This window comes from the organism of the source record quoted next, unplaced genomic scaffold (assembly GCF_019419815.1).
Source record: "Pyrus x bretschneideri cultivar Hongxiangsu unplaced genomic scaffold, Pyrus_bretschneideri_v1 Contig7, whole genome shotgun sequence".
Classification (NCBI taxonomy): domain Eukaryota; kingdom Viridiplantae; phylum Streptophyta; class Magnoliopsida; order Rosales; family Rosaceae; genus Pyrus; species Pyrus x bretschneideri.
The window spans coordinates 10,684,106-10,741,631 of NW_025999809.1; the positions used below are offsets into that span (position 1 = coordinate 10,684,106).

Genomic DNA, 57,526 nt, shown 5'->3' on the forward strand with positions numbered 1-57,526 from the left:
CCCCTCGCGCGACCCATTTAGTGGTTTAAACGTGAAGATCCACACATTGGCAGTTGAAACTCAGAGGTCGGCTCCAATGGAATCCAAACTTGTTTTCAATCTTTTTCAATAAGTGACTCTTAAGAACTCAAAGACCAGCTCTATGTTAAGAGTCTCAGCTTGTTTTCAAGCCCACATTTTCTAGTGACAAGCCTTTAGGTTGCACGGGCCCGTAATCGTGGGCTTTGATACTATGTTGATTTTTTTTTTAGATTGACGAGCCAAGGGCCCCACTCTAACGACACCGATATTGTCCGCAACTTTACCACCTGCCCAATCCGTCAGGTGTGAGGTTTTACCACAAAAGGCCTCAGTATTAGTTAGAGTAGGGTACTCATATTAAAGTCATCCTTGTTAACTTCCCCCACCAATGTGGGACAACCAACACGCCCCATCACATGTAACCCCATTTAGTGGTTCACATGTGGAGATCCACACATCGGCAATTGAAAATCAAAGGTCGACTCCAATGGAGTCCAGACTTATTTTCAGTTTTTTCAGGAAGTGCCTCTTAAGAACTCAGTGGCCGGCTCTATGTTAAGAGTTCAAGCTTGTTTCCAAACCCATACTTTCTTATGACAAGCCTTTAGCTTGCACTGGCCCAGACTTGTTTCAAAGTGACAAGCATTTAGCTAGCTTGTTTCCAAACCCACACTTCCTTGTGACAAGCCTTCAAGCCTTTGGACCTTTGGCTTGCACGGGCCCAAGCTTGTTTACAAGCCCACACTTCCTTATGACAAGCCACGGGACAAGCCTTTGGCTTGCACGAGCTCAAGCTTGTTTCCAAGTGACAAGCCCACACTTCCTTATGACAAAGCCTTTGGCTTGCACGAACCTAAACTTGTTTCCAAGCCCACACTTCCTTGTGACAAGCCTTTGGCTTGCATGGGCCGGTAACTGTGGGCTCTGATACCATGTTAAAATTTTTAAATCGACGAGCCCCTGGGGGGGGGCTCTACTTTATCGACACCGATACTGTTCCCAATTATATCACCCGCCCAATCCGTCAAGTGTGGAGTTTTACCATAAAAAACTTCGGTATTTGTTAGAGTAGAGTAATGATATTTAAAGCCACCCTTGTTGACTTCCTCCATCGATGTGGGATTGCCAACATAAGACATATTTGGCTGGATTTAATTTAAGATCAAATGCTAGCTGCACAAATTGAAATTATCCTTCTAACACTTTAGACAACAAAAATAATCAATATTCAATTGTTTAGAATGCTACTTCTATATATGTTATACAAGGGTTATCCTTCAACCCTCAACCTAAATCAAAATCCCTTACAACTTCACATTTTAATTTTGCCTGGCTCATCAGCATATTGGTTTCCCATTTCTTCTTTTTTTTCTTCTTGATCTTCTTCATTTTCGTTCCTAATTAAATGGAAAAATAATCAATATTAAATCACGCCTGTTTCAGAAAGCATAATATACGGAACGATGTATCGAACGTAACATTGTCTCTGCAACATCAACTCCAGAAATCTGGCTCGTTCATATTTAGGATCATCGCCTCGATGTTTATAAAGCAGCATATCCAGGAGTTACAGTTAACTTTTGTTAAGGAAGATATCTCAGATTGATTATGTCAATATTGTAATTTGATATGTAGTTATTCATTACTGGAGGGTAGATTAGTATTTTTTCATAAAGAAATAATGTATAAAGTTAATTTTGGAGGGTAAATTAGACGTTAGATTTGCAATCTATATGAAATGTTATTGGCTTATAGGCGAGAAAATAACGATGTTACCCTCTAAAGTGTGTCAGGTAACTTCATTTGACGGAAAATTTGATAAAATAGCTTTGAATATAATAGTAGGGATGACATTAGTAATTTTTAATGAATTTAGGGACTTATTTTACTAAAAAAATAATTTAGGAACCTAATTTTTACTGCAGTGATAATTTAGGGACTAAATCGGCACTTCACCATATATTATCCAGGTGTTTGGCTTACTACCATGTGTTGTTTCACATCGGAGAATTAAGAACCTTGCCGGGAGGAATTTGGCCACTCCCCCTATGGGTAACTCAAAAACACAATATTACTCCCTGAAACTCAAAGTTCGCTTCACTTTAAACCTAGAAACTCGATTTTGATTCCTTTTTGCGCCTTAAAACTTGAAAATAGTCTCTATAGAACTTAAAATTTGTTTCACATTGCGTTGATCTATTAATTTCTTATATGAGTTTGATTTGGGTGCGCTAGGCTAATCAATTTCTTTTTTATTCTTTTCATCTCTTCAATTTCTTTTAAACTTAATATTCTGTAATTGTTGAATGTGAGCACAAAATGAAGATTTATAATCAAATTTAACACATGTGGCATAATCTTATTAGGTGTTGAGTCTCACATATGTTTTAGGAGGCAACCAATGAGTTTTAGAGAGAAGAGAGAGTCTACAAGTTAAAGTAGAACGAATTTTGATTTTCAAGAAGTAAAGTGGTGATTTTTGAGTTACAAGAACATAGTGAGATCAAAATGAAATCCAATGGGGGCGTAGCTAAACTAAGCCTTTTTTTTTTTTTTTTTTTAAGTGAACATTGCATTGTTTTTTTATTAAGCAATGATATGGTATTTCATTGATTAAGTGTTCAGAGAATAGCAGCAACTACAAAGAAACAGGAAAAGCTCCTGCTACATCAAAGAACTACTGTCCTACGACAATACATCAATAATAATATTCAGTGGTTCCTTGAACCAAGTGCAGTCGCTCGGGGATGGTTACTTGAATTTGCCTTTGAAAGGAGAGAAATTTACAAGACATGGGTTTACCGTCTCAGGTATTTAGATTCAAAAACAAAATGTCGTGTGATGAAAATTTTACGCATATCATTATTTTATTGAAATAGGACATTATGATAGCAATGAATCTATTTCATATAAATAAAGAATAGCATCACGTTAGAAAATCAAGGAACCTTGCATAGAGTGATTGACATGTAAAGAATTGGATAACTCTTTTAATTGCCAATTTGTTTTGAAATCGAACCTATCTTTATTCCATCACTATTAATTATCAAAGAAAACGAACGTAACTTTCATTGCTTTACAATCATTCTTTTCACACTGTGACTTAGTCTTGGGGAGAAAGTGTCCAGAATTTGCATCTGGACAAAGATATATAAGGCAATATAGCCCGATAATCTGACCAAATCAGCCTCTGCCGGAGCAGTAAACACACAGAAAAATATGCCTTTGGTTATTTAGTTATTATTATAGTTCTGCTTTTCATGGTTTTTAATTTTAATTTTATTTTACAAGTTAGTATTCTTCCAATTGGACCCAGATAATTTAGCCGCATGCTTTGTCTTGGTATGCATAACATAATGCTTGATCGTAATTACAAAAAATCACAAGGAATAGAAAATTAATTGAAGAACAACTCTTTGAACAAACTTTGGATTTAATGGATGTGTTTGTTCTTAAACTTTAGCTTAAGTGGACGTTTAAGACTTATCCAATGTCCATATTGCAAAGCCGGCTTTTTTTTTTATAAATTAAGTTTGTTTTTCTGCGTTCTCTATAAATAACCAACCTCGTACATCAGTTGCTTCACATCTCTCTTAATCCCTTCCATTTTTCACTTGCAATAAACTTCACATACAATCCCATTGAAGAAGTTGATAAATTAAGATGGCAAACCAAATCTTGCTATTGACTACTTTCCTAGCCATGACATGTTCTCTGGTTGTTGCTTTCGAGCCTAGTCCGTTGCAGGATTTCTGTGTTGCTGACACTACTAACTCAGGTTCGTCTTGAATCGTTTGGTTAAGTTTCGCTAAGATGATGTTTAGTTTACATTAAGATGTATACCTCTGATTCTACTTAATCCTACAGTGACTTTAATTTTTATGTTGGTTTATTAACAGCAACAAAAGTGAATGGGCTACCTTGCTTGGACTCCAAGCTAGCAACAGCTGAGCATTTCTTCTTCAGTGGACTTCACATCCCGGGCAAAACCTCAAACCCAGTTGGTGGAAAAGTCACCCCTGTCAATGTGGCTCAAATTCCAGGACTCAACACCCTCGGCATCTCACTCGCTCGCATCGACTACGCACCAATGGGTGTCATCCCACCCCACACTCACCCCCGTGCCACTGAGATTTTAACCGTCTTAGAAGGCAGCCTCGATGTTGGCTTCGTGACCTCAAACCCCGACAACAAGCTCATCTCAAAGGTCCTTAACAGGGGCGATGCGTTTGTGTTCCCTGTCGGACTCATTCACTATCAGAAAAATGTGGGCACTGGAATGGCCGTTTCACTCTCTTCTTTGAGCAGCCAAAACCCTGGAGTCAACACCATTGCTAATGCTGTGTTTGGATCCAATCCCCCAATTTCAGAAGATGTCCTCGCCAAGTCTTTCCAGGTCGACAAATATGTTATTACTAGTATTCAGGCCAAATTTTAGATGTTTTCCGTGGAAAATAGTATCCAATAATTCACATCATCTCTCCGTTTGTCTTGTCGTTTTCGCGTATTGCGAGTTAGGTTTGTTTAAGTGTACTAAAATCTCAATGAAATCGAATGATTTTATGTGAAATTGTTCGGTATTTGAGTCCCTCTTGTGGAAGATATCCCCTTCTTACAGTAGCAGAACTAGTGAAACAATGAAATTAATGTTTACAACTTGTGAAAATACTCTCCAAGAAGCAAAAATTCGTGACTTTTCATTGAAAATTTGGTTCTGCTTGAAATTTCTTCCGATTTCCGTGCGACGCCAACGCAACATTGAACCGGCAACACGAGTGTTCTTTGGAGTCTAGTCGCAAACCAGCAACAAACCAGCTATGATTTCCTCACACAATAATCCAGCTATAAACCTAACGTTTCATCTTCTTATTTTATGCAATAAATATGTTAAAACAAGGCACATTTTTGTTATGTAGAACTCTGGCAGCATTTCACTTTACTTCCTGATGAAGGCAAGAACTTTTGTGCACTGCATTTTGATTCATAGTCCAACGAGTCAAAGGTAACTGCATTAGTGGCTTCAACTCGATTTCATAACTTGTTTACCAAGGGAATTGTTTCGTGGAATGCAACGGTCTTTAAATCGGAGCAGTTTAAGGAAATTAGCAGTGCTTATGACAGATATGATGAGAGCAGATTATGTAATAACTCGGTTGCTTCATGTGTGCTCGGAAGTTAAACGTACAAGATCAACCATCTTCTCAATAGTATAATATACAAAAACGTATGTGTGTGTATATGAGTTTTACTTCTGAATACCACCGATAACGTTAGCGGTAACCACAGAACTCAGTCAACGATATTAACTGCTACTCGGTGAAAACTTTCGGGCGCGCGTGTGCCATCTACATTTGACAATAAAAGGAATACTGGGAGCAGCAGTAATCTACATGTACCTGAAGTATGGGAGTTTGGAGAATGCCAAGTGAAGTTAACTAAGGGCTTCCAAATGCAGGAGATGGTGGAAGGTAGGCAAATGCAGCCTAGTTCAGGTGGAAAAAACGAAACAAAATTGTCAGGTGCTCTCAACTCATCGGGCGAATGCCCTGCTGTCCGACAACTGTGGAAAAGCCGGTAAGTAACTGAGATTTGCAGAGAGAAGGTCGTCAAATGATGAGCAAGAGAAACTAGCCAGAAATTAAGAAATCGGTAAATAGAAGGCAAGTTGGTGACAATATTGTAAGTGAAAGAACGCGGATAATAGATCTAGGGTTTTTGAGACGCTTCCAGGTGCTGGTTCCATCTTTTTCTATCATTCTTTAATCATTGAAAGGAACTGAGTTCTGATAGGCGAAACCCCTCGTTAACATTCCCGTGAAATACAAGACAATGTTTCTGTAAATCCGATGGTTAACCATGACTGCAGAAGTTTCTCACCATCTAGTAACAATGTTGCTCAATAAATTTGGTGTATAAACGAGCGGCTCATGGCTGGTATTTCAGCACGCCGAGTCTACAGCAGAACAACAGATATAACGAAAAAGTGATTCGGATATCGCAAAGAAACAAAATCTATCCAAGGAAACGAGAACTATGTACTAATATTTTGTATCTGTAACAATTTTACAGTTTTATAGTACAACACCTCAAGCAGGGTTGCCAACGAAAAGGTTGGAATTTCTTTCTATCACACTGAGCTTTTCACATTCAGACTAGAATTCGAGACTTGAAGAACACTATATCTGACGCAAAACTAGACAGTCTAACTTGAGATTGGGACACAACACCTTGTCATGGACAGACTTTTACCAGTCTCCTTAGAGTTCCGATCAACTTCGACAAAAAACAGAAAGTGATTGTAAGAAAGAGGGCTACAAGCCGACCTCCAAAAAGTCCGGCAAGAACTATAAGAAAGAGAACCAGATAACCAAAACCCCCTTCTTTTCGTTCTCTTCCCTTCTTTTCAACAACCAGTGGTGTTACTTCGCCAGCCAATGATCCTCCACCGTTATCAGAAACTCCGTCGGAGCTTTGGATTTCAGACTTCTCCTCTGCATCTAGTGAGAACACCAATCTGTTTTCGCTTTCTTGTTCCTCTTGTTTCTCATCTTCACGGTCTTCTTGTTCTTCACATCCTTCTAACTTATCATCTCCGAGGAAACTAGAATCGCCACTGTACAGCACAGGCTCCAGCACCTGCTCGTTTTGCTTTCCCTTTCGACACAACTTCTTAGGCACGAATTTCTTGATAAGTTTAGCTTTAATCTTAGAATTTTTCATACCCTTACTCTTCTTATCCCCAACAAATTCACCTTCTTCTTCGCCACCCTCCACGAGCTTTATCTTCTGATAATCCTTCCCCAATAACTTAACCAACGACACATCACCGACAGTCTTATTGGCACAAACCCTTCTCTTATCCACCACCCTCCTCTTCTTCTCACATTCCATCCCAAGCAACTCATCCAAACTTTTTTCACCGGCGGTTTTATCAGCGCAAACACTTCCCTTCTCCGCGGGCTTCGTCTCCTCACATTCCATACCAAGCAACTCAATCAATCTTCCCTTCTTGTTAACATCAACAATCTCAATCTCTTCAATGGCAGAATCTAAAATCAGAGTCTTTTCTCTCGCAGTCACTCCCTTCATATCATCACTCGAATCGAAACCATTCGAAACCAATAAAAATGCAGACAATCTCTGAGCCATAACAGATTTCGCATTCGAACATGGTTTCAAAAACAAAGCCAAGTGCTTACCCGCGTATTCCAGAAGCAGAAGCAGAAAAGCGGACAATGTGATCCCAACCACGAGCTTCTTGGTGCTCAAAGCCAAAACCACCACCACAATAATCTTCATCACCGTCATCAGAATCACCCCCCAAATCCCGCCGACGCATTCTCCACCACCGACAACATAATTCTCCGCACGATTTTCAAACTCAGTAGCCTCAACGCCACGATCAGCTTCTGTGGGCTTCAAATTCTCGACATTTGACAAATCTGGCGAACTGGGTTTTACCAAAACCGGCAAATCGCTCGAACCCAGTTCACAATTCGGAGCGATCCCATCGTCGACCCGGTCATCGACCCGATTCTCTTTCTTCTTGCTCTTCTTATGCTTTTTCGACGGTTTCTTCAAGTGATCCCGGTTCTTGACGAAGAGGTCGATGAGAGAGGCGGGAAACCCGGTCTGAACGAAAAGCGAACCGCCGCGTTTCGGCGATTGGAGGTCGGCGACGAATTGGGAAATCCGTGTCGCTCTGGTCTTCTTCCACGGAAGCGGCATCGTCACTAAAAATTTGGGAACAACAAAAACAAAAACAGAGCAGAGAAAAATTGGTTTCAACAGGAAACTCAATTTCTGAGAAAAATAAATTACTCGGTTTTAATTTATAGCAGCCGTCGTCTACTATTTCGATTAGAAATTAATTAAAAAAAATTAAAGAAAAATAAAAGGGTTTTGGGAAAGCGAGAGGAAGTCAGATGGGGGGTGAAAGGATCTTCGAACGGGGCACGTTGAAAATTCCTTTGGTGTCTTCTTGTTACTCGGTTTCAGGGTCCGGAAATTTTTTATTTGTTTTTGTCGTGTCGGAAATTGTTTGGTAACGGGAAGAGATCTGTCCGGATTTCTCCGATCAAAGATTCAGGATCAAGTGATATAGGCTGTTGAAATTTGATCTAACCGTTATAAACAACGAGAGTCTCTTTAAAAGTTATAATAGTTGTAACAGTTAGATTACATTTCAACGGTCCGAATCACTTAATCCTGAACCTTTAATGGGAGAAATCCAGATCGGATCTCTTCCCTTTGGTAAAGTTTTTGTTTCGGTATTTTGTTGGATTAGTTTTTTTGTTGGAAGAAATAGAAGAGAGACGTTTTGGGGAGGAGATAAGTGAGGAAGAGGAAGAATAACTAATTTAACTAAAACAAAGAAACGGTTTTGAAATTGATGTTGGTTACGGTGAGTATTACTACATTGATTTGATTCAGTCTTTGTCTAAATCCTAAGTTTTTCCGCTTAAATTTGTATTTATACAAGCGATATTTAAGAATAAAATAATTAAAAATAAGATTTATGATGCAAGGGAAAATGCGTAAATAAACTCTCATGAGTTGTATACACTTTATTTTCTGATCATATACACGAAACACAAGTTTACAGTAATTATGCAAACGATTCTTAGACAATTGATGTAGTTCTGGTTCTATAAAGTATTGAATTTGTAATCTGTAACTTATATTCACCGCTTACCACTAATCATATCAACATGCATGATTAGCAGGAGGCCATGCGTATATAAAACCAAAGTAGTTCTTGAAATAACACTTGAAACAACCCTAAAAGAATTTACACAAAGTAGCTCTTGAAACAGTAGCACCTTTGCTAATATCCTAGTCCAAGTATCCCATCCAATTAAACTTATTGTGCATGAAAATAATAGATATTATTCGATCCAACAACTTAATCACAGTAGGCTAACGAATATACAAACAAACTACATCGCGTATCATTTGCATGGTTGATTGTTGAATTCAATCCAACAACTTAAAAGACGTCACAACTCAATGTCTTGCCTTTATTAGGTGTTTACAAAAATAAAAACAAGTTTAAAATCATAGTAGGCCAAACGAATATACGAACAAAATTATTTATGATTACAAATTAAAGCAACATTTTGACTGACTTATTACTATATAAAATTTAAAAAAAAATCATAACTAACCTATCTCTAATAAGCAAGTAACAGACATCAAATCATGCAGGAACTGGCATATGTAAGAACAAATGTCACCAACAAATCCACTTTCAGCCTTTCATGTGTAAGATATCCCCCATTCCCACTCCACACTGAAAACCACGCGATACCAATATTATTGGATCAAGTTTGGATATTTCTTGGATGGGACCCAATATTTACCATGACATAAAGATGGAAGAATAAATATATATAATATGTCCACAAATATCTGAGGTAATTAAAGTGAGAACGGAAAGAAGAAATGAAACAGGCCGGTTGGCTTAAGCACTAAGCACGTAGAATATCACAGATTCACAGCCCTTTTCGAGGGTATATATACGGTTAGGATTGATTCGGTTTAGGTCCAAATTTATCCAGATTTTCGATTTGAATTGCTCGTTTTCGGTTTTTATTCCAAATATATCTTCTAATTCTGTTATTTTCAAGAAAAAGAATATATAATAGACTGAAACACGAATATTTGGCTTGATATCTAATATGTCGATAATACTTATCAGATTATTTCGGTATATGTCGATATTTGTTGACATCTATGCAACATAATCAGATGACGTATATAAGCTCAACAAGTGTTCGACGAAATACCTCAATGAATAAGTTGGAATTTTTTACGCGCTTCGCTCTATTTTTATTAAAAAAAATTAACCTTTAACACTGAGACTTCAATTGTTCAAATCTTAAATCTGCCACTGTTGACTAACAATAGCTCATTGCATATTTCAAACATTATTTATTTCAATAGGTTGCTTGTTAACATCAAATAAAGATGATGGTTGAAAAAAAACAAAACAAAACAAAACAAAACAAATAATGCATGCATGACTTTGTCGTGCTTTTCACATAAAGCTCGGTAGACTGTTTGCAAAAATGTTTAATCTCTCCTTGCACCAAGGAAAGCTAAAACATTTCAATTGGTAGCAGATTATCTTGTAATATACGGGTAAATTTAATAGAGTCTTGGTGGAATATATTCTATTTTTACAAGAGTAAGTTATTGCAACTTTATCAAGTGCGCAATTTTAAAAAAAATTAATTAAAAAGGTTTTGCTCATTGAACTTATGTAAAACGTGTAATTTTTCTGTCGAGGGAAAGAGATTCTATTAAAAATCATCCAAGACGTACGTATAATATACATGTTAACACGCCTCTTAAAACAACTCAGGAGATTACACATATCAAATGAACATCATAACTCTATAATTACAAACGCATCAACAACCGATTACGTTCCTTTAATCAGGGAGGGCCTTTAGTTCACTAAACCCTAGTCACGAGAATTAAAACATTGCAAACCCAAAAACTATCGCGAGGCTCCATGAAGAAAAGATCGTACGATTCTTTAATGATTTTGTAAACGTGTATTTAATTATGGAGAGGGTTACAGGTAACCAAAAGGGAGACCCCATCCCCATGAAGTTGGTGTACCTTTTTTCCTACATGTAAAAGACCAGAAAATGCTGGTGTAAAACGCAGGGGTGTTAGGTTATGGGAAAACTCGAATGAGAAACACATGGACCGATGATGATTGACTGCATTTTTCTTTTAGTTTTTACTCAATATGGTCACATGGTTTTTTGAGAGAGCTGTTACAATTTGCTTCTGTACTACTTCAAAGTTCAAACATCAGTACAAAAGCAAAGTTGAATATGCTTGTACATGAAAGCAAAGGTTGAAACTTTGAATACGTATGAAGATTATAGTTTCACAAGCGTAGGTAGATAAAGGAGAGATTTTTAAGTGTTATTGTCATATATATATATATATATATATGTATATTTGTGCTTAGAGTTGTAACTTAAGCCACATATTATAACGGGTTAGGATTAAGAGACAAATATTTTAGACACTTCTGTACTCCTTTTTAACCATTAGATTTTATAGCATCTAACGATCTTGATTAAATGACGTGGAGGATTTTAATGACATGGATTATAATTAAAATAGAATAAAACTGAAAGAAAAAGGCAAATCAATCTAACGGTGGAACATAGGGAGGAGGGACTAGCCACGAACATGAGAAGAAGGTGTAGAGAAAATTCCAGCGCTTTCACTACATATTGCTTTCATTCAATTGATACAAAATCAAGAAGCGCATAAAGCATATCAACCTATCACTTGATCTAAACCTGGAATCCTAATTCTTTATTTTTGCTATATTTGGCTGATAAATTAGACTGAAAAAAAAAAAATTCTTCCCTTGTTGGCCAAAAGGCAAGAGCAGCGTGAGGCCACACATTAATCTCAGATTCTCATCTTTGTGTTGCGTGAGGCAAGATCAGTGTGTGTAGGGTTTACAGGTTTGGGTGATAAACACTCAAATTTACATCTTTCTCTTTGATCACATAAAGCTAGCCAAAGCACTCACTCACGTCTTTGTTCTTTAGCAATTATGCAAAGCAATGGAGGTCTTCCTCTCCCTCCCTCCAAAGCGTGGGTGATTTTTTTTCCTTTTTAATTCCTCTCAATTTTATATCTTTATGTTTTAATCTTTATTTGTTTTTATTAGTTATAACGCACGCCATTGTCCACGTTATTTACTCTTTAAAAGCCGCTATCCTTAATTAAGACCGTTGAATTTTATAAAATTTAGTGGCTAAAAAGGAGTAAAAAAATTTGTCCAAATTTTTGTTCCTTCATCTAACCCTATTGTAACACATGTTTTTAATCATTCATAACAAATATCAATTCAATTAGGGTTGAGCTTTGTTTTAAACATGATTTAGATGGAATTTAGTTTATACACTCGCACTTTGGTAAAGGTTTACTGATCACATGCAAGTTACTCGATTTACATTCATAATTGATGGAAAAGTATTAGTATGATACATAACCGATTAGGTAAATGACAACTTAATAAGTTTAGATGTTGTAACACGTGTAAATTGATGTTGTAGTACTCCAATCATTGAACACGTGCACTGTAACATGAGTAAATTGATGTTGTAGTACCTCCAATTATTGAACGCAAAACCAATCAATAAAAGGGTTGTTGTAGCCGACTTTTTTGGTTTATGGAAAGCAAAGCTGGAAGCACATTGCACGGTGTTAATTTAATTGGATATCTCCATTTTGATTTGGACCTTTTGATTTTGTTCAATAAGGAGTGGTGAAGAGCAAAATTCCATAGGAGGGGGAAGGGATATTATTTGCCACTCACCATTGACCATTGACGAACAACACGAATTTCATTTTATTTAACCATTATCATGCGCATGCATTTCATCATCTGCAATCAAAATCGCAATATTAGCCCAACATTGAAGTCCAAAACTCCGTCTGAGTACCCATTTAGCCCGACATTAACATGGACTGATGGGCTATATGCCCAAGCCCGAGCCCGAGCTTCCCACCCCAATAACTCTTTAAGGCAGTTATCTACAACGATTGAACTTGAGCTTTATTTTGAGAATATGTTGGGTAAAAAGAAAGAAATCTTAAGAGGTGGATTTCTTCTGGTGATTATGATCTTTCTTTTAAACTCACTGAATTTTGAAGTCAAACATATTCATGTAGTTTAGTGTAAAAATATCGTTTGTACTTAAAAAAATATCTAAAAAAAGAAATTAATTAGGGATGAAGATCGAGTGTCAATTTCATATTTAAACCTTGAAGGAGAATCCTAATAGTTTTTTCTCATCCATTGTTCTATTTCCTTATCATGTTTGTGTAAAACAAATAAGCTGGGCTTTCCAATTCTAACTACTAGGTTAATGTTAGAGGGCTTAGATGTTGTGAATATGATTTTTTTTTAATTACAAAAATAGCAGTTAGTAGATTAAATTGTAGTTGTTAGGGAAAAAGAGAATCGATAGGAGATCAAACTTATATCAAAGTGTCTAGACATTGTTGCTTTCCACCATTGTAGTAGAACAATTGTAAGTTTGTTGAAAAAGGTAACATAATTTAAATCCATTACACACACATATATGCTTTTGTAGCTTTTGTCCATCTTTGTTTTGCTTGAAGCAAGAGAAACACTGGTGGGTACTCTCTAATAATTCTTAAAAAAAAATCTCAGAAATCTTTTAATAAAACAAAATTGAATTAAAATGTCCATCCACCATAAACCATAAAAAAAATGCAACAAAAAAGAAAAAGGAAAAAAAAATCTAAAATATCCAAATTTGAATATGGTATGGAACTATAGACAGGAGGTGGAGTTGCTAGCGACCCTGTCACTTTTGAAGGTGCATGGGGTTGTAATGGAAGCTTAGATTGGCCCTACATAATCGTTGGAAATTTGTTGGGTGGTACAACTCACACACAATTAAGTGACTATTTTTACTATTCGAACTTTGCATGAATATAAATTTTGATAAGTAGACAATTAATACCATTCACCTAATTTACTAGTACTAATAAAATTGTAAATTTTCTCATTTTGTAATGAAAAGTACTTGTTATTGTATTATCATATTAATTTTCGATCTATGTGCTTGCTAATAAACCGTAAATCAATAAAAACATGACACACGTATAATAAGTAATCTAAACACATTTTGATTGCCGACTTGGCCACATATGCAGATGTGGGATGATGTGGCTCAAAAAATAATCCAAAAAAAATATCAATTGTTTAAGAATTTTGGTACAGATCCGATCGTCACCAATTTCTCTTCCTTTTACCAACTAATAATTTAATACAATAATGCTATCGTTTGTTAAAAAAAATAAATCCAAATTACAAACCACAAAGCCATCTTGGTTTTGTGTCTCAGGCAATTTTAGGGCGACTCGGACAGCATATCACCCCTAAAGTTAGAAAATCCGTATGCACTACAAAAAAAAAAACCAATAATAATCCACATTCGATTCACAAAATACCCCTATTCTTCATATTTCACTGGAATTCACCCTTTAAAATATAGGAAAACTTAATGAAAATAACTTGAAAAATTTAAGTTTTAATGAAAAAGACAAAATAAAAAGTAAAGTGAATAATATCAGAATTGACTTTTTAGTATAAAAGTGTGATTTTTTCGTTAAAATGAACAGTACTAGGCGTTTTTCGTTAAAGTTCCCTTAAAATATTCAAATTCCCAAGCCATTTTAGCCAACTACCCGTTCCTATCCATCCGAACGCGGCAAAACCAAACCTATCACGCTAAACATTTTCCCTCCCTTTCCCTTCCATTTCCCAGCAACCAAACAGGTCTGAAACCCGCAACGCCCGCCCGCACCGCCCCTCCCCCCTCCCCACCCCCCCCCCCAAAAAACAAACAAAAAAAAACAAAAACAACAAAAATTAGGGAAATTCTCCACATTCAGGGGGCCAGTGCGGCAACCAGATCGGCGCCAAGTTATGGGAAGTGATTTGTGACGAGCACGGTATCGACAGCACCCGAAAGTACAACGGCGACTCCAAGCTCCAGCTCGAGCGAATCAATGTCTATTACAACGAGGCCAACGCCGGAAGGTACGTTCCATGCGCCGTGCTCATGGATCTGGAGCCCGGGACAATGGACGCAGTCAGATTTGGCCCATTTGGGCAGGTTTTCAGACCCAATAACTTCGTGTTCGGGCAGTCCGGGGCAGGGAACAATTGGGCAAAGGGGCATCATAAGGAGGGCGCCGAGCTTATCGATTCCATGCTCGATGTGGTGCGAAAAAAGGCTGAGCATTGCGATTGCTTGCAGGGTATGGTGAAATTTTAAAAAAGAATTTGGGTTCGAATTATAATTATTATTATTATTATTATTATTATTATTATTATTATTATTATTTTTTTTTTTTTGGGATTTGATCGTGCTTTTGTTTGAAATTTGTTAGACAATAGAATCCTAATTGGAGTCTAGATATGATTGTAATCCTAATTGTAGTTGTATTCCTAACTTGTAGGGATAATACCTTGCTGAGCAAGGAATGTAATTGTATATATTTCTTATTCACGTATCATTGAAATATATTTTCGGGTCGGGGTGTGTCAGGGCTTGGTTTCGAAGGCGATGATTGGTGTGGGTAAGCGACGTGGCAACCTTTATTACCTTGTGGCCCTTGCCTCCTCTATCCCATCCCATCACCCCATCTGCAACGTCATCGACATCCTGTCCTCCCTATGGCATAGCACCTTGGTCACCCTTCCCCTCCTCGTTTACAAGCTTTAGCTTCTAGTTTTTAAAATTGTTCTTTTGATTTTAACCATGTTTGTGATGTTTGTCCTTTGGCGAAACAAACTTGTCAACCTTTTGGTTTAAGTTCAATTTCAACGATAGTCAATCTTCCCTCTCTGGAGCTCATTGTATTTAACAATTGTGGATGATTTTTCTCGCTTTACGTGGATCTTTCTCATGAAACATAAATCAGATACTCAACAATTAATCAAGGATTTTTTTGCTTATGTCAATACCCTATTCCATACTAAAATCCAATGCATTCATACTAACAATGGCGACGAATTTCTTTCTCTTCGTCACTTTTTCTCAGATAATGGGGTCTTGTTTCAAACTTCTTGTGTTTATACCCCTCAACAAAATGGCGTTGTTGAACGCAAACATAGGCACCTCTTAGAAACCGCACGCGCATTTCACTTCCAGTCACAACTTCCTCTCAAATTTTCGGGTGAATGTGTTCTTATCGCTGTTTATCTAATCAATCGTCTCCCTACCCGTCTTCTCCATAATAAATCTCCCTTTGAGGTCCTCCATAACAAACCCCCAACCTATGATCACTTCCGCGTTTTTGGTTGTCTCGCCTATGCCACCTCTATCATTCCACCCACTAAAATTTCCCTTCGGGCTCATCGTTGCATCTTTCTTGGTTACCCTCACGGCCAAAAGGCATACAAACTATATGACCTAGAAACTCACCGCACCTTCACAAAGTAGGGATGTAATCTTCCATGAAGATTCTTTCCCTTATGCCCTTAAATCCACCCCTACCCCATCCCTCATGCCTACCCTGCCTATTCCTTCTCTTATGGACCTTTCCTATCCACCACCTCCTATCACTACGCCACCTTCATCTCATGCCACCTCATGCCACCTTTACATCCATTGCTCTATCCCCTGAAGGTATTGATTATCATGACACTTTTTCTTCTACTGCTAAGATGATTACAATGCGCTGTCTTCTTGCTCTTGCTGCTAGTCAGTCTTGGTCTCTTCATTAGCTCAATGTTAATAATGCTTTTTTGCACGATGACTTACAAGAGGAAATTTATATGTCTCCTCCTCTTGGTATTCGGCGACAGGGGGAGAATCTTGTGTGTCACATTCACAAATCTCTTTATGGTCTCAAGCAAGCTTCTCGCTAATGGTTTGCCAAATTCACTACTAACATTCTTTCTGCTGGTTTTCAACAATCAAAAGTAGACTATTCATTGTTCACCAGAAAGTTCGGTGCTTATTTTACAACCTTACTCTTTTATGTGGATAATATTGTGATTACAGGCAACGACGTCAGTGCCATTGATTCTCTGAAGTGTTTTCTCTGTGATCATTTTAGGATAAAAGACCTTGGTGACTTAAAATACTTTTTGGGTATTGAGGTCTCTCGATCTCAACGTGGGATTTATATTTCACAGCGTAAGTATGCATTATAAATTCTCAAGGATTATGGTTTTTTGGGAGCACGATCCATTGCTTTCCCTATGGATGATAAAAAATTATCTGATTAAGGAGAACTTCTCAAGGATCCTGAAAAGTATTGGCGCTTAGTAGGACATTTGATTTATCTTACCATAACTCGGCCATATATCACATATTCTGCCCATGTTTTGAGTCGGTTTATGCACGAGCCACGTGTACCTCATATGGATGCTACGCTTCGTGTTGTTCGTTATTTGAAATCTACTACAAGTCAAGGCTTATTATTCCGTTCTAACAACTTGACCAAGTTAGCTGCATTTTGTGACTCTAACTGGGCATGTTGTCCTATCACTTACCATTCGACTACTGGGTATTTTGTATTCTTGGAAAATTCTTTGATTTCATGGCGAACAAAGTGACAGAAAACTGTGTCACTTTCTTCAGTTGAGGTAGAATATAGGGCTATGGCACGTGCTTGTTGTGAGTTAGTTTGGCTTCAATTTTTGTTGAAGGATTTGAACATTCCTTTAAATGGTCATTCCGTTTTATTTTGTGATAATCAAACAACATTACATATAGCCGCTAAGGATTGTCACTTTATATTCAATAAGATTGCAGATAGCACTATAGCAACACAGTATGTTGGTACGGCACACCAATTGACGGATTTGTTCACTAAGCCTCTTGGGAAGGACACGTTTTTGACTTTGATACGCAAGTTGGGTGTTCTTGACATTCACTCTCCAACTTGAGGGGGAGTGTTAGACAATAGAATGCTAAATGGAGTGTAGGTATGATTGTAATCCTAATTGTATTTGTATTTCTAACTTGTAGGGATAATACCTTCCTGAGCAAGGAATGTAATTGTATATATTTCTTATTCACGTATCAATGAAATATACTTTTACCCCATATATCTTTTTCTACAAAGTTGAATCTCAATTGGGTTTGTAAGGATGTTTTCTCCCATTTTGATAGTAAGTGTTTTGAATTTTGCAATTACAGTATCTTTCTTACCAAATTGTGTTTCTTTTCGGTTTAGAATTTCAATGGCTGATTGACGTGAATGAAATGATTCAGCTTTGTAATGTTGACCATGTGTTTTGAACAGGATTCCAAGTATGTCATTCTTTGGGTGGTGGCACTGGCTCTGGCATGGGAACTCTTCTTATTTCCAAGATCCGGGAGGAGTATCCGGATCGGATGATGTTGACATTCTCTGTCTTCCCGTCTCCAAAGGTGTCTGATACGGTTGTGGAACCATACAATGCCACCCTTTCCATCCATCAGCTTGTCGAAAATGCTGATGAATGTATGGTTTTGGACAATGAGGCTCTGTATGACATCTGCTTTCGTACCCTCAATCCATCCAACCCTACTTGTAAGTCCAAATCTTGATAACGGTGGCTGATAATGACAATGATTTTAGAGTGTATAATGGTGTTTTCTGTTTGATTTTATCTTAAGTTCAAAGGGATTCTGATAAATTAGCTTACGTCATAAATTAAGTGCTTGTTCTTGTGAATTCTTATGAGATTTTGAGAAGGAATGTAATGTGATCCTCGTAACATATTTCTTTGCACGACTAATGCAGTTGGGGATCTTAATCATCTCATCTCTGCTACCATGAGCGGTGTCACATGTTGTCTTCGGTTCCCTGGACAGTTGAACTCTGACCTACGGAAGCTTGCAGTTAACCTTATCCCATTCCCGCGGTTGCACTTCTTTATGGTTGGGTTTGCACCCCTAACTTCAAGAGGATCGCAGCAGTACTGTGCTCTGTCTGTGCCCGAATTGACCCAGCAGATGTGTGATGCCAAAAACATGATGTGTGCCGCTGACCCACACCATGGACGTTACCTTACTGTGTCTGCCATGTTCCGTGCTAAGATGAGCACCAAAGAAGTTGATGAACAGATGATTAACGTCCAGAACAAGAACTCCTCATATTTTGTTGAGTGGATTCCCAATAATGTTAAGTCCAGCGTGTGTGACATCCCACCCAAGGGTCTAAAGATGGCAACCACAGCTATGTTCAGGCGAAAGGCTTTCTTGCATTGGTACACAGGTGAAGGAATGGATGAGATGGAGTTCACCGAGGCCGAGAGTAACATAAACGATCTAGTTGCTGAGTACCAACAATACCAGGATGCAATTATCGAAGAGGAGTACGAAGAGGAGGAAGAGGAGGTTGGTGCTTGATGCATCGTGTTATCGTCATAGTTTCTCAGTTTGTGTAAAATCGTTATGTCTGTTGGCTTAATTCGAATGAGTGATTGTCTGGTGCGAACTAGTCCATTCCATTTTTGTTCCATCTGTTTTTTAGTAGGGAAAAATATATCAGAGAGGAAAAATATATTAGAGAAAGAAGGGAGGAAGAGAGGGAGGAAGAGTTTAGTTTAGTTTATTAAAACTAGCAAATGAGCACATACTGTCTGTGTGAACAATCGCCCATCTCCTCCCACGTTATCTTCAAGTGCAACCACTTCAGTTCATTCAAATTATCCAAAAAACATCTTGATTTCACTTACGTGTATGAAAAAAATAATAGAGAGATAATTTCTCTTATTAAGTGCACATTTTTTATCTTACGTAAATATTTTGATATAAAATTACTATTTTGCCCTTCTTATGTAAATATTGTGTATCAAAAGTAAGGGCAAAATAAGGAAAAATGGGAAAAAGTTCAAAAGATACAAATTTACTATTTTGCCCTCCTCATGTCAACATTGTGTATTCAAAAGTGAGGGCAAAATTGGAAGAAAAGGGGGCAAAAAGTTGACAAGCCCTCTTCTCTTAATGGAATAGATAGATAAGTCTACTTCTTAAGTTTAGAATTATTTTATTATCAATAATTGTCTTTTTAATGATAAGATTTATTATAAAAGTTAAATATCTTCCTAATTATCTCTTTAATTATTTCTTCTTAATTCTTTTGTTTTGTTATTTCCTATTCTTCTTCCTGCTCTAAACCCTATTTATCATTTTATTCTTAATTTTTATAATCAACCTATATCACAGGGTAATTGTATTTATCTACTAAGACATTTTTTTTAAATTTTTTATAATCATCTTGTATCACAAATTGATGTGTCTTGCTTGTAGGTATATTATGCTTTTGTACCTTTTAGGTAGGTTTCATATCTCACTTATATGTATAATAGACATTCACATATTTGTTACTTGAGTTAGCGTCGTATGTTTCAGATGGATTTGTGTTAGTATATTAGTTTTTTGTTAGAAGATTTTAAGAATTTATTGGAATTAAAAGATGCATAAAATTTGAAAGATTTTAATTCATTTCTTATATTTTTTTTTAAAAAAAAAAAGAAAAAAAATAAATAAAGAGAAGATGATATTAGCTAATAACCATGTTAATTTTTAGATTCAGATCCCCCTAAAAAAAATATAAAGAATAACACAATTTTTTTTATTATTACTGTTTACAATTGTCTTCATGTGCAATTTGTAGTATATTCATAAAAGCTATGCAATTTATAGTTTTTATTTAATTATTGTATATCACATACACTGCCTTTCATCTGTCATTTCTTTTCATATTTCCATCTTTCTTATTATCTGTTTTCAGTTTAAAACAAACAACAAACAACAAAAGCACAAACATAAACACCGCTGATTTTCCTATAAATTGAAGCAATTAATGTATCAATATCAAGGCATATAATAATTATAAGTTAATTAGTTCTTAATTCCAAATAAAACGAAATTTAGTTCTTAATTGTTTTATATATGAGTAATGCAAGCTTCTATATATAAACTTTGACCTGGCAATTCTTAATTTCTTAACATATACGGAAAGTTATAATTTCAATGCCGGCAACGATCGATGCCACCACCTGAATAAAACGATGTAATAGAACGATGTAATAGATGACAAGCTTTGAGTTAAAACAAAAAGATTTTCACACACGGTTAGAAGCCAGACTTTTTCAGTGCACAAACAATACGAACTCCTACTCCTACTCTCTCAGCTTCTTTTGTTGGCATTCCTTGCCATATCTTCTTCCATTGCTTTGGCATCTGACCCAAGTTCTCTTCAGGATTTCTGTGTCGCCGATAAAGCCTCAGGTACCTAAGCTAAAATCATACTTATATTTGAACATGTGTGTACATAATATCAGTCAGCTAGCTAGTAGGAATTATATTAGTTTCTAATGTATTTTTTCCATCATGATTTCAGTATCCGTGAATGGTTTTGCGTGCAAGGACTCCAAACTCGTCGATGCCAATGACTTCTTCTTCAGCGGACTTCACCTACCGGGCAACACATCCAACCCAGTTGGCTCACGGGTGACCCCTGTTAATGTAGTCCAAATTCCAGGACTTAATACTCTTGGTATCTCCGTGGTGCGTATTGATTATGCCCCATGGGGTACTAATCCTCCACACACGCATCCTCGCGCTGCTGAAATCTTGACAGTTCTGGAAGGGAGCCTCCAAGTGGGTATTATCACTTCCAACCCTGAAAACCGTCATATCACCAAGGTGCTTCAGAAGGGTGATGTGTTTGTATTCCCAGTAGGTCTTGTTCATTACCAACACAATGTTGGAAATAGTAATGCAGCTGTCCTTGCTGCTCTTAGCAGCCAAAACCCAGGTGCCATTACCGTTGCAAATACAGTATTTGGATCAAAGCCTGACATCCCTGCTGATGTTCTTGCAAAGGCTTTCCAAGTGGATAGCAACGTAGTCTTCAATTTGCAGGCAAAGTTTTAGAGTTCCATTTGGAAGGATCACCGATTCAATTGAAAGGGATCCGACTTACAGTTCATTGATGTTTGCAATATACTGTTTAGAAAATTGTAAAGGTTTACTTATCAGTACAGTGAGCATGTTAGTCTACTATTTTGTAATTTTTGTTATTTTAAGAACAAGGGAGTACTGTAATTGTGTTTGATTCTCATACTTCAAGAGGATAATTGACTTCTCCTCGTATAGAAATATAATCAAAGCTGGTCTATTTTGCTTTATTTGTTGAACAAGAATCATGGACAGTACTTCTAGCTCATGAAAATAATTTTTTAAGTTGACTTGTTATGTAAACAAACGAATTTTTATTACAAATAAAATAGACGATTAAGCGATTAGCTCCTTGGTGTAGGACATTTGAGTCTACGGCAGAAAGTAGCTAGGGAGGCCTTTCCTCCAAAAGTTTCGAAATCTACCCAGTTTCAACCTTTCCGGAACTCCATATATGCATGAAAATCCTTTAAGCAATTGAAAGCTAGTTTCCGAACCAGAAATGTCTCTTAAAATGCTGACAGATTTGCTTTCTGTGAACTTCAATATATATCATTACTAAACACATGTAGGCTTTTCCTTCTTTTGTGGCTATAGTTTAAGAAATCTGCCCTCCTTTTTTGATATTCATGTTTTTAACTAGAAATGGTTGAGCTTGTTTATAAAGAAGGGTTAAGCTAGGCAACAAATACAACTTTTGTTCCAAAAAAAAAAAAAAAAAAAAAAAAAAACAAATACAATTTGGATCAATATACAAATATCGATCATCTCGTTGGCAAAACTTCTCCTCTTTGTTTTCACTATATAGAGGAAGTACATATAAAATTTGATGGTTTAAGCTGTTACTTAGTACTACGGTATAACGGTATTCTTCTTCACTTGTAAGTCATAAGTCTTAGGTTCGAATCTTGTAGATAGGATTTAGTAAGGATAATGCTAGGGAGACCAAAATTTTAAACAAATGACGTGTAACCAATAGGAAATAAGAACATTAACTAACACGTAAATATCAATCCAACCATCAACCATCACATCATTTGGTTTACAAATTTAGTCTAAAAATTTGGTCTCCCTAGTATTATCCATTTAATAGTATTTCATGTACTTTGATTATCTAAGAGTCATCATAAGTATTTGGTAAGCTAATTGGTTTCATGCATCACATTAATTTGGTTGATGAGTTCAATGTATGGGATGGGGGTAAAGCCTATAATTCATTGTAAGCTTAGATTTGTCAGGACAGTTTTTGGATGTTAAGTAAAAGTAAGAGTTTATTCTCTTCCATTCTATCAACTTGAGATTTCAGTAAGAATCAATAAGGCATAGATTTCGTTTATTCTTGACTATTTTCGTCTCAACAAGAAATAAGGATTTATTGTAATGAAAATAGGGATATACACTACCTAACGAATTTAGACAAGGCTGAAGCCATGTCTGCTGCTACAAGACCAGGTCAGACTGGATGGATGCGTCTACTTATTAGATTATGATCTGCAGGCTAGATTAATGGACATTTTGGATGTCTGATATACTTAGCTTATCTGCATAGCGCGGAATGGTCTATGATTTCATTAAAGACGAAATGAATAGTAATTTAAGTAGTAGGTGGTTCCAACATATCATAAAATAATTGTCGGTATCAGATCGCATATTCAATATAGAGGAGTTTAACAATTTTTAAAGTTTCATGCCTTTGTCTGCAAATTACATCTTATTGATTATATATGTCCCCATTTACTCCACACTTTATCTTAGTTTGATCAAGTCAAAGCAAGACAACCCGCTTTCAAACCAAAGTTTCTTGAAGACGAAAAAGAACCTCCAATATCATGAATTGTCAATATTCTGTTTAATGCTTCCAGCCGCATATAGAATAGAATATTAACCATGTTGATAGAATATGATTGTCAGAATATGTATCAATCTATACACTCTATTAATTAGAGAAAAAGCAGAGTAATGTAGATGCTAATTAGAGTTTTTATAAATTTTATTCTAGATAGCGAATTCAAATTTGTGAGTAATATGATATTTCTTTATCAAATTTGACCAGGGAAGTAATTTCTGTTACATTGTTTTTGTGTACCTGGAACACTGTCACGCGATGCTATAATTCCATTCAAATTGTAACACTTGTATTTTATGATTACATTAATACAGCTTAAAAATGGAGCATATTAACTATTTCGTTTATTCAAATGATAACACGTGAAAAAGTACACGCGGCAAGTGTTTCAGCTATGACATAAAAATTTCTCGACATAAAGAGAGGAAACCTTCCTCAATGCCAGCATGCCCAGCAACAATGCCGGCACCTGAACAATAAAGTTAATCAGATAAGTGATGACATATACATGCACAAGTAGCAGCTTCCTATGAAAAGCTTGTATTACGCGTTTACAAATTAAGACTAGACTTTTTCAGTTCATAGGAAACAATACATGTGTGCAGGGATACTTCTCCCTATAAAAGCAGAGACACAGATAGGGTTTCAATCCACAATTCAAATTTATTCTCACTTTCACAAAGCTTAAACAAAGTTGGTCAATCTCTCTCTGCTTACTGTCTTGATCAAATGGCCTCTCAGTTTCTATTTTTCGCATCCCTTGCTGTAACCTTTTCCGTTGCTTTGGCATCGGACCCAAGTTCTCTTCAGGATTTCTGCGTGGCTGATGCAACGAGCTCAGGTAGCTCAAATTGTCTTTTCGTATATTTTCCGTACATTTCCCAAAAAATAAATGCATGCATCATATATATCAATTGGCAATTATGTATGTTGCTAATGCTAATGTACTTTTTCATCGTGGTTTCAGTACTGGTTAATGGTCGTGTTTGCAAGGACCCTAAGCTTGTTGAAGCCAACGATTTCTTCTTCAGTGGACTTCACCTAGCAGGCAACACATCAAATGCAGTTGGTTCACGTGTGACTCCAGTTAGTGTAGCCCAAATTGGAGGACTTAATACCCTTGGCATCTCTGTTGCGCGTATTGATTTTGCCCCATGGGGTCTTAACCCTCCACATACACACCCTAGAGCTACTGAAATTTTGACAGTCCTGGAAGGGAGCCTCAAAGTTGGTTTTGTCACCTCCAACCCCGAAAACAACCTCATCACCAAGGTGCTTCAGAAGGGTGATGTTTTTGTGTTCCCAGTAGGTCTTGTGCATTTCCAGCAGAATGTTGGACATGGTAATGCAGTTGCCATTGTAGCTCTCAACAGCCAAAATCCAGGTGTCATTACCATTGCAAATGCTGTATTTGGATCAAAACCTGATATCCCTGCTGATATTCTTGCAAAGGCTTTCCAAGTGGATACGAACGCGATCTACGGTCTTCAGTCCAAGTTTTAGAATATATTCCGATTTGGAACTTCTGATTCTATCAAAGAATTTCATAGTTCATTTAAAGTGTCTTTAGAAAATTGTTACAGTTTGTTTTTCATCGCATGTCATGTTGGTCTATTGTTTTGTTTAATTCAGAAGATAATTTGTCTATGTTCATTGGAAACGTGATCAAGTTGTTACTTTGTTTCATAATTCTATTATAAAAGTGGAAGTTCCATATGTTGAGTAAAACATCAGTGATTATCTTCATATTCTACACTTTTCAGTCTTAATTTTAGACTCCATAATCTTGAACCAACTATAATGTTATGAGGTATATGTAACCAGATAAATTATTTAGTTTAATTTGCTTGACCTGTTACATGATAATTTATTCATGCCCAATTAGCGTTGTACTCCAAGTTGATATGTTGTTTTGTTTGATTATTTTCCTTACATTTTGTGGCCTGGTCTTGTAGTGTTGAACTTTTTACTGCTATTTTAGGCCTTTTCTCTATTGTATTCTGCTTGTTTTAGCCTTTCGCTCGTTCATTGTTCAGTTCAATACTCAACGTGAAGTCCCCAATAACAGTAGCTACCAGCCTGCTACGCTTGGGATTCAATTCAGCATTGCTTCGATTTATTATTCTCCAGAAGAAAACATAATAACAAGGGAGACTTTGGATGCAGTCCTTAGTTATGAATATTCTTTTATTGAAACTTTGTTGATTTTTAATTTTTGATCAAGGTCTTTGAAATTAATGTGATAATTTATTTCTATATACATTACTATATTTGTTAAATTAAAAATTAGAAAGTTTAATTGTTTATATAAATGAGATTTTAAATTAAAACTAAACCATAATTTGTGGGATTAAAAATATTAAAATATAAATATATACTAGTGTGTGTGTATATAAACATGGGTACATTCATCAAAATTAACCAAAAAATTAATTGTATCAAAACATGGGTACATTCTTCAAAATCACAAAAAAAAAAGAAAGAAGAGATATTAGGCTTAATAACATTAGTAAATTTCTTCTATTAAACTTGACATGGATACATTTTAAAATCAAAGAAAAAAGAATGTACCCATATAAGTTTAAAAATGGATTGGAAAAAAATTGAATAGATTTTATATAAAATATTGTACATTTTACATATAACAAATCGGTATATTTAAGAATGAGTACATTTTAAGATTTAAAAATTTTACATGAATGGGTACATATAATTAGCATGGGTACATTTAGCAAAATAAAAAGTATAAATAAAAAAAATATATATATGGGTACATGTGACATTCCACATCGCCCAGGGGAGTGATCCTTATATGTATATTCTTATCCCTACCTAGCACGACGCCTTTTGGGAGCTCACTGGCTTCGGGTTCCATGGAAACTCCAAAGTTGAGCGCACGCGAGAGCAATCCCATGATGGGTGACCCACTGGGAAGTTGCTCGTGAGTTCCCAAAAACAAAATCGTGAGGGAATGGTAAGCCCAAAGCGGACAATATCGTGCTACGATGGAGTTGGGCCTGGGAAGTGGTCTCGCCCGGGCCGGGATGTGACAAATTGGTGTTAAAGCCTAACCCTGGCCGCGATGTGCCGACGAGGACATTGGACCCCTAAGGGGGGTGGATTGTGACATCCTACATCGCCCAGGGAAGTGATCCTTAAATGTATATTCTCATCCTTACCTAGCACGAGGCATTTTGGGAGCTCACTGGCTTCGGGTTCCATAAGAACTCCGAAGTTAAGCGAGTAGTGCGCGAGAGCATTTCCATGATGGGTGACCCCTCGGGAAGCTCTCGTGTGAATTCCCAAAAACAAAACCGTGAGGGAATGGTAAACCCAAAACGGACAAAATCGTGCTACGGTGGTGGAGCATGCCCCAGAAGTGGTCCTGCCCGGGCCAGGATGTGACAGTACAAATACAAACAAACTTTAAAAAATATGGGCACAAAAGAAATTAATATATGGGTACAAATTAAAACTGAAATGAAAATTGGTACAAATTAAAAATGGGTACAAACTAAAACTAAAAATATATGATAAAAAAATTTAGTCATAAATTTAAATATTCTAATTGTAACATTTTTAACATTAAATGAATATATTTAGAAATAAAAAAATATTTTATTATTGAAATAATTAATGATGTTATTAATACCCAAGGACCTTGTCAAAAATTGAAAATGAATAGGATTTTAATCAATGGAGTAGCAAAAGGAAGGATGAGAACCTAATTTCTCCTAATAACAATAATAGAAGCCAACTCAATGACTATTGGAACGGAAAATTTTGGGTGTTTCTATTCTCCTCCAACAAGTAATTTTGAACACGTTGAGAAGCTTTAGACATTATCTTCGCTTGTCTTCAATGAGAGCATAGGGGCGGGGGACCTGCAAGAAAACACTTTGACGCTCAAGTTTGTGTTTGTTCAAGACGCTTGTAAAATATAGAACAATCTCATACCTCCCTCTTCTTCCCCTGTTATGGTGGAATTCTAGGCCTTTTATAGGCGTGAAGTCTTGGGCTCCAAGTCCCACTTTCCTTCTATTTCTCCATGTTCCATGGAGTGGGCATTATGTCTTATACAAGATTAAAAATTGATTTTAGTCCTTAGACTCTATTTAATATCTCTTTTTTTTTTTTATTTATGATTGTATGATGTTCATAAATTAAATTGCATGAAAATATTATAAATTTTAATTCTCATTATGATAAGTATCTTATATAAGAAAATATTTTCGTAGAAATTTTTTAGTATACTTATATTTTTGCATATTTTATTATGTGCCACTAATCCATTACAATATATTTAGGCATAAATATTTTGATACACTAGGTTAATATAATAAGTTTAGGTATGGACATTTCAGTATACTAGTTTAATATAATATATTTAGGTACCGATATTTCGGTACACTAGCTAGTATCATATATTTAGGTACGAAATTTTCAGTACTGCTATGTTTTTGCATATTTTCTTATGTACCACTAATTCACTACAATATATTTAGGTACAGACATTTCGGTACACTAATTTGGTAAAATATATTATGATACGGACGTTTAGGTACACTAATTAGAGGAAGTTAAATAAAATTAATGAATTAAAATGTATATAATAATAAATTTAAAATTTAATGTAATGATATTAAATAAGATATCTATTAAATATTAAAACAAAAATACAATATGAAATTGAATTAAGTACACATTAAGGGACTAAAATCAATATCCAATCCAACACCAGTTTTTTTTTAATTTTAATCTTCTTCAAGGATTAAAGTTCAAAAACCCACTTCATTTAAAACAAAAAGAATATTAATCTAAGTACTAGGTGGTTCCAAAATATCATCATAAAATAATAGTAATCCAAGTTTAACATTTTTTTAAGGTTTACTTTTGCATACAAATTACATGTCTCCATCTACTCTTGATTTTATTTTAAAATAATGTTACATAGACTATCTATTTAAACCATATTTTATAAATCATACGATGTATTCTCTAAAACTCTTAATTTGTTTTAGCCAAAGCAAGACGACTAACTTTTAAACTAAAATTTGCTTGAAAACAAAAAGACACCTCCAATATATGAATCGTCCATAATATTCTATTTAATGCTTGCAGCTGCATATAGAATAATAAAATACATTAACCATATTGATAAAATAAGATTGTCTGAGTAAAATACATGTATATAATTGTTTGAAATATATATTCTTTTTGTTAGAGAACGAGAAGTGAAATAGGTGTTAATTAGTAGTGTGACATCCCACATCGTCCAGGGGAGTGATCCTTAAATGTATATTCCTATCTCTACCTAGCACGAGGCCTTTTGGGAGCTCACTAGCTTCGGGTTCCGTAGGAACTCCGAAGTTAAGCTAGAATGGGGCTAGAGCAATCCCATGATGGGTGACCCACTGGGAAGTTGCTCGTGAGTTCCCAAAAACAAAACCGTGAGGGAATGGTAAGCCCAAAGCGGACAATATCGTGCTACGGTGGTGGAGCGGGCCCAAGAAGTGATCCCGCCCGGGCCGGGATGTGACAATTTGGTATCAGAGCCTAACCCTGATCACGTGTGTGCCGACGAGGACGTCGGACCCTAAGGGGGGTGGATTGTGACATCCCACATCGCCCAGGGGAGTGATCCTTAAATGTATATTCCCATCTCTACCTAGCACGAGGCCTTTTGGGAGCTCACTGGCTTCGGGTTCCGTAGGAACTTCGAAATTAAGCGAGAATGGGGCTAGAGCAATCCCATGATGGGTGACTCACTGGGAAGTTGCTCGTGAGTTCCCAAAAACAAAACCGTGAGGGAATGGTAAGCCCAAAGCGGACAATATCGTGCTACGGTGGTGGAGCGGACCCGTGAAGTGATCCCGCCCAGGCCGGGATGTGACAAGTAGGGTTTTGGTTTTGTTTCTGGGAACTCACAAAAGAATTTTTCAATGGATCACTCATCCTAGGATTGCTCTCGTCCAAACTCGCTTAACTTCGAAATTTCGATAGAATCTGAAGCTAATAAGTTCCCAAAAAGCCTCGTTTTATATGGAGGTAGACGTGTACATATAAGGCACATCATCTCCTATTTGTTAGTCGACGTGGGATGTTACATTTTATTCCTAGAAATCCAATTCAAATGCTAGAGAAAGGAAACATTCCTCGATGCCAGCAGGCCCAGCACCAATGCCGGCACCTGAAAAATAAAGTATATCAGATACGTGATGACGTATACACAAGCAGCACCTTCCCATGAAAAATTTGTACAATACGCGGTTACAAATTGTGACTGGACTTCTTCAATTCATAGGAAACAACATATGCAGAGATACTTCTCTCTATAAAAGCAGAGACATAGGTAGGGTTTCAATCCACAGTTCCAACTTATTCTCGCTTACAAAATTTAAACCAAGTTGGCCAATCTCTCCCTGCTTACTGCCTTGATCAAATGGCCTCTCAGCTTCTATTTTTCGCATTCCTTGCCGTAACTTCTTCCATTGCTTTGGCATCTGACCCAAGTTCTCTTCAGGACTTCTGCGTGGCTGATGCAACGAGCTCAGGTGCCAAGAATCGTTTTTTTTTTTGTTTTTTTTTCGTAGTACGTATTTCCAAAAAACCAAATACATGCACCGTATCAATTAATAATTATATATGCTGATATTAATTTTTCTCATCATGGTTTCAGTACTGGTGAATGGTCGTGTTTGCAAGGACCCGAAGCTTGTTGAAGCCAACGATTTCTTCTTCAGTGGACTTCACCTAGCAGGCAACACATCAAATGCGGTTGGTTCACGTGTGACTCCTGTTGGTGTAGCCCAAATTGGAGGACTTAATACGCTTGGCATCTCCGTTGCGCGTATTGATTTTGCCCCATGGGGTCTTAACCCTCCACATACACACCCTAGAGCTACTGAAATTTTGACAGTCCTGGAAGGGAGCCTCAAAGTTGGTTTTGTCACCTCCAACCCCGAGAACAAACTCATCACCAAGGTGCTTCAGAAGGGTGATGTTTTTGTGTTCCCAGTAGGTCTTGTGCATTTCCAGCAGAATGTTGGACATGGTAATGCAGTTGCCATTGTAGCTCTCAACGGCCAAAATCCAGGTGTCATTACCATTGCAAATGCTATATTTGGATCAAAACCTGATATCCCTGCTGATATTCTTGCAAAGGCTTTCCAAGTGGATACGAACATGATCTACGGTCTTCAGTCCAAGTTTTAGAAAAATTCCAATTTTGAACCTCTGATTCAATCAAAAGGGATTTGTAGCTCATTTGTAGTGTCTTTAGAATATTGTTACAGTTTCTTTTTCATCACAGTCAAGTTGGTCTACTGTTGTGTTTGATTCAAAAGATTTATTTGTTTATGCTCATAAGATGCGATCAATTTGTTCGTTTGTTTACTCTATCAATTTGTTCTTTTGTTTACTCTATTGCTCCCATAAATAATAAAAGGAAATGTTCACTACCATATTTTTGATAGAATTTCTAATCTGAATAAATAATTCACCCACACTTACAGGCCTTACGGGAAGGCTTTGTTATATACACTACAACATACAAACTTTACAATTTAAAATACAAGTGACTGCACGCCACACATGCAGCAGCACAGCAACAGCACACAACAGCACTCGGAGCAATAGCACAGCAATAATAAAATGTCCTCCCTGCTGTCCATGAGTCAGCAATCACATGTCCTCCTTGCTGTCTTTCCTTTATGGCAATGATGACTATAGAGCTGGATTCTTGTAACTCGGACTTGGTCTAACAGCCCCCTGCAAGCTGACAGGCCGAGAAACAACTGGAAGCTTGGACACCAAAAACTTGAAACGCGAGGAAGACAAGCCCTTTGTAAACAAATCAGCGAGTTGATCTTGAGAACAAATAAAATGTATCAGAAGCTGCTTTCGAACCACCTTCTCACGGACATAGTGATAATCGACCTCTAAGTGTTTTGTCTGCGAATGAAATACTGGATTGGAAGCTAAGGCTATGGAAGAGACATTATCGCACCATATGTGGGGAAGAAGAAGATGCAGATGAAGGTCTTTGAATAATGACCTGAACCAAGATAGCTCAGCAGCCGTGTAGGCTAGTTGCCTATATTCAGCTTCTGTACTTGACCGAGAGACAGTCTTCTGTTTCTTTGAGCTCCAAGACACCAGATTGGACCCCAAATAAATACAAAAACCTCCTGTAGAGTGACGGGTATCAGGATTGCCCGCATAGTTGGCATCAGAAAAAGCATGCAGTTGCATATCTCCAGGTTTATAAACAAGACCATGATCATACGTGGCCTTTAAAAATCGCAGGATACGTTTCACTGCCATCCAATGAGTGTCCTTGGGGGAGTGCATAAATTGGCACACCTAGTTAACAGCATATGAGAGATCCGGTCTCGTGATGGTTAAATATTGCAACGCACCAACGACACTACGATATTGCTCAGGATGTTTGTAGGGTTCACCAACATAAGCACTCAATTTTTAGCCTGCAGAAACTGGAGTGGAAATTGGCTTGGCATCTTTAAACTTCGTTCGCTCAAGCAAGTCCAGAGCATACTTGGATTGAGTCAAATGCAGGTTGTGACCAACGTAAGTAGCTTCAACGCCCAAGAAATAACTAAGGGGACCCAAGTCTTTCATGGAAAACAAAGTGCTAAGCTTCGTGATCAACCATGCCATTTGAGTAGTGTTGTTTCCTGTGAGCAATATGTCATCCACATAAATAAGCAAAATCAAATAAACTCCTCTTTGATTAAAAACAAACAAGGAGTAGTCACACATGGATTCTTGGAACCCTAACTGAAGGAGAAACTCAGAAAATCGTTGAAACCAGGCCCTAGGCGCCTGTTTTAAACCATATAAACTACGTTGCAGTTTACAAACATAGTTAGGATACTGGTTATCAACAAAACCTGGTGGTTGCTTCATGTACACATCCTCATTCAAATACCCATGCAAAAATGCATTCTGAACGTCTAATTGTCGAACATGCCACTTCCGTGAAACTGCCAGACTCAACACAAGTCTAATGGTACTATGCTTGACAACTGGACTAAAGGTCTTCGTAGAGTCGATCCCGGATTGTTGATGAAAGCCATTAGCCACAAGCCTAGCCTTATGGCGCTCAATCGAGCCATCTGCACGCCGTTTAATCTTGAAAACCCACTTGTTTGGCAATAAGTTCATGGCACGATGGTAAGGCACAAGAGTCCACGTACCACAGCACTGCAAGGCACTGAATTCTTGAGCCATTGCATTCCTCCATTCTTTATGCTTTATGGCCTGACTAAAACATGTTGGTTCTGCCACCAGAGTGTCAGTATTAACATACAAAGCATATTTCGAGTTTGGCTTTTGTATCCCAGCTTTAGACCGAGTGGTCATAGGATGGATGAGAGGGGGGTCAGGAATCAGCACGGGATGACAGGGTTGTGACGGAGTCGGGTTCACAAGGACAGCAACAACTATTTCTTGCTCATCTTGGTTTGGGAGAGGTTCACGAGAACTGGAAATGGGGGCACGATTGGGAGTAGGAGCAGGTGATTCATTTAATGGTGGAGTATCTGGGAACCTAGTTGTAGTGGCGGGTTGGACATTGGGTGGGGCTAGACTATGGTTAGTTGGTGTACCAGGGAGAGGATCTGAAAAATGAAAAAGAAGCTCAGAGGATGGAGAGATACCTTTTGTGCAGACGTTTTCCTTGAGAGATGTAAGTTCCTGGAAGGGAAAGGAATCCTCATCGAATAATACATGGCGAGACAAATACACTCGTCTCGTGGATAAATCCAAACACTTGTATCCTTGGTGATTCAACAAATATCCTAAGAAAACACATGACTTAGACTTGGGTTGAAATTTGTGTTTGGCATAGGGTGTCAACCAAGGAAAACATTTACACCCAAAGACTTTAAAGGATGCATAAATCGGTTTTCGATGAAATAGCTTTTCATATGGAGATTTGTTTGACAAAACCTTAGTTGGTAGCCTATTAATTAGATATGTGGCTGTCAAACAGGCATCAAACCAATATTTGTCAGGGATGTGGGCATGGGAAAGCATGACAACACTAGTTTCGACTATGTGGCGATGTTTTCGTTCTGCCATTCCATTTTGCTCAGGATGTTTAGGGCATGAAAACCGTTGGGAAATACCTTGAGTTGCAAGAAACTGTTTAAAGGCTTGACTCTTATACTCACCACCTTCATCACATTGAAGGGTTTTAATGAATGTGTTAAACATTTTTTCAACCTGCGCCTTAAATGTAACAAAAATGCCAAAAACTTCATATTTGTTTTTCATGGGAAAAATCCAAGAATAGCGAGAATAATCATCGACAAACAAAACATAATAACGAAAACCTTCAATTGATAAAACTGGTGAACACCACACATCGGAATGTAAAAGTTCCAAAGGAGAGTGAGACACAGACTCAGACTTGCTAAAGGGAAGTTTGGTACTCTTGCCCAAAGGACAAGAATCACAAAACATTACATCGGCAGTACCATGACTTGGTACTTGATTATTTGAAATTAAAAACTTAACAATTGAAGACGCAGGATGACCAAGACGAGAATGCCATTTTTTGGTTGAGACTCTAACACCTAAGAACGTTGAAATAGGATACTGGGATAATCCACCGGCACCTGGAAATGGGTATAACCCATTCTCACATCTCCCTTGGAAAAGCGTCTTCTGGGTCTTGAGGTCCTTGACAAGGAAAAAATGAGGAAATATTAGTAGGTAGCAATGGTTATCAAGAGTGAATTTATGGGCAGAAATAAGGCTGGTGGAGGCGGATGGACAATGAAGGATATTGTTTAGTTCAAATGAGCAAGCCTTAGTACTGATTTTATTCGAACCATAATGTTTAATGGAAAGGCCAGTATCATTACCTACACCACCAATATTCTCATTACCATTGTACTCCTTCGGATTTACCAGATTTTGAATATCAGGAGTGACATGGGCATTAGCTCCTGTGTCCAGTAACCAGGTGCCATTTTGTTGTCGATTCAAAGTAATTGGTGAAGAGGCCATAGCAGTAAGACGTTTGGTTGGAATACGTCCTTCATAAGCACCATTCATGCGCTGATAACAATCTAAAGCAGGATGGCCAGGCTTACCACAAATTTGACAAGTGATTCGCTCTCCACTTGTATTGAAGCGTTCCCCATTAACGGCAGGATTACGCTGATTAGTGTTGCGAGGAAAGAAACCTCGCTGGTTGATAAGAGAAGCACCGCCTCGATTGGACGGAAAGCCACCACGTCCATTTCCACGAGAACGTCCACCACGTCTTCTTGCAGCTACAAAAGCATTGACTGGAGTAGCTTTCACCACAGGTACAGCTTGTTCCATCATGCGCCTCTCCGTGGTCAAAAGGAGGGCTTCAAGGGTTGGGTACGTGATCGGAGTATCACGTGCCTGAGCTGCATTGACAGTCATCTCGAATGCAGGTCCAAGGTTATTAAGAATAATTTGAACCAGTTCATTATCACTTACTGGTTGTCCGGCGAGAGTAAGATTATCGGAAATAGCATTGACACGATCCAAGTAATCAGCTACTGAGAGATCGCCTTTTTTGGTCATGAGCAATTCATTGCGCAGAAAGAGAATGCGATTCTGAGAAGTGGATGCGTAACGCTGCTCAAGAGCCTCCCATGTCGCACGAGATATGCGTTTGCTGGCAACAGTTGCTAGAACGGAAGCAGTCAGCGAGCCATTGATCCAACTCAGAACCATTTGATCGCGTTGCACCCATGTAACATACTCCGGATTGACAGTAGTATTTCCAGCCAAGTGTTTCGGAGGACAGTCCAGAGAGCCGTCGACGTAACCCATCAGGTCACGACTCTTCAGTATTGGCAAAATTTGCGCCAACCATAGAGGATAGTTGGCACGATCAAGCTTAATATTCACTATGGTAGTCATGGAAGAGGAGAAGGGATTCACGAATGAAGTTGCAAGAGGGGGAAGAATAGGGTTGACATTATTAGTTTCAGCCATGGAAACAGTGATGCGGAAGGAAAAAAAAAAAAAAAACAAGGGTCTTTTGTCGTTAGACAGAAAGGCTCAATACCATGATAGAATTTCTGATCTGAATAAATAATTCACCCACACTTACAGGCCTTACGGGAAGGCTTTGTTATATACACTACAACATACAAACTTTACAATTTAAAATACAAGTGACTGCACGCCACACATGCAGCAGCACAGCAACAGCACACAACAGCACTCGGAGCAATAGCACAGCAATAATAAAATGTCCTCCCTGCTGTCCATGAGTCAGCAATCACATGTCCTCCTTGCTGTCTTTCCTTTATGGCAATGATGACTATAGAGCTGGATTCTTGTAACTCGGACTTGGTCTAACACTTTTGTGCCTTATGCCATAGAATTTCAATTAAAACATGAGTGCTTTGAGTTTGGAAAACTGCTTCTGTGTTTAGGCCAAAAATGAAAAGGCTTTTTATCTCCTTTTAAGCTTGCAAAGTGGATTTCATTTAGGGGCGCAAAACCCAATCCAAGGAGCATAACTTCTCTGAAGAATATCGGCGTCCTTCAATCCCTAAATATTCACGTCAGTCGACAAGGCTCTGCTCAATGTGCCTCATACTATCGCCTAACTGTCATGGTGTCCAATTTTGAGCCAAGGATGGAACCAGTGGTATCAGATTATCAATCCTGCTAGTACCTATCATGCAGAGGCCTAAACAGAGTAACAACTGAAGAGTATGTTCCTCCAAGAATCGATTCTGAATTCATTCTTGCAAACGTCAAACCTCCTTTAATCAAAAGATTGGTTGCACACTTACAGTAAACCTCGTCCACCTCGCTTGGCCTAACAGGACCAATAAAGATGTGACACCTCCAACTTTTTACATTCATCATTTTTGAAAACTATAAATTATTTTCAAAATGAATACCAAGCAACCCTAAGCAATTGAGAGTGCATGGAAAGATAATCTCCCATGCAAAGCTTCCCCTTTTTGTTTCTCAAACTATATGTAGGAAGTACATATACATAAATCTGTACGTCACATTGAGTTTTCCACATAACATGGTCCTCGTTATTTCAACTCTCTATCCACTGAGAGTCGAATAATAAACCTTGAGCCCAAAATAAATGGTGGAAGCCTGGAAGTTATCAATTGCAAGTCTGCAAACTGCACCGTATAATAATCAGCGGAACCAAAAACCCATACTCTCAACAAGCCTCCTCATGTGTGAAGCGTGTGGCCATTGAGCCTAATTAACGCGGGATTACCCTTGCTATGAGAAATGGATGCGTGTCTATTTGGTTAGGGCAGCCTAGATTAATAATGCATTTCTGATGTCTGATGTACTTAGGGTTTATCTGCATGGCCGAATGTGTACATATGATTTCATTTAAAAACAAAAAGAAAAGTAATCTAAGTACCAGGTGGTTCCAAAATATCATCATAAAATAATAGTAATCTAAGTTTAACATTTTTTTAAGGTTTACTAATGTATGCAAATTACATGTCTCCATCTACTCCAAATTTTATTTTAAAATAATGTTAAATAGATTATCGATTTAAACCATATTTTATAAATCATACAATGTATTCTCTAAAACTCTTAATTTGTTTTAGTCAAAGCAAGACACTAACTTTTAAACCAAAATTTGCTTGAAAACAAAAAGAAACCTCCAATATGTGAATCGTCCATAATATTCTATTTAATGCTTCCAGTTGCATATAGAATAATAGAATATATTAATCATATTGATAAATAAGATTGTCTGAGTAAAATACATGTCTATAATTGTTTGAAATATATATTCTTTTTGTTAGAGAACGAGCAGAGAAATAGGTGTTAATTAGTAGTAGTACATTTTTTTCCTAGAAATCCAATTCAAATTCTAGAGAAAAAGGAAACATTCCTCAATGCCAGCAGGCCCAGCACCAATGCCGGCACCTGAAAAATAAAGTTATCAGATACGTGATGACCTATACACCAGCAGCACCTTCCCATGAAAAATTTGTACAATACGCGGTTACAAATTAAGACTAGACTTTTTCAGGAAACAACACACGCAGAGATACTTATCTCTATAAAAGCAGAGACATAGGTAGGGTTTTAATCCACAGTTCAGACTTATCCTCTCTCACAAAGTTTAAACCAAGTTCGCCAATCTCTCTCTGCTTACTGCCTTGATCAAATGGCCTCTCAGCTTCTGTTTTTCGCATTCCTTGCCGTAACTTCTTCCATTGCTTTGGCATCTGACCCGAGTTCTCTTCAGGACTTCTGCGTGGCTGATGCAACGAGCTCAGGTACCAAGAATCGTTTTTTTTTTTTTCTTTTTTCTTTCATAGTACATATTTCCAAAAAAAAAAAAAAACAAATACATGCATCGTATATATTAATAATTATATATGCTGATATTAATTTTTCTCATCATGGTTTCAGTACTGGTGAATGGTCGTGTTTGCAAGGACCCTAAGCTTGTTGAAGCCAACGATTTCTTCTTCAGTGGGCTTCACCTAGCAGGCAACACATCAAATGCAGTTGGTTCACGTGTGACTCCCGTTAGTGTAGCCCAAATTGGAGGACTTAATACCCTGGGCATCTCCGTTGCGCGTATTGATTTTGCCCCATGGGGTCTTAACCCTCTACATACACACCCTAGAGCTACTGAAATTTTGACAGTCCTGGAAGGGAGCCTCAAAGTTGGTTTTGTCACCTCCAATCCCGAAAACCGCCTCATCAGCAAGGTACTTCAGAAGGGTGATGTGTTTGTTTTCCCAGTAGGCCTTGTGCATTTCCAACAAAATGTTGGACACGGAAATGCAGTTGCCATTGTAGCTCTCAGCAGCCAAAATCCAGGTGTCATTGCCATTGCAAATGCTGTATTTGGATCAAACCCTGATATCCCTGCTGATATTCTTGCAAAGGCTTTCCAAGTGGATACGAATGCAATCTACGGTCTTCAGTCCAAGTTTTAGAATAGATTCCGATTTGGAACTTCTGATTCAATCAAAGAGATTCATAGTTCATTTGAAGTGTCTTTAGAAAATTGTTACAGTTTGTTTTTCATCGCATGTCATGTTGGTCTATTGTTTTGTTTGATTCAGAAGATAATTCGTTTATGTTCATTGGAAACGTGATCAAGTTGTTATTTTGTATCATAATTCTATTATAAAAGTGGAAGTTCCATATGTTGAGTAAAACATCAGTGCTTTGAGTTTGGGAAACGTTTTCTATCTTCATAATCTACACTTTTCAGTCTTAATTTTAAACTCCTTAATCTTGAACCAACTATATTGTTATGAGGTATATGTAACCAGATAAATGATTTAGTTTAATTTGCTTGACTTGTTACATGATAATTTATTCATGCCCAATTACGTTGTACTCCCAGTTGATATGTTGTTTTGTTTGATTATTTTCCTTACATTTTGTGGCCTGGTCTTGTAATGTTGAACTTTTTACTGCTATTTTAGGCCTTTTCTCTATTGTAGACTGCTTTTTTTTAGCCTTTTACCCGCGTTCATTGTTCAGTTCAGTACTCAACATCAAGTCCCGAATAACACCAGCTGCCAGCCTGCTACGCTTGGGATTCAACTCTGCATTGCTTCGATTTGTTATTCTCCATAAGGAAAAATAATAAATATAGAACGATCTCATACCACCCTCTTCTTCCCCCGTATTGGTGGGATCTTTAATGGGAGCCCTGGAGAGGACCTGCAAGAAAACACTCTGATCGTCAAGTCAGTATTTGTTCAAGACGCTTGTAAAATATAGAATGATAGCTCTTCTTTCTCCGTTAGGGTGGTATTCTAGGCCTTGGCATAGCTCTTCTTTCCCCGTTAGGGTGGGATTCTAGGCCTTGGCATTCAAGTCTCACTTTCCTTCTATTTCTCCAAGTTCTATGGGGTTGGCATTATGTTGCTTGATTGTAGCTCCACTCCTCATATTTGGCGTGCAAGTAGCTTGTTTAGTGGAGGAATACATTTTTTGCTCCCAGTGTTGCAAAAGGTGATGTGTTTGTTTTTCCAATTGGACTTGTGCAATCAGAGATATGTAGGTTCTTGTAGTGCTGTGGCTATTGCAGCTCTCAGCAGCCAAAATCCTGGTGTGATGATAATTGCCGGTTCTGTTTTTGGGCTCAGTCCTAGTATTGTCAATGACATTCTTGTGAAGGCATTATGTTGATAAAGGTGTTGTCAGCTACCTCCATTCCATATTGTAAATATTTTAAATTCTTCCCTGCTATTAAATTATTTTGTACTGTGATCAACAAGAGAAATATGCAAGATACTGATCGAAGAAAATTGAGGTTCTATCATAAAATTAATTGGCAATGTGGAGAGTAGCTCAATTACTTATAAACACATGCAAGATTCCTTTTTTCTCGATGTGAAATTCATACTCTCAACACGTCCCCCCTTAGTGTGACAAATTTTCTAGTCTAACACGCGAACAAGACAAATTGGGTCATGTAAAGCCTATGTGGCCGTTGGAATTTACACATGAGACAACATGCTCTGATAACATAAAGAAAGTTGATATTTTACCATAAAACCAATTCACAATGTGAGAATTGCCCAATTTACCTTGTATGATACTTTTATGTTATTCAAATTTCAAAGTACTACTCTAACTTACAAGAAGGGAGATTGAATTTAGCTGCAAGGAAGCAGATATTGTCCTGACCAATTAGCCTAACTCAATTTTCACATATGCCTACTCTCTTATGTTACGTGGTTTGAAATAAAGGAATAATTGGGCTACATTGGGAAGGAAAAATAAACCATGTGTTTATTGGTTAAATTAAGATCTTCAAGGAAAGCCCATGCCTAATGGAATTGAAATTTGATTGAGATTTCAAGGTCTTAAAATAGTAAAGATCATTTTTTTGAAAAGAAAACTAACAAAAAGGGTTTGAAAACTTTAAGTTTTAACGGTAAGGACAAAATAAAAGGTAAAGTGAATAGTACCAGAATTGACTTTTTAATGTAAAAATGTGGTTTTTCGTTAAAATTCCATTTTCTTAAATCTATTATATATAAAGATAATGGAAAAGGTGAATAGTGATTTGGTGTCATCATTAAGGGTGGTTCGGTATGGGATACCATACCGAAACTAATATCTCGAATCCCAAACCAAAATTTTTCGGGACGGAAATTTGAAGACCAATCCCAAACCAAATTTTCGGGAATCCCAAATTTCGGGAATCCAGAAATATTTTCGGGATTTTGGGACAAATCGGGAATCCCAAATTGAAATATGAAATTATGAATTGTTCTTCAAATATATAATTCAAGAACACATTCATAAACTAGGAATTTCATTTCATTCACACTACCATTTAATTGAACACTGGCATGCCTGACTGTTTTTATCATAGTCAAAATTCAAATTAATTAAACCCTTTTTGCAATCTGTTGAGAGACAAAAGAATCAAGCCTTCTGAAATCATCAGCCATGGCAGCAGCAATAATAAAATCCACATGAATATCAAACAGAACAAGAAAAATATGTAAGGTGTAGGGCATTCCAGGTTGTAGAGCATGAATTAGAAACTACTAGCATCAATTATAAAAGAATAATATATATATATATATATATGTATAAATATATATATAATAATTAATATTATATATTTTCGGTTTGGTATGGGATTCCCGAAATATCAAGAAGCCAATCCCGAATCCCATACCGAAATTTTGGGATCGGTTTGGGATAGCATCCCGAAAATTTCAGGAATTTCGGTTTGGGAAATTTTTGGTTTGGGATCGGGATTTTTTCGGTTCGGTTCGGGATTTTCGGGAATTTTTTCCACCCCTAGTCATCATGCTTCAACAAAAATATTTGAACAAAAATGCCCTCAAAACAAAAAACTTTAAAAGTATTCCAAAATAATACATCAAATAATGCAGGGGCATTTTAATCATTTTAACAGTATTTGTTTAATAATTTACTTTTTGGTGTTTTTTTTTAAATTAATACCTCACAATAAACTAGCAATAATGTGATTCAATTTCTTTATTTTTAAACACGTTCAAAACATCTTGAGAGGCATGTAATGCCGGTTATAAAAAAAGTTTTTCGCACGCGGATAACAATGTGATTAAATAAGTTATCAAATAATTGTTTTTTTTTTAACAAATAATATTATCTACACTAAGGGAGAGGGGGGTGGGTTTAACCTCACAATGGACTTGCAATAATGTGATCCAATCAGTTATTTATTAAATATCATTTTCTCTATTTTTAAACATGTTTAAAACATCTTAAGGGACGTGTAGTGCTAATTATAAAAAATGTATTTCTCACACGGATAACAATGTGATTAAATTAATTGTCAAATATTTTTTTTAAATAAATGATATTATCTATACTAAGGGGAAGGAGGTGGATTTAGCCTCACAATAAGTTAGCAATAATATGATTCAATCAATTGTTTATTAAATATTATTTTCTTTATTCTTAATGTAAATTTTATAGAGACTGATTTTATTATATGAATTCAGCTGTTTTAATTGGTTTATGAGGAATTTCTTCTAGCATGATCTAAAATTATTCATTTACTTTAAATATTTGACTTTCCTCTTGTCAATTTATGCATATAAATACATTTAAAACATATAGGTCGTGAGTAGCACGTCGTGATTAAAAAAATATCTTCTGCACGCGCTTCAGTGTGAAGACTAGTTACTAATTAAGATGATTAAAGTTGCCATACATGTATCAAAGATCTGTGATTTATCTGGTCAGTCTTAGAACCAGATGAAGAAAAGAGTAACTCTTATGTCGAATGGGAGATAAATTAGGGGCTGACATAAAGTCCCTTTCATTCTTACCGCATGTTCTTCACTTTTCTGCCCAACTTTTTTTCTTTTGCCGGTCTTCCTTCCCCAACAACTCCCTAGGTTTTAAAACCCAACTCTCAATTCTACTCCCACAGCCAAAACAAAAGTACCATACAAGATATGGAAGGGGTTTGATTTCAATCCTTACAATATGGAATGCTAAATCTGCGTCTAGTCTCATTGCTAGTACTGGAACTGGTGTTTGTATTATCAACTACATCAATAGTTGAAGCTTAAAAAGACTTCACTACTTTGGAGATGTTTATCTCACAAAGAAGAATGTAATGCAGCGGAATTGATAGACAAGAGAAAGAAAAAACACTCAAAGTATTACATAAATATTTTATTCTCACAAAAACTTAGTACAAGAGGAAACACTCAAACACTCTTACGCTTCTTCACTCTTTTTCTCACTTCTTGCTTACTTTCTTAAGTTTTACATCACAACACCACACATAACTTTATTTATAGGCATACTTTGCTGACTTACTACTGCCCACCGTCTTTGGGAACCACACAAATTTACAATCAGCTAGACCTTTCTAGCATGCAAATCGACATAGGCTTGCATAATGTCCTCACAATTTTGTTGTGTCTTGGCTAATTATCTCACCAACATACAAACCCACAGTTGAATAGTTTAAAATACAAGAAATAAAGACACTGAGAAATTTACGAGGTTCGGCAAAAACCTGCCTACGTCCTCGGAGAGATATTGCTTTTCACTATGAGAAAAACAGTACAAGTTACACATGAGTTAAATCAACATAACCCAATCCCATATCCCTTGTACACCCACTCACAGAATTTTCTCAAGAGCCTCACTCTACCCCAAGAGTTCCTTACTCTCACTCTCTAATTTTTTCTTTTGTTCTCCTCCTTATACTCTCTTTTCACTCGGCAAGCCTTTAAATAAAAATCAGCCCATTTTCTTCTCCTCCTTTCTTCCACCCGAAAGCCAAATAATTATGGCTTTGAAAAAGCCACAAAACAAGGAACAAGACAAGCCACAAAACAAGGAACAAAACAAGCCACAAAACAAGGAAACATAATCCTCATCATAATGTTCCCTCATCAATTTTGTTTTGTTTCCTAGCCTAATTTGGCCACTATCCAACAAATTTTTCTAGAACTTTCCAGTGCATGATCATACACACTCCCACCGACTTACAAAACTTTGCTAGAATTCTCTACCATATGCGTGAATCTTTCTTTTTGCATAGGCTGGATCAATTCTCTTGGGCCAAGGCAAGATTATCATTCAACATCAACAACATCCGGAGGAGATCATCGTCAATTCCTCCTGCCTCCTAAGCCCTGCCTGTCTGCTCCGACCGCTGCGGTAATGTCACAATTCCCTATCCATTTGGCATGGCCGAAGGTTGTTACCGCGAACCAGAATTCTGTACCAATTGTACTTCTACTACTCCTGCTGACATTAATGTTAATGTCGACGAACCCTCAATAAGGCCAATACCTCTGGTGAGGGCTAAAGACAGTCTAGTGAGGGTTACTAACATATCTCTTGATGGTGAGTTGCACATTTTGCAACCTATAGCCCGTAAATGCGGTAACAAAAATTAGAAGGAAAGTAGACTCTCCCTGCCCAATCCTTTCACCATATCCGATTCCAAAAACAAGTTCTTGGCCGTTGGCTGTAATGCTGCAGCATATATTGATGGTTACCGCCGGTGCCCAAACCTACACGGAGGCCCTGACAAAGAAATAATTCTAGCTTCATATGCTCTCTGTTGCCTGGTGCTCTGTTGATGATACTGATGCAACAACACCACCAGCTAGGCCCGGTACACATTGATAATGTGAACATACACAAAACTACATTGGGTTGTGTACTAAGATGTGATTTATTTTTTGAATTAGATGTTATAACTTATAATAAACACCATAAGATAGTAATAGGGTAACGAATCTACCAAAACTCAAACGTGATGATCATGAACTAAAGTTGTGTCTTAATTAAAAGACACACCTGCTCAATTAACATCACGGAACATAAAATAAAAAAGTCATAACAAATTCTAATGTAACTAACTATAAAGTACAGAAGTCTGCCAAAAACAAGGACACGAAGCTAAAATGTGTGCTCGAATAATGTGGGCCTTGATAAAAACCTTCTTGAAGAAAACCACATAGGACAAAACTTCGGGATAGAGAAGAAAGAGCATCACACATGTTTAAACTTCAACATAAACCAACTTCTGTATATGGCGTTCACCACCTCCATCATTTCCAAAACCGCGACACTTTAGTAACAATATGTTCAAGGTTAACTCCAAACCACAGAAGATAGTAATTAAGAAACCTACGCCAAAGATAAAAAAAAAATTACTAAACCAAATTAAACAACAGTATCAGAATATAAACCGAACTTAGAAAGAATAAAAAACAATAATAAATCTAAGATAAATCATACAACTCACCAACACTAGGAACAATTGACTCGGAGAAGACTTATACAAAACCCGTATGGCTGCCTCCAGCATCGGGGTCGTGCAATTGGAGTCCCAGCTTTCCTTTTGAATTTTCGGGCATGACTGTGTGATGATCGTACGTACTCCATGAAGATTTTGGGACTCGAAAATAGGTCTTCGTACACTTACGACGCCACATAGTGCTGATGCCATCGCATTCGCAGCTCCGTTGCATAACTATCTTCTTTGTTACGTTCCTATCAGACTCCCAAGCATCCTCAATTCCAACGCTCAATCACTGGGAAAAAGGAAACAAAATATGCACTTTGAACATGGAAAGAGGATTCCTGATTCGACCCGCCCGACCACTATTCCAAAGAGAGGAAGGTTCGAATCTCTCCTATGCTTACAAGGAGATTAGGAAGGTCCGAACATGGATGAAACGGCTAACAACAAGAGGGACCTGCGGCCTGCCTAAACCAATATTCCTCGTACTCATGGGATTAATACAAACAAGTAAGTTTACATTACCCATTCAAACAAAGACTTTTGCACCAGTATATAATATATGCCCTCCCCATGAACGAATCACAAACAAACAGAAGAAAACATTTATACTTTTGAGAGCTCTAACCCGTACAAACCTTGTTGCAAGCCTCCAACACAGATTTTGGCGTTAGATTTTGGAGACATGGGTGGTGCTGCCTCCACATCCAAGGTAACGGGTGTTAGCGAACAAAACGATCCGCTATGGCTTTGTGGACAGAGAAAAGACGCGCTGGAATTGGCCATAAAGAGAAGGTCCCTGTTTGTGGATGCATTATGCAAGTATAACCGATCGCTTTACGAAGTAGCAATCGCTCTAAGGATTGCAAACGTCCATTCTCAAACCAAAGATTGCTCGTCTTCAGATTCCATAATTTCGATGAGCTCCGCAAAGGTAAATAGAGAGAAAGTAGGAGAAGAAACCCAACATCTCAAAGAAGAAGAAGGCAATGTTGAGACTCAAAGGCGTTCTGGTGATGAGAGTAGTGAAAAAAGAGAGGGAAATTTGAGTGATTCTGATGTGGGTCAAGGGAGGGAATTGGTGGAAGCATTGAAAGATGTTGAGGACTATTTCATTAAATCATATGAATCTGGTTTGGAGGTTTCTAAGATGCTTGATGCCAATATGGATCAAATACAATCTTCTGTGGAGGAAATTGAAGAAAAATCGAACAAGCTCAAGCGTTCATTGACGACACGAAACCACCCAAACAAGCTCAAGCGGTCACTGCCACTAAAACGCTCCACCTCGTCTAGATGTTCCTCCAAAAGCGTCCACAAATCAAGCTCCAAAGCTTCTTCAAAATATTATTTCAACAGTGGTATTTCTGATGGCAATGGAGCAAGACATTCATGGGCCATTCGTTCACGCTAAGGGAACTATATGAGCAAGTTGAAATACTTCATAAAACGATGATGGCTACAGAGGAATCCAGGAAAGAATTGAAGGAATTACAAAAGGAAAAGAAAAGAGAAGGTGTGCTCAAGGGTACTAGGGACAGTACAGGGGCTGGAATAGCGAAGTTGGAGGCCAGAATCAAGGTTTTTGAAAAAGAAGAAGAAGCACAGTACTCTGAAATTCATAGGCTAACAGATAAAGAGATGAAGCCACAGCTTGTTGCCTTGTTTCACTGCCTAATGAGAAATATGAGAATCGTGTCGGAATATCATGAGGCCCAAACCAGAATCATGAAGACAGTAAAAGTGCCCGACGGAGTGTTCTGCGGTGACTCACACCAGCTTACTACCTACTATAAGCTTGAAGCAGAAATTTCAAAATGGTGTGCTTGCTTTACATCATATGTCTCTTCACTGAAGGCCTATGTTGAAGCTCTTAATGACGGGCTATTCAAGTTTGCTGCTGCTAACAACGACAAGCCTTCGCTATATCATCATTGGTTAGTTTGTTTGAATAAACTTCCATATAAAGATGTGACGTCTGCCATGACAGAGTTTGGGAATGATGTCCGAGAGCTAATGATTCAACAAGGTGAGGAGCATAAGCTAAAGAAAACGGTTGACAAACTTTCCATAAAAATACGTGAAAACTCAAACAAGGAGCATTTGAAAAAGAAGGTAGATGAAGGGAAGAAGGAGCAGTTGATTGAGGAGAAGAGGCAAGTGGAAAAGAAGCTAAAGGCAGAAAAGTTGAAAACGCGTCATTTCGCTGAGAGTGGATTTCAGGAAGGATTCTCCAAGGTTTTCGAATACCTGGCTAATTATTCAAGGGGTGCTACGGAATTGTATGATGGCCTTATAGCATTCGACGGAGATGCATGCGTGGGGATTGATGACAAAAGTGACAGCAGCTCATCAGAACATGTTACAGGCAATTTCATATGATAGGCTTTCAGAAACTTTTATGTTATCTTCTATTTTTATTCTTTTTGGTGATGAATAATATATTTGTTTGTTTGTTTGTCCTAGTTTAAAGTAAATTATATATGGAACATTTACAATTAAAATTGCTATGCTCGTATTGAAATTTTCGATTTGTGATATGAAGATAAATTACAATTGTTGCTGGTGGTATTATAATTTACAAGAAAGTTTTCTTTTCTCAATCTCACACTGAAAATCTACCTCTATATTAGTTTATCTATATTCTGATAACATTCACAGATATGCTTGCTTTATATTGTGCTGTAATTTGGATATTTTTGTTTTTGCTGCATAAAATTGTGTCGCTCCTGTTTTGAGAAGGTGCGCGTTCAATCGCAACCAGCTAGTAGTGCTCAATACCGCGTTAACCACGTGTTTGGTCTCATTTCATAATATTTTTTTTCATGACCAAAATCATTCAGTTATTTAGATTCTCCTTCATAAATCATTCTTACAAAAATTTGTCCATAATATGCGTTCATTTTTTTATTGAGTGTGATTCTGCTTTGACAGTGCATATCTTTCCAATAGATCTATTCAGTTGGCTAATTGTTTAGCCAACTTTTGTGTAGATTATGTTGGGATTAATTGGTGGTATTCTTGTCCTCCGTGTGCGGGAACTATGGTTCATGATCTTTCAAGGATTCCGAACTTCAGCCTTCTCCTAGGAGTTGTTTTAATGATTTTCTTATGCTTAGTTAGGAGTGGTCAATCATGTTTCCAGCTCTACCATTTTCATTTATTGTTGTTTCTAATGGTTTTTTTGACAGTGAGGGTTGGATTTTTTGCTTCCTCAACTAAATATACCTTAAGATTTTTAATTTATCAATATATTCACAATAATGTCTTTCCATAATAGCAATACTGGAGTAAATTTGACATTATTGTTTAATTGAAAAAAATTTGTGACAGTAAAACTAGACAAGCATAGTGTTGCTAAAAACACAATGAAATGTTCACAATAACAATTAAATAGTTAAATAACTTCCGATTTAGACAAATTTTTGCAAAAATAATCTATTAAAACGACCAAGGATGAGAATGCTTTTACTTATTAATTTGGGAAGATCTCACATTCAGATGATGCGACGGTGTTCCTTGCAAATTTTATATTGTTGGATAAAATATTAATTTAGTGAAGGTCAAAGTTTTCGCTTACTTCATATTTTTTTGGCAAATCCCATTAGTTCACGTTAATCACGGTTTTTGATTTGTTTCAAATTTATAGTTGATTTTTTATTTATTTTTATCTTTAGAAGGGTTCATTGGATGTATAGGCACACGATAAATGACAAGATTAAGAATGAGGATATCCGAGGTAAACTTAGGAGTAGCTAAAGTTGAAGGATAAGATGAGAGAAAATTAGTTAAGGTGGTTTGAACATGTGAATCGAAGACCTACGACGCTCCCATAAGAAGTTGCAATTACTAGACAGAGGCTCAAGGCCCAAGGGGTAGAGGAAGACTTAGGTAGAATTGGACAGAGATTCTAAGAAAAAACTTGGACTACCTGGATCTAACGAAATACATATAGCCGATCCCACTTAGTAAGATAAAGCTTTGTTGTTTTTGTTTAGAAATGACTAGCAAAAATGCCCACATGGTGTTGCGGGTTTTAAAATCGTATAAAAATATGTAGAAGGTTACAATGTGTATATATACTATTTACATACATGTGAAATCTATTTACAAACCTAAAAAAAAGGTTTCAACTTCGACATAACAAAAACAGTCTGCAAAAATCTTAGCAAGAATTAACGATATATATATGAAGGGATCCCCTGTAATGAATAGTTTGCACAACCCAAGATGATATAGCAAGAAATGAAGAACGAAATACCTTTCCTTCTATAAAAATGAAAATAGTAAATAATAACATCAGTTCTAGACATATTTGAAGTGTCGAATATAGGAGCATACTTATTAGCTATTGGATTAGACCTAGTCAATGACAAACAGCCAATTTCCGCACCATTTTTCTAGAGCTTCATAATTGGCATAGTCTGGAGCTACGTAACAAATCTCTCCACTTCTTTGAGATAGTTTCGAGCAATCTGCGGTTCCCATGTCTACCTTTGCTTAACATCTCAATACCAAATCATCAGGAAATCCAGGAATAAAACATTGGTGCAAAGATTCTCTATATTCCAAAAGATTGTTAAATATAACCAACCAAATACTCGAGACCAAAAAAGAGAAAAACTACATGCGTATAGAGCTATAGATAAGATCAAATTCAGTTCTTTGCGAAACCAAAATAAAACCCAACGAAATAAAAAATGAGTATATGCAGTAACAGTCATATAAGAGTGAGTTCATCAGCTGAAATTTGGTATTTTAGATTGGCCCATTCATCATTTCTATAAAATTTCAATCATGGCATTCCCACTTAGCAAAACTAATCTTAGTATGAATAAACTGAAAAGCTATATCATTGTAACCCGACTCAACTTATCCAATCAGAAAAGTAGTGTAATATCTTTAGTGGAACATAACCTGGTCAATCCAGCAAGTTTTGTGCGAAACTCATTGAAATCTTTTGATGTCCTTATCATTGAGGTAAACTTGTAGCTCATCTTCTGCACATTGATGAAGTTGTTCCAAACCAGACTCAGCTTCACCTGCAGAAACAAAAGTAAACTAGGACAAAGCAATATGATGCATTGTCTCTCTTTAAGCTTGAGAAAATGACAGTACCTTGCAAGTACTCAATACAACTTGGCATGTTCATGCTCCAGCACATAACATCCAACAGCATATGTCAATTTTAGTACTCGCCTACATTCCACTATCTGGAGATAGAGAAAATTTAATTAAAAAAAAAAAAAAAAAAAAAAGCAATACTCTTGGTAGAAAAGTGTGGTAATTTGTGGTGTAACTGTAGCCAGGCCTCTGTAATGAACTTCAGATATGACTCAAGTTGGCACTCCATATCGCTCAGCTTCTCAAGCTACAATAACAACATCAATAGTATACATAACTCGAAGAAAAAAAAAACGAAAAATAATAGAAACTAAAGGAGAAAATTGTATATATAGAAAATACACTGCACTATAAGCATAAAGCCAGGAACAAAAACCACACAATTGACATTAACATCAATCAGCTATACCAGAATTACTAACCAAGAAGGACATGATAGTAAAATGCTTTACTTATGTGCATAGTGCATCTGCTGCAAGTCTGCAACTGCTTTTCGCCTGGATTACAGTGAAGAGAAAGGAAAAAAAATTACTCTAACATGATTTATTTCATAAATACCATAGATTGTCATGAAGAACATTTATTTTGAAATTATAGATACGATTTATACCCCAAAAAGTAGATAATAGAAACTGCTAAAGCATCAATTGAAAAAATAAAAAGCATCTGCACATGCACACTATGATAAACGTCAATTAATTGACATTAAGTCAAAGAAAGCATCCGCTAAAGCATAATTAACCCGACCTACTCTAATCCATGAACTCAACTCGGTATCCCTTCCTATTCTGAATTACTGTCCGAGATTCAATTAAATCATCATCCAAGAACCGATACATGTGGTTCCCATCCTCAAATAGATTTTTCCTGGTGCAACATAAAAGCATTGTTGAAAACAACGGAAGAAAATATGTCAGCAACGGCGTAATATATGTGACGCAAGTTGGTTTGACAAGAAAACAATAATTGTAATTGTCCACTTATATTTCACGCCTTCATTGTTTAAGAAATATGTCAGTCCAACCTTTTGTAGATCAAATGTAATTTTGCTTGAGTATTTTTCTTTGAACTTCTTTCCACTCAGAATTTCCTAGCAATAAAACAAAGTGATTGAGAATATAAAGAAACTTCAAGTTAAAGTTCAAGGGACTCACTCAAGAACATCATGCAAAAAAGAGTTTGCATGCAAGCTTTCTCCCAAATTCAATACCATGCACATCATAACAAAAATCGAAAGGTAGAAGGAAGAGTTAATAACAATAAAATTAGCTAGCAATATGTTTACATATATAGTAGATACAACACAATTGAAGAAATCATTTCGTGCATATGAGATACAACATCGTCATTTAACTGCATACGCAGTGCTACACCCTCTCCATTTGCTTTTAAGACAGGCATCCCAAGAAGTTCAAGTAGTTCGAATAAAATTAACCACCTTTAGTAAATAACTGATAAGCACTCAAAATGCCTCACCAACAAATCTATGTTGAACAAAGAAATAATACATATTAAAATAGAATTAAACAGATTGGAAAATTTTTAGGGAAGAAAACTAATCACAGAATTTTAGCCAAATGAACACGTTGCCAAAAAAAAGATTAACGTATGTATAAACATGGATACTCAGTCAACTACTAAATCATGAGCAAACGAAAGGTCTGCAATTAGGCTACAAAAAATACCCATTGCACCAAAATGCCAAAATAATACTAAAAAATACAAACCACATTTTTTAAATTGATAACAAAATTATAACATCATAAACAACCGACCACGCATTCTTGAATATACTTTGTAAATGTGTTGTTCCTCGCAACTGAAACACCATTTTCAGCCACATGCAAACTTGATGAATCAATACCAGAAAAACGAAAAAACCTTGCAATCCTCACCTACGACTTCAGAAGCGATTCCGTTAGCCACAAAGACCATAAATACACTAAACAGAATAAACACTAAACAATAATTAAGCTCACTCTCAATTCAAAGCCTCAATCTTTATCCAAGCTAAGCAACAACAACAAAAAAAGGGCATTGTAAAAAACAACAGAAAAATTATTGAGAGTAATGTAATTTATACCAATAAACTACCATTCAATTTCAATTTTGAACTAACCCCTCCACATCCCCCAAACGATTAAACCAAAACACAACAGTCACCCCAAATTTTCCATTTTTTTTTTCGCATCTTTCAACATATTAAACACATCATGGACTGTTCATATCAACACGGATGGTGTGGTTATATTTAAAAAATAGCGAATTAGTGAAAAATTAATCAAAACTTGGGAATTATGGTTGTTTATGTTGACTGATATACACATAAGCAACCTACCACATCAGCAATCCACATCAGCAAGGTTGTTATCCACATCAGCGAGTCTGTTAGTTAGACAGTTAGGATTGTAGGAAGCTATAAGATGGTTATTAGTTTGTTAGAAACTTACTACAAAAGCAAAGAGCATGTATAAATAGAGAACTTCTCTCTATGACTCTTATCTGCTTTCATTCTGCAATATACAAAGTATTATTTCATTCTCTCTCTTCGTCTCTCTCTCTCTACATTTCTCTGCAATCTTGTCTTACTTTGCTCTTCTTCTTCGATTCATATTATAGTGCTAATATGGTATCATCGCCGGTGGTGATCGTCCGTTTTCCGCTGCACTATTTCTGACCGACTACTGTTTTATGCGAAAGGTGGATGAAGATTTGGTGTTCTTGGTGCTCGTCAACGGTGGTTTCTTTGCCGAGAAAGTTTTGTGCCCTCTAGCTGTTTGCTGTTTTATGTTAGTGAGTTCTTCGTTACTCTTTTCTCTGTTTTTTACAAGGCTGATAGCCAGTTGAAGTGTTTTTCGAAGATATGAATGTTTACAAAGGCCGATTGCCATCTTTTTCTTGGTTTGTATAATTTCTACTCCTTGAAGGCCGGAGTATTGAAGTCTTTCCGCTACATCCTCTTTGTTAAAGGCCAATTGCTGAAGAGGGTTTTGTGAGTTGCTCTTAATTGCAAGTTGTATACAAATCTTAATTGACAGTTTCTTGAACTTTGTTGGGAATAGTCGAATTCCTGTGTTAATTGTCACCATGTCAAAGAATATTACAGAATCTGTGAAGATTGAAAATCTTTTCGGAATGCTTACTGTGAAGTTGCAAGATGATAATTTTGTTAAATGGAATTTTCAGTTTCAATCAGTCTTGTGTGGTTATGATTTGTTGGATTTCTTTACGAGAGATAATCCATGTCCACCAAAATATGTGATACATACTGAGACTGGTGTGACAAAAGAGATAACTACCTGCCTATAAGAATTGGGTGAAAAAGGATATGGCTTTACTTAGTTTGCTTATTGCAACCTTATCTGATGATGCTATGGATCATGTTATTGGATGTAAAACCTCACAGGAAGCATGGAGTGCTCTACAAGATCGTTTTGCTTGTCTCAGTATCCAGGATTAATCAGCTGAAGACTGAGTTCCATAATGCACAAAAAGGAGGGGATTTGATTGACAAATTTCTGTTGAAATTAAAGGCTACAAGAGATCAATTAATCTCTGCTGGATAAAAGCTATCTAAAAATGATCTGTTTATTGCTATTTTAATTGGATTACCACAGGAATTTGATATGATCAAAACTGTGATATTGGCAAGGGAAACACCAATCTCTTTGAAAGACTTTTGTGTACAGCTTCTCAGTGCTGAACTTACCATAGAATCTAGAGTCACAGCTCTTACAGGTTCAATGTTTGCAATGTATATGAATGGTGATAATGGCAATGGTCACACTAGTTCCTATCAAGCAAACGGTAGTTATCCGATGAAAGTTCAACCATGGGGGCAAATGGTTATCAAGGAGGTGAAAGTTCTAATGTGGGGGCACATGGCTATCAAGGAGGATATGGTTTTACTAGGTAGTAATCAAAGGCCTTTCAATACTCAGAATCGAGGGACATTCAGTTCTAACAAGAATTCCTATGGACACAACTCTTCAAAACATTACTTTGACAGCAAAAATAAGGGATTAAATGACAGTTTTTCTAATCAAGGTAAGAGTTCACAGTCAAGTTTCAATGGTCAGTCATCTATTGGTGGATCAAAGAATGGTTCAAATTGGCAGAGTTGGAATGGGAATACTACCTGTAGATCATCTATTACTCCTGAATGTCAAATATGCTCAAGAAGAGGTCACATTACGCTTAATTGTCATTTTAGGAGAACTAATAATAACAATCAATATCAACTCTTGGTATGTCAGATCTGTGGAAAGAAGGGTCACAATGCATATGGAGTGTTTTCATAGGAACAATTATGCCTATCAAGGGGCTCCACCACCTCCAACACTCACTGCCAAGTCTGCACAAGGTCCAGAGAGTTTCTCTCTAGTACCTAATGAGTCTCAACCACATGGGTTTTCTGCTGCTGATACATGGGTCCTAGATACTGGTGTTACGCATCATACGATAGCAAATGTCAACAATATGAATCAAGTCACTGCATACAACGGTGACGAGAAGATAATCATTGGAAATGGTCAAGGTTTGGATGAGAAACATATTGGTTACACTAAACTCATTACTCAAGATCATTGCTTATTCTTGAAAAATGTTTTGCATGTACCACATATCATTGTGAATCTTCTGTCAGTTAAGAAATTATGTTATGATAATGGCTGCTAGTCTATATGTGATGATAATGTGTTTTTCATACAGGACAAGGCAACCAATGTGATACTCTACCAAGGAATGAGTGATGGAGATCTTTTTACAATACCTGCGACTGTGTTTTCAAGATCTTGTTCTACGAATGAAAAGACAAAAGATGTGAAAGTTAGCTTTATGGGAAAGAAGATAAAGACTGCAATTTGGCATAAGAGGCTAGGTCATCCTTCTGAATAAGTATTGGCATCTATGTTGAAAGCAACAAAAGTACCAGTTAGTATAGATTCTTCTCATTCAATATGTACTTCATGTATTTCAAGTAAAATGTGTAGGGCAATATTTTCCTGTAAAACAAAGTAGTGCTACCTTTATGTTTGAAAGAGTACATTCAGATGTATGGGAGCCTTCTCCAAAGATATCAATTGAAGGATATAGACATTACATCAGTTTTATTGATGAGTATTCAAGGTTCTTGTGGATATTTCCTTTGGTTAATAAATCTGAAGCAATCTCTGCATTTATAAAGTTCCATGCTTTTGTATTAAATCAATTCAACACTGAGATTAAATGTTTGCAAACTGATGGAGGAGGAGAGTATATGAGTAAAGTGTTTGTCAAATTTTTGGAATCAAAAGAGATTGTTCATAGAATATCATGTCCATATACTCCTCAACATAATGGCATTTCTGAGAGGAAACATAGACATCTGATAGAGACTGCATTGACTTTAATGTTTGAAGCAAACTTGTCTCCATCTTTTTGGTTTCATGCTTGTTCATATGCAACCTTTTTTATTAATAGAATGCCAGGTAAAGTGTTACAAATGCAGTCTCCATATCAGATGCTATTTGGTAAGATCCCTGATATTCAGAATTTAAAAGTGTTTGGGACAGTTGTGTATCCATTTCTCAGGGCCTATAATGCAAATAAGCTACAAGCAAGGTCTGTACAGTGTGTTTTCCTTGGTTATGCTCTAGGGTATAAGGGAGTTATATGTTACAACATTGAAACAAGGAAAATGAATCAGTGTTTCCCTATAGAGTTCTGGTTAGTACCAAGTTCAGTAAAGATTCACAATTTTCATGTAGCAATTAGAGACCCATTGTGATTCAGGTTCCTATCCAGAATGTTACAGAAGCTCCAGGTATTCATAGAGACAATCACAGTGATGCTGCACATGATATGTCACTGTCTTTATCTGAAAATAATGCTCATTCTGTTGGTAGATTGAACTCGTTGGCTTTAGTATCTATTGCAAAACATTCATCACTGTCACAGGGTGCTTCATCAACTCATTATCCTCATCCGATCACTCCTAGCTCTCATGATGTATCACAAATGTTGCCTGTCCATAATGACATACTACTTGAGGCAATTCTACCCTTCTCATCTTCCATATCATCTACTTTTGGTGAATCAAGTAATGCTTCTGTTCATCCAATGGTCACTAGATTGAAGAGTGGTACAATACCACAGCGGAGTTATAAGGGATATTTAGCTACCTTGCCTGAACTTCAGTCACTTCAATTAACTGAAGACACTTACTTTGGTGGAGGTTTTTCCTTTTGGTTGTTAACAGTGATGCTGCCGAACCATCAACGTTCAGGAAAGCTGCTACAATGCCATAGTGGCAAAGTGCGATGCAAGAAGAGTATGACTCTCTTAGGGCTCAAGGAACTTGGGAATTAGTTCCACCACCTAGTGATAGGTCTATTATTGGCAGCACATGGGTATACAAAATAAAAAAAATCCAGATCGCACAATTTCAAGGTACAAAGCAAGGCTGGTGGCACAAGGTTTTTTCCAGGAGCAAGGTGTTGATTATTTAGAAACATACCAGAGTCAGAATTATCTTAGCATTGGCTACAATTAACCATTGGGATTTGAGACAGCTTGATATTAAAAATGCATTCCTGCATGGTGAATTGCAAACACAACCTCAGGGTTTTGTGGATATAACTAAGCCAACACATGTCTACAATTAACCATTGGGATTTGAGACAGCTTGATATTACACACAACCTCAGGGTTTTGTGGATATAACTAAGCCAACACATGTCTACAAACCAATGTTTTAAAAAACTAGCCTCGGGGCGCGCCTAGGGCGCCTTTGAGGCTGGGCGCTAAGGCTAACGCCTCTGTTTTGCTGGAGTGGGCGAAAGGCTTCGCCGGAGACGCCGAGGCGGCGGAGGCGCGCCTCAAGGCGTCCCAGTAAAGTTCAAAGGATAATCACGGAACTATCTGAGGTGTTTGAGCTCAAAGATATGGGCAGGTTGACATATTTTCTTGGTTTGCAGATCAATTACAGGTCAAATGGAGATATTTGTGTTAATCAGTCTAAGTATGTTAAAGATCTTCTTCACAAAGCTGGTATGGACTCATGTAAACCAGCATCAACACCATGCAAACCTCATAATCCTTTGCTTCTCACTAAAGGAGATACATTGTCAGATCCCAGTTTATATAAAAGCATTGTTGGATCACTGCAATATCTAACCTTTACAATGCCAGATATTGCATATGCAGTGAACACAGTGTGTCAATTCATGGCTAAACCAACTGAGGTTCATTTTGGGGCAGTTAAAAGGATATTAAGATTTTTAAAAGGAACTATGCAGCATAGAAACACATTCTCAACTAGTACAGAAGTTGGGATTAATGCATTTAGTGCTGCAGATTGGGCTGCAGACTTAAATACAAGGTCTGTCACTGGATATGTAGTTTACATTGGAAGTAAACCAGTTTCTTGGCAATCAAAGAAACAAGACTCTATGTCAATAAGATCTACAAAAGCTGAGTATAAGGCCTTAGCTCATACAGCCGCTGATATAGCTTCGATAAGAAATGTGTTAAAAGATATGGTTGTGGTATTGAATTCTTCCCCTATGATCTATTGTGACAACAAATCTGCCATTGCTCTAAATGTAAATCCAGTGTTTCATTCCAGGATTAAACACTTAGACACAGATTATCATTTTGTAAGGGAGAAAGTTCAAAAAGAAGATCTCTATGTTCAATACTTGTCAACTGAAGACCAAACTGCTGATATTTTAACTAAGGCGTTGCATAGTCCATCATTTCTCAAGCATTCTTTCAATCTCAAGC

General features: G+C 37.0%; 7 protein-coding genes and 1 pseudogene across 7 annotated transcripts; 6 read left to right on the forward strand and 2 right to left on the reverse strand.

Annotated features, from left to right (window-relative positions):
- The first annotated feature begins 3,635 nt into the window (after positions 1-3,635).
- LOC103952352 (putative germin-like protein 2-1) lies at positions 3,636-4,559 on the forward strand. The gene is made up of 2 exons (XM_009363923.2): positions 3,636-3,799; positions 3,921-4,559. The coding sequence occupies exons 1-2, from the start codon at positions 3,685-3,687 to the stop codon at positions 4,457-4,459; spliced, it is 654 nt and encodes a 217-aa protein (XP_009362198.2). The 5' UTR covers positions 3,636-3,684; the 3' UTR covers positions 4,460-4,559.
- A 1,693-nt stretch (positions 4,560-6,252) lies between these two features.
- LOC125472575 lies at positions 6,253-7,749 on the reverse strand. The gene has a single exon (XM_048574220.1). The coding sequence runs from the start codon at positions 7,747-7,749 to the stop codon at positions 6,253-6,255; it is 1,497 nt and encodes a 498-aa protein (XP_048430177.1).
- Positions 7,750-17,817: 10,068 nt separating this feature from the next.
- Positions 17,818-21,488, forward strand: LOC125472523 (annotated as a pseudogene).
- Positions 18,608-18,865, reverse strand: LOC125472524. The gene has a single exon (XM_048574140.1). It carries the CDS (start codon positions 18,863-18,865, stop codon positions 18,608-18,610), a length of 258 nt encoding a protein of 85 aa, XP_048430097.1.
- Positions 21,489-24,026: 2,538 nt separating the features above from the next.
- On the forward strand, positions 24,027-24,861 carry LOC125472594 (putative germin-like protein 2-1). Its single transcript, XM_048574244.1, has 2 exons — positions 24,027-24,199; positions 24,326-24,861. The coding sequence occupies exons 1-2, from the start codon at positions 24,088-24,090 to the stop codon at positions 24,859-24,861; spliced, it is 648 nt and encodes a 215-aa protein (XP_048430201.1). The 5' UTR covers positions 24,027-24,087.
- Positions 24,862-29,741: 4,880 nt separating this feature from the next.
- LOC103952356 (putative germin-like protein 2-1) lies at positions 29,742-30,786 on the forward strand. Its single transcript, XM_009363926.3, has 2 exons — positions 29,742-29,912; positions 30,038-30,786. The coding sequence occupies exons 1-2, from the start codon at positions 29,801-29,803 to the stop codon at positions 30,571-30,573; spliced, it is 648 nt and encodes a 215-aa protein (XP_009362201.2). The 5' UTR covers positions 29,742-29,800; the 3' UTR covers positions 30,574-30,786.
- A 6,697-nt stretch (positions 30,787-37,483) lies between these two features.
- LOC103952358 (putative germin-like protein 2-1) lies at positions 37,484-38,617 on the forward strand. The gene is made up of 2 exons (XM_009363927.3): positions 37,484-37,658; positions 37,795-38,617. Exons 1-2 carry the CDS (start codon positions 37,547-37,549, stop codon positions 38,328-38,330), a joined length of 648 nt encoding a protein of 215 aa, XP_009362202.2. The 5' UTR covers positions 37,484-37,546; the 3' UTR covers positions 38,331-38,617.
- Positions 38,618-46,093: 7,476 nt separating this feature from the next.
- Positions 46,094-47,020, forward strand: LOC125472576 (nitrate regulatory gene2 protein-like). The gene has a single exon (XM_048574221.1). The coding sequence runs from the start codon at positions 46,094-46,096 to the stop codon at positions 47,018-47,020; it is 927 nt and encodes a 308-aa protein (XP_048430178.1).
- Positions 47,021-57,526: the final 10,506 nt, after the last annotated feature.

Bases quoted from the DNA above. Each gene is read 5' to 3' on its own strand.
- LOC103952352 (XM_009363923.2), top strand. From the start codon at position 3,685: ATGGCAAACCAAATCTTGCTATTGACTACTTTCCTAGCCATGACATGT. The intron at 3,800-3,920 runs GTTCGTCTTGAA...GTTTATTAACAG, and splicing joins TGCTGACACTACTAACTCAG to CAACAAAAGTGAATGGGCTA.
- LOC125472575 (XM_048574220.1), bottom strand. From the start codon at position 7,749: ATGCCGCTTCCGTGGAAGAAGACCAGAGCGACACGGATTTCCCAATTC.
- LOC125472524 (XM_048574140.1), bottom strand. From the start codon at position 18,865: ATGTTACTCTCGGCCTCGGTGAACTCCATCTCATCCATTCCTTCACCT.
- LOC125472594 (XM_048574244.1), top strand. From the start codon at position 24,088: ATGGCCTCTCAGTTTCTATTTTTCGCATCCCTTGCTGTAACCTTTTCC. The intron at 24,200-24,325 runs GTAGCTCAAATT...TCGTGGTTTCAG, and splicing joins GGCTGATGCAACGAGCTCAG to TACTGGTTAATGGTCGTGTT.
- LOC103952356 (XM_009363926.3), top strand. From the start codon at position 29,801: ATGGCCTCTCAGCTTCTATTTTTCGCATTCCTTGCCGTAACTTCTTCC. The intron at 29,913-30,037 runs GTGCCAAGAATC...TCATGGTTTCAG, and splicing joins GGCTGATGCAACGAGCTCAG to TACTGGTGAATGGTCGTGTT.
- LOC103952358 (XM_009363927.3), top strand. From the start codon at position 37,547: ATGGCCTCTCAGCTTCTGTTTTTCGCATTCCTTGCCGTAACTTCTTCC. The intron at 37,659-37,794 runs GTACCAAGAATC...TCATGGTTTCAG, and splicing joins GGCTGATGCAACGAGCTCAG to TACTGGTGAATGGTCGTGTT.
- LOC125472576 (XM_048574221.1), top strand. From the start codon at position 46,094: ATGGCTACAGAGGAATCCAGGAAAGAATTGAAGGAATTACAAAAGGAA.